The sequence below is a fragment of the Anolis sagrei genome, chromosome 6 (genome assembly GCF_037176765.1).
Source record: "Anolis sagrei isolate rAnoSag1 chromosome 6, rAnoSag1.mat, whole genome shotgun sequence".
Classification (NCBI taxonomy): domain Eukaryota; kingdom Metazoa; phylum Chordata; class Lepidosauria; order Squamata; family Dactyloidae; genus Anolis; species Anolis sagrei.
Window position 1 is genome coordinate 39,074,634 of NC_090026.1, and position 72,089 is coordinate 39,146,722.

A 72,089-nucleotide genomic window follows, 5' to 3' on the forward strand; every position below is an offset into this window, starting at 1 on the left:
TTCAAAAACCTCATTGTTTTTCTCATTGTGTTGTTTGTTGCTTTTTCGTTATCTTTCCAGTGAGGCAAAACTAAGGAGAAAAGGGGAAAAAGAAAAAAAAAAGGAAAAAACACCAAAGTAGATTTAAAAATGCCTTTTAAAAGTAGCTTTAAACAATAAATGGAAAATTTTACTCATTATACCTTTAAAGTTACACTTGTTATGTTATCTCTGGGTTGAAATTTCATTATACTTGTTCTACTCTAAAATGAGAGTCAGCATGGTGTAGTGGACTATGACTGGAGGCCAGGGTTCAGTTCCTTACTTGTCAATGGAAATCCCGTGATAGGTTTGCCTAAAGGTATGTCAGAATAACTTAAAAACATGCAGCAGCAACAACAATAACAACAACAACAACATCCTCTTAAAAAGATGATTACAAAGTATTGCACTGTATGCAACAAACACTTGCAAATGTATGTCTACTTAAATAAAATAAAATTCCAAAAAAAAATATGACTACAAATAACTTGTTATTTCTAGACTCTGCCACCCACATTGAATTGGAATTAAATTGCCACTCCACAGCTTCTCTGTTTATGGAATGGGCGAGGAGGCATCATATTGTTGTTTGCCTAAGGAAACAGAAGATCCCAGGGCCAGTCCTGAGGTCTACATGCAGAGGAGCTCTGGGATGAAGGCAAGGCAACCTGTCCCAGCAACTTCCACTTACCTAAAGATCAAGGCCCCATCTACACTGCACTAAAATACAGTGTAGGGGGTCCATTATCACGAAGTGTCCAAACAACACCTCATGATAATGCAAATTAACCCAGAATACACTTTAAAATCCAGGTCTATTCCAGGTTAAAATAAGACTTCCAGGGATCCGACCTTTCACTAAAGCCTGGAACTTTGGAGCTGTTTGAGGTGTGGAGAGTGCTCCTGAAATCACCAACGATGCTTTCCACACATCCTGTGCTTCCTCATCCCATTTCCTGGCTGTGAATGGTTAAATCAAATATCCTTCCCAACCTTGGGGGCTTTTAAAGGCTTTGTTTTGCATCTAAATGATGCTTGGAATTCCCTCCTCCATTTTCAAAGTCTTTCACATGCAAAATGGAACTCCCAAAAGTCTCCAAGTTTGGTAAGAATCCTTTATTTAACCCTTTACAGCCAGGAGGGGACAGGTGGCCAATGAACGTAATGCCCGACCCCCAGTGCCCACACTGGTCATACACAGGAGGAATTTGGCAACCAAGGCCAAATGCAGGAAACCAGAGTTTCAAACTTCGGTTCCATGCACAGTTTCTACTGTGTAGAAGGGCCTCAAGGCAACCTTGAGATAGTTGTCCATCCTTCAAGGTGATTGGTTCAGTTGTTGTATTATTATTGCTATCATCATCATTATTATTATTTATACCCCATTCTATGAATCCTGAAGGAGACGCAAAGCATTTCAATGTTTTTCAAGCCAATGGCAGATGGGACACTGAAACCAAGGGATGAGATTGTTGTTTTCCAGCATACATTGTCATACGGTTAAGCTCTTTACAAATTTTGACTTTGAGTCATAGTGTCTTAAGTCATATGAATAGACTCTGAACAACAACCTGAGATCTCTGATCAGACACACATCTCACACAACAAATGTAATACACCAGTAACTATTAGGTGTACAGACTTTATGCATTGTAGTTGAGCTTCTCCTTTGAGTTGGCAGTTTTTCTAGGTGGTTTGTTTTCGTTTCATGCACAGTTTCTGGGTTTGGCTCTTTTCACCAAAGGGCCTTCAGTTATTATCAAGGTTTTAAGATGACTGGCACATAAAATATCTTGAGATGAAGGAAAGAAGAAAGGAAGGATTTAGATTTTGTATTCCAAAGACAAGGAGATTCCCCCACCCTCCAAAAATAAACCCATCATGGGTGTGTTGTCATGATTTCTGAGACATCAGACTGATGTTTCTTTCTATTCTGTGGCACCATATTTGGAATGATATTGCTATACAAAGAATAATTGTGAAATCAAGGATGTAGTATATTCTGGACAGTTGTATGGTCCATTGCTGATATGGATTCTAAGCATCTAGGAATAAGCGAGGTATGTATGGATAATATGATACATTCAAAGTGCAGTCTATCATCCACATTTGCCAATTTCACTTTTGCAGATTTGATTATTCACAGATTTGATTAATATGGTCTACCTAGGAATCTCTAGGTCCTTCAGAGCAACTCTACAGTCAACTTCCAACAGATGTTGACCATACAGTCATAGTGGAGTACCAAGAGATTCCTAGAGAAGTGTTCCCTCTCTACAAAATAGACTTGGTTTTTTTTTCACTTTTGTGGGGATCTTGTGCCCAAATCTGAATGAATGTGAAGAATTTTTTTTGTCGTGTCAGGAGCGACCTGCAAGTCGCTTCTAGTGTGAGAGAATTGGCCGTCTGCAAGGACGTTGCCCAGGGGATGCCCGGATGATTTGATGTTTTATTATCCTTGTGGAGGCTTCTCTCATGTCTCCGCATCAGGAGCTGGAGCTGATAGAGGGAGCTCATCTGCCTCTTCCCGGATTCGAATCTGCGACCTGTCGGTCTTCAGTCCTGCCGGCACAGGGCTTTCACCCACTGAGCCACTGGGGGCTATAGTCATGTGAATAAATGACTATATAACATTATGTAACTATACTATTATGACTTTATCTTCTGATTGCATAAAGACATTTTATTTGTTGTTGCTGCTGTTGTTACTGTATTAGTTTAATAGAATTTTAGGTATGTTTATGACTCTCTGACTCTGAACCTGTGATCATCCTGATGTTCAATGAAGGGCTGCACAAGGGGTGGGGGAGGCAGCTGGAAACAGACTTTTATCTGACCGATTCTAACCCATGGATAAGCAAGTATTATTGCAGATAAGACCTTATATGTTGACCTGTGATGTAAAAAACAAGTTTCCACTAAGTAGCACATAAGACCTTTATTTTCTTTGACATTTAGCCTTACACCTCACCCACCCATGAGAAAATTCTCATGACATCATTATTGTTCTAAAGTAATTATGGACTTATCTCAATTCATGCACCTTTTGGGTTGTTTGGACTTGCTGGAGAGGATTCAAAACCTCATTTGTGTTTATCTGTGTTTATCTTCTATAAAGACAACACCTACTCCTGGGACAGGGCACCAGCACTCCTCCCTCTTCAGGAGTTACCAGACTGTTCTCTTGGGGTATGTTAGATTTCTGCTCCAACAGGATTCTTTTAAACTCCAATAAACTTTATGACAAAATGTTATGAATTACGTTTTTCCTCTTCCACTCCCCTTGCATTTATGTTAGTGAATTTATGAATACAACTCCCAGAAATCTGTAGTTGGCATAGTGAGTGGCTATGCCATGGTAGTCCAAAAAATCAGTTTCCAAGCTCTGGAAGAAGCAGAATTTTCTTACTCAGTAACTTCAATTTACAGCAACCCTATGAATGAACCTTCAAGATTTCTAGGCCCCTTCTACACTGCCATATAAGATCCAGATTATCTGTTTTGAAATTGATTATATGGCAGTATAGACTCATATAATCCAGTTCAAAGCAGATAATGTGATTATTTGATTTGATAATCATGATTATATGAAAGTGTAGACCCATACTACGTCAACAACGGTCCTGCTCAGGACTAGCTAACTCGGCTGTGGCTTCCTTGATTGAATCTACACATTTGTAATGCAGTTGCTCCCTTAAATTCCTATCTTCCATTTTACCAAGCATTATAGTCTTTTTCAAATAGTACAATAGCCTCAAGTTTAGTTATCTTCTGTTGTAGTGAGAGTCCAAGCTTGATATGTGATAAGACTTATTTATTTGGGGGTTTTTTTAGCAGTCCAATGTTCTTCATAAACACTTCATATGAACTGATTTTCTTCCAGACAACTTTCTTCAGTGGTCACCTTTCACAACCACACATAAAAATCAAATACAAAGAAACAGAAGAGAATGATTGTTTTTAGGTATAATTGAAACTGAGAAAGAAAGAAAAAGATTTAAATAGAAAAGACTTATCTACTACCACAGCAAAGATGGTTGTGATTAAGTGAATCAGGCAGGTGTTTGGGTACAAAAGGTTTGAAGATCATGTCAAGACCCCCAAGCTCTCCATTCCCACATTCTTTCATATTTCAAACAGAGTTATAATGTCTTCTGCAATGTAGAACTCATGAACTCAATTTATATGAGTACGTGCATTGGAAGAGGGCTGATAATAATATTCATTCTCTACAGAAAATCCATGGTTAGGATGTTGTTTTGTTCCAAGGCAGAAATCAGAAATCAGAAGAGTGAGCAGACTTGTTCCTCCTGGTGTCTATGAAATATAATCATAGAGGTGAAAGAGATTTAAGGTTATCTGACCTACATGGAATCTGGAGATATAGCACCCCTAGCAGCTGGCTTTCTGACTTCTTCGCCATACCCACTAGCAAGGAAGAGTTCATTTTATCCCATACATACAGGGGCAGCTCAACCCATTACGCAAAGTAAGCATTTGCAGTATGGTTGATTTTGCCCAGGGGTGCTCTTGAGGCGCTCTTGGGGGGAAATAGACTTTGACATATGCGATGTAGTTACTGGGATGTATAGTTCACCTACAATCAAAGAGCATTCTGAACTCCACCAATGATGGAATTGAACCAAATATGGCACACAGAACTCCCACGACGAACAGAAAATATATATCAGTGATTGGTGGGGGGGGGGGGGGGCAAAATACTGTTTGCTTACCATTGAAAATTACCTAGGGCCGCCTCTGCATACATAGGCAATTGGTTTTATTATTGAACATCTTACTGTTAATGAGATTGTCCTGATGTTGAGCCGAAGCCTAATAATACGTGTAGAATGGCCATTTCAGATGAACTGAATTTAGAGCAGAGATGGCTAAAGACATTTCGCTGTGTGAATGAGAAATTGTCCCCACCTTCATTTATAGAAACTAATAGGCAATGGAATAGCTCTTCATCATTCACAATGAAATATATAAAGGTAGTTGTAGGTTTTTTCAGGCTATATGGCCATGTTCTAGAGGCATTCTCTCCTGACGTTTCAACTGCATCTATGGCAAGCATGAAACGTCAGTAGAGAATGCCTCTAGAACATGGCCATATAGCTCGAAAAAACCTACAACAACCCAGTGATTCCGGCCATGAAAGCCTTTGACACTATATAAAGGTACTTCAGATTGCTTCATATCTTTGGTTCATGTAGTCTAGTACTATCAACTTTAACCAGCAGTGGCTTTCCATAAGTTCAGGGTAGAATTCTTTCATAAACCTCCCTAGAGTTCCTTGGTGTTCCTTGGTAATTTCCCATCAATATCCTAACACATACTACCAAACAGTTCACAGACAAAAACCGACTATGTGGCCAAGCCACATCAGGACATTGTCAGGATGAAAAATGTTACTAAGGAGAAAGAGCATAAGCCTGGAAAATTTGAGAAGGGGAGATTCCGTACTCACCTCTCGGTATTCCTCAACTATTCCAGTTTGGCAAGGATAGTCTCAATAAATTCTCTGCCATCTTGCTTTTTCCAGTTGCTTTTCAAATGTCCAAATTTTTGCTCATTTCCCCACTCTTTTGCTTGTCCGGAACTTCCTTCACTTGCTTTGAAGTTGAAATGTAGCTTCCACTGAAGTAAGGGGATAGAGTCTTGCCCTTCTCAGTAGGCTCAAGCAAAAACCAATTGCTGCAATCTCTCCTAGCTTGTGTCTTCTTCCTAGTTAGTTCCTTTTGCCAATTTGACCACAGTCTAATGTTGCTTGTCCATTTGTGTCTCAGCTTTTACCTGTGAAACGTTGGGGTGTGTTCCTGTCTTCTCTGCCCACTGCTGAGGCAAGGTCATCTTGTCTCACTTTCCCTAAATAACAAAACAAGCCCTTACTATAATAACCTGGCCGGTTAATCTGGGCTAGTGCAGAGCCAAAATGCTTTGGACTTGTCCTGGAGGCATCACACACTATCCCCAATCCATGGTGGCAGCAGGTCAGTGCCCAGCCAGGTCAAAACACAGCTGGACCATCATCTTATTGACCACATCATCACCACTGCTCAAAGAGCTCTGACAGACTATTTTTGGACTGCCATTCCCAATGGTCCTAGCTAGCCTAGACAATTTAGAGTTGATTAGAGATGCAATTCAACAACATTAGGAGGGCTGCTATTTACCCAGTACTGATCTAAAGATTGGGAAGTGAATGTTTTCCAACATACCCCCTCTTCTGAGCCTTCACAAGTGACCAATAAGTATATTTGAAGTGTCATTGAACAGTAATGCAGGATGGAAATATTTTTTAAAAGAAATCACATAAATAAATGTAAGGACCAAGCAATAGTGGTAGTGGTGTGGGAATATGGAAATTTGATAGTTTTGCTTTCCCCAGCACTCAAGAATCTTAAATATCAAGTTCTTTCTATCCAGAGGCGGCCCTAGAGGTAATTTCAATGGTAAGCAAACAGTATTTTGGCGCCCGTCCCCCCTCCCAACCAATCACTGATATATATTTTCTGTTCGTCATGGGAGTTCTGTGTGCCATATTTGGTTTAATTCCATCATTAGTGGAGTTCAGAATGCTCTTTGATGTAGGTGAACTATACATCCCAGTAACTACAAATCGCATATGTCAAGGTCTATTTTCCCCCAAGAGCACTTCAAGAGTGCCCCTGGGCAAAATCAACTATACTGCAAATGCTTACTTTGCATAATGGGTTGAGCTACCCCTGTTTCTATCCCAAATATGAAGATATTTTCAATGTTGTACCTGCCTACTATGTAGATTGTAGTTGCTCCTATGGCAACGGATTTCATGACATGCTTTCCAATACACAAATATTGAGTGTGTAATCACATTTAAAGCATTGACGATTAATGCATTCGCAGCTTTACTACATGTCAGCATGCACACAACCAGAGCCAGCTCTCTGCCACATGCTATAAAATATAAGGGCGGAACCACACATCACCACAAACACAGAGAGTCCTGCCAAAAAGCAGAAGCCCTGGAACCGGTTCCCACTCTTCCCCTTTCTATAATGTGATCCTAGTTGTGGCTGATCTGATGTCAAGATATGCCATAATTTATTGTCCTACCACACAACAATATGGAATGTCATAATATCTGGTGGACTTTGATAAATTTTATTACATGTTATGAAGGAGAAGACTGAAAGCTGTTGTTTTATGACAGCAGACCTATATTTTATATAAATGTGCCAATCCACTCTGTCTCCTTCTATCTCTGCATGTTTCCTGTGCAGTCTGCCAAATGAAATTTGTTAAGCAGCCTTGAAACACTAAGAAAAATCTGTTTACTTCCTGAAGTTGTCTTTTTAGAGCCATGATTTAACTTCCATTTCTAGTCGGTAGGTAGCTAAATATAAAATTCACTAATGTGATAAAGCAATATAGTGTGTGTGTCTGTGGGGGGGGGGGGTTGCTAGCAGAACTTCCTACATTTTTAGATTCTGTGGTTATAGGGTCATGATGAGTATCTGTGCTTTATAAGTGACCACAGGGCTGCAGGCATCAAGCTCTCTTTTCTTGTCCCAAAACTCTAGCCATGGTGCTGCCCATTACATAGGGAAAATGCCTACATAAACCTGTCTGCCAGGTTCATTTGTTTCTGCCTTGATCATGTATTCCCTTTTATTTTTCATCAACACAAAGTATTAGGAAACCAAGTCCAGCCAAATCTTTCTTAACTACCATAACTCAGACATAAAAAGTAGAAAAAAACAAAGGCAGACAAGTACATGAGACAATTTATTACTGGGTCAAAATAAGTGAGTCCTGATTTGCACCAGGGCATCTATGGATCAACAGCATGAATTGAGACTGATGGAGGGACAGTTCCATAGGGAGTCATTGGGAATATGCTATAGCAGTGCCAGGAGCTCCCCATGGCACAATGAGTTAAATCCTTGTGCCGGCAGGACTGAAGACCAACAGGTCAGAGGTTCAAATCCAAAGAAAGCATGGATGAGCTCCCTCTGTCAGTTCCAGCTTCCCATGCGGGGACATGACAGAAGCCTCCCACAAGGATTGCAAAACATCAAACAGCGAGGTGTCCCCTGGGCAACATCCTTGCAGACGGCCAATTCTCTCACACCAGAAGTGAATTGCAGTCTCTCAAGTCGCTCCTTACACACACACAAAAAAAATGGCAGCACCAAAGTGGTTATACAGTTACCAGTTTTACTTAACCCATCACCATAATTAATGAAGTTTACAGCCTAAAGCCTCAGAGTTTTCCCAATAGGAAGCAAGGGATGATCCTAAAAGGATTCCATTGAAGTGAGCTGCCTTGCCATTAGAGAACAGTTCCTCTCCAGAGGAACACATAATGTCAGGCAACGAAAACGGTTCCCATCAATCAAACCAAAACTTCTGGACTTTGCTTGCTATCTTACCATCATGATTTCCCCATCTTAGCAAGCACAAGCAAACCTTCTCCTACAAATTATCAGACTCCATTTATTGACAAACACCTATGCAAATGGAAGAAACATCTGGCTATATCATGTTCCTAAAATCCCAGTTTATTCTTACCCCTGACATGCCCCCCACTAAGCAGTAAAAGAAACTCCTTCTTCTGTGGCAAGATTCTAAGTTCTTCATCCTTTTCATGTCCCCCTTCAAAGCATGAAATGGAAACCCATCCCTTCGCCAACAAGATAAGGAGCCCCCGGTGGCGCAGTTGGTGAAACCCCTGTGCCGGCAGGACTGAAGACCGATAGGTCGCAGGTTCGAATCCGGGGAGAGGCGGATGAGCTCCCTCTATTAGCTCCAGCTCCTCATGTGGGGACATGAGAGAAGCCTCCCACAAGGATGATAAAAACATCAAAATCATCCAGGTGTCCCCTGGGCAACGTCCATGCAGATGGCCAATTCTCTCACACCAGAAGCTACTTGCAGTTTCTCAAGTCGCTCCTGACATGACAAAACAACAACAACAACAACAACAAGATTTCAGTTCCTCCCTCTCATCTCTTACTAAATAAGGAGAGGAAACCCATTCCTTCCAGCAAACTACAATTGCAGTTTCTTCTTCAATTCTTCCAGACAGGGCAGTTTAAAGAAATCCAATCTTTTCTTAACACTCAGAACTTCACATCAAAACAAGCTCACGTCACCATTCTTGTCCTTCTATCTCACTTAAATTCCCAGGTGACACTTTCATTTTTTCTTCTTCTGAAGCCACACTTTACCTTTGAAATGTTGTAAATCAAAGACATACAAATTGAAAGTCACCTCTGTATTTGCAGAGTGGATATCTAAATTCTTGATCACTTAAATCACCACTTGTTAAATCCTTGGTCCTAAACGTCATTTAGCAGCCAGTCACCTTTGTTTAAATTCACGAGAAACAGCAGGCATCACTCCAGGGTCACCAAACGAAGGTTTCCAGGCCAAATGCAGCTTTCCAAGGTCATTTACCTGGCCGCCATCCTATTTTAGATTTAGGATTGCCCTAAGTCTGAAACTACTTGAAGGCACAGAACATAAACATTCTTAATTAACTTGAGTATCTCTTCAGCAAAAAGCAGGCCCACACTTCTCATTGACTTACTGGTAAGTTTATGCTGGTTGAATTTTTCTGCATTTTAAATACTGTGATGCTCTTTCATTGTTTTTTGCACTACAAATCAGATATGTGCAGTGTGCATAGTTTTTGCAAACTATAATCTGGCCCCTCAAGAGTCTGAGAGACTGTGAAACAGCCCTCTGCTTAAAAGATTTGAGGACCCCTGCATTACTCTTTTCTCTTCTGATAAAGGCACAGCAGCCATTATGGTTTGCCTACATCAGTGGTTCTCAACCTGTTGGTCCTCAGATGTTTTGACCTTCAACTCCCAAACATCCTATCAGCTGATAAACTGGCTGGGATTTCAGGGAATTGTAGGCCAAAACATCTGGGGACCCACAGGTTGGGAACCACTGGCCTACATGAACCAAAAAATATATACTTATCTCATAGATGCTCTGACCCTGACACACAATATCCATGAGGATTTCTTTACAAAATTTTTCTTTGAGCTTTAATCTAGTTTTTTTTATTGATTTTCCTCAAAGGTTTTACTAAAAATCAGAAGTTTAGGCATGTGGCCAACCTTCCTGGCAGCATCACTTCACTGTGTTGTTTGGGGAGGGGGGGACTGGCTTGTGGAAGATGATCTTTCCGGGAAGGAAGTGGCGATTTCCCAGGGTTAATTTTATGTATTTATTTTTTAAAAAGGAAGGGTCATGTTCCGTCTTCCAGGAGCTTGGTTTACATTGCCTTTTAGCTGCATGGGATAGCATTCCTTTGCATTTCCCCAGGGTTGCTATAGACCCAGCAGCACCCTGGAAGTTAAACAGTATCAGAGTCTGGAAAGCCAGACTGCAGGCCCTCTGCAGTTATTGGTTTAGAAAGTATCTCTTTGGGTTTGGAGTCCACCCTTTTTCCTGGGGTTGAGATCTCCATTTTGGAATCTCCCCTGCCTCCTTCAGTAGAGAAAAAAGCCTCAGATGTGCTGATGGTCAGGCAGGGAGCTCTGAAAAATCCATTGTGAGCACAATTGAGAATTTGAGATAGATAGAATAGGAATTGAGTAATGGAACAATTGAGTTATTGAGTTATAGATAGATATTAAGTTATAGATAGATATATAGAGAGAGATATTAAGGTATTGAGATAGTAATTGAGTAATTGGGTGATTGAGAAATAGAGAGAAATAGTTATTGAGTACTATTGAGCATTACTTCATCTCCAAAACTGACCTTGAGCTTAGATAGGGAAAGGCCTGTTCTTTCTAACCACAGCAGCTCAGGGTTAGGGTGAAATATCTCAGGATTTTGTTTTACCATTTGGAGAAAGGTTACCTCAGTAATTGAAGAAAAGGGGAAAGAAAGAACATCACTATGGTTTCTCAAATTGACTGTTTGTGTTGTAACTTTATCAAGCTGTGCCAAGTCTGCCAAGGACTTTGGAAATAAACATTTTGTTGATGTTCATACCTTGACTGGCATCATTTGCTGAAAGTATTGAGTTATTGCTTCAAAGAAAGACCCCCAGCAGTTCATCCAGATAAAGAGAGAAGCACATCTTAGTTTTAATGTTATAGGGTCTGGGTGTGACGGCACAGGTCATGTTTATGGATACTCACATATAAGTTTATCAGTATTAGTGCATCTCAGCTTAAGAGAAAATTTGTTTATTCACATGCATGACAAGAACAAAAACATGAAATGTCCATTGCCATGTGGCCAAAAATGAATGCAAAGAATGGAAACATGGATGCCCCTTTAGCAGTGAGGTGAGTTTGCCAGGGGAAAATATGTAACCAGTTATGCCAATTTTATGATGTTGGGTGTGGTATTAATGGAGTAACTGCAGGGCCAAGGCAGACCAGGAAAATGCAATGCCAAGCACTTTTTTATTAGTGTTGACAAGCCTTACCACACACTAACATGCGTTGGATGTTAAAGCAAAAGAAATATAGCAAACAATATGGGCAAGGAGGCCACATATTTTTAGATGTCTACTTTTAAAGCTTTTTAAGGAAAAGCTCAAGAGGTTCTAAGAATTAGCAGTGAAAAATCAGACAATTGCAAAGGGAGGGAAAGAGAGCTACCGTTTTTAGTAAATGGCCTCATCCAGAAAGGTGTGGACTAGAGAGTATCTGGAAGTATTGAGGCTTTCCAGTTTTATTTTCATGTTTGCCAGGTTATCCCCAGATTTTCGCCATTTTACAACTCTTTCTTGGAATATCTCAGTTTTTCCCCACAATGTGCCCCTCTTTCCCCTGATCTCAAGTCACAATCTAGACCAGGCATGGGCAAACTTCGGCCCTCCAGGTATTTTGGACTTCAACTTCTATAATTCCTAAGAGCTGGTAAAGCCAAAGTTTGCCCATGCCTGATCTAGATTGTGACTTGATCTAGACTCAGGCAATTTGCAAGAAATTGATTCCTTATACATTGCCTGAGTCTAGACTGGGATGCATTTCCTCCCTTTGAATGTGTGGCCCTCCAGAAGCTGTGGAACTCTGATCTCTATCATCGCTGCTCAGCATAGCCAATGGTGAGATACCACAAGAGGACTATTCGAACAATTTCTAGAGAGACACCTATTTTCCAGCCTCCAAAAATGGCTTATAGACAACCTTTGGAGATGAGGCCTCTAGAAGCTTTGCAAGAGACCATGCCTTTATAGGGAAGGGTTCTTTGAATCCATAGATTCTGGCTCCTGGATTTAAAATGTCATCTTTCCCAAACTCCAAAAACCCTTTCACCCTATACTCTCCCTACCCCTAATATCAAAGAGCTCGAGACCTTTGATAGTCTGAGTTTTCAGAACAAGAGATATTGTTCATTCATTCACTATTGGAACTCAGAAGCCGCCCATCATCACAAAAGATCCTGGGGTGTTTTGACTTAAATGTTGCCATAAGAATATAAAGCACAGTGTCACAGGAACAAAAAGGTGCCTCTCCCTGTATGCGCCTGCCTAAGGGTTGAGGTTTGAGGTTTGCGGTTGGGGGTGGAGTGCTCTTTTCCATCCCAAAAATGGGATCAACACACTGTGTGAGGACGGGGGATTGATGCCTCAGCGCCAATTGTGAGATGCCCTCCCTTTAGAGGTCTGATTGGCACCAACAGTAATTTCATTTAGGCCCCAGGCTGCTCATCAAGACACTATATAAATCTATCTGGACTTTAAGATCCTCAAGAGAGACCCTTCTCTCATTCCTACCCTTATTGCAAGCACAAGCACAATTGGGGATGTGGCTGCCCCTGTGTTCCTTGCTAGGGAAGCCAGAATGGCTTCCTCCTTGCTGTCCTTCTGGTAGCAGGCGATTTTTTTTTATCCAGGCAGGCTTTTAAAACAGAGAGTTTTTATTTCACAAAATGGGCTGGGGTGCTGTATGGTGTTAGTAAATTGTGTATTTATTAGTATGTGAGAGGAAGTCACAGGAAGGAGGGAGCAAGCTTGTTTTCTGCTGCCATGTAAAATAGGACGCGGAACAATGGCTTCAAACTACAAGAAAGGAGATTCCATCTGAACATTAGGAAGAGCTTCCTGACTGTGAGAGCCATTCAGCAGTGGAACTCTCTGGTTTGGTAGCACCAGGAAAGCCACTTTGGGAAGGGAATTTCATCAGCCCGACACTCTGGTGATCTGCTTAACAACCTGTTACTTTGGGGCCGGGGGGGGGGGGGGGGGGGCTAAATGCAACACAGTAACTTTGGTGATTGGATAGCTTCTTCAAAGTAAACTGCTCTGGACCTACCTCAGTGCAGCCTAGGAGCACTCCTGAAGCTGTTTTGGCATCCAGACAGCTGACCATGCCAAGGGCACGTTGTGACCATCAGTGCTGTGTCACCAGCAAGAAGTAGCTCCTTTGCAGAAAATTTCTGGTGACATTGCATCTCCTGATCACAGAGCTAGGCACTATTGTGACCTTATCAAGAGTGATATTGTTAGCATGCCTTTGCAAAGGAGGTGCTTCTTGCTATTGACACAGTGGTAGGTCTGGTGGACATGTGGACACTGAATCAAGCTAGATCCAGTCTGATGCAGCTTGCCACATTTCCAAAACACTGGGCTCCCTAGAGCTTCCTGGAAGCTCCAGAGTAAATCCTGTTTCCCCATGTGCTTAATTACTGGCTGGAAGCAGTGTTTCTGTTGCAAATCCAGGGGTATGTAATGTAGACTACTCACAGAGTTTGAAAAGTGAGTCCACTTTATTTGGCCAAGGTAGACACAACTATGGTTGGTAGCATTGCATATCAGTGAGTCTGCATCTATTTTTAATCTGAACTTTAAAGGAACTATCCAAAGTACTGATCTTGTTTTCAAGATAGAATTCAGCAAGTTGGATCACGCCTTTGAAGTTCAGACTGTGCTTCTCCAGTGACATGGAAATTACCAGCCACCACTGATATGAAGGGTCAGATGACTTCCACATCCCTCTCCTCTAACACTCTTCCCTTTCACAAAATCATCTTGTTCTCTACCCATATCACCTGTTATAGAAGGAAGACTTGGAAAAGAGTACAATATTAGTAAATGGTCTGAAAACATGTGCAAATTGATATGGAGAGAATCAACCCTCTGAATATTTGGGACCCAAGCAGATTGGTATATTAGGCAGACTTTTTTACCCTTGAAGAAGAAAAAATATCTAATCATGGCATGACACTGTCAAAAACCTGTCAAAAACAGTACTAAGACTTTTCACCTTTTCTATGAGGTCCTGCTTAAAATTGTTATTCCCCTGTTTCTAAGAAGTCAAACTGAAGGTGAGACAAAGGATACCAGGACAGCCTCCCAACTCATGATCAAGGGTTTTCTTCATAAACAAGGTACTTTGCACGTGATCAGAGGAACCATATCCCAGAATGCTTCTGTTAACAAAAGCTAGCAATCTAGGTACTTGGTCATCAAATGCCTTACTTTTGCTAGCCACCTCATTCTTCTAGGACAGGTGTCAAAGGAAAGTTACCTAGGTCTGCTCCAGCCAAGAAGGATTTTGCACTTTTCCCCTTCCATAGAAAACCTTGCTGCTAGAGACAATAATACAAGGGAGACCATTCTTATACCACAATGGGATTGCCTACCAAGAAAGAGCATGGAGAAAGTATGAGATGTGTCAATACAGACAGGAGAGGTGTCATAGGTGCCACAGCAGATTTGGCAACCTTTAATGCTAATAGTTCTAGGCAGAGGACAAATCAGAATTTGTTTGGATAAGGCTTTAAGGAACTTTTCCATCCACTCTGCTGCTTTAGTTTTAGAAACCACCTTAAGGATTGTTCTTAGCATGGATAAATAACACCTCCAACAAGAAAGTAGTTGTGGAGGAGATGAAATTATGGGCATCTTGTGCTTGAAAGCACAGTAAGTAAGCATCCTTGGGAAGTCTCCAGAAAGGAAGGCTTAGAGAATTTGCCACCCTAAACAAATGCCCTCCACCTTTTTCTTTCCAGAATCCAGTCATCTGGCATTTATCACTTTATATGTAATAATAGGCAGTGTGTTTTTGTTGAATTTTGAGCACCACTTTATTTGCATAGGAAATTGTTGGAATGGTCTTGAGCTTACTGCAATTCCTGGTGCCTCCTTTGTTTGGGGGACTGGAATGTAGTGTTACCAATCTGTTTTGTTTTCCATATTTATTGACATAATTCATTTAGAATTAGTAGATTCTCTATATTTAGCTTGAAACAGCTATATTAGCATGCCATCTTTTTCTGGTGATGCCTACCAATTGCACTGAATACAACGTCCAATTTGCTTTCTAAAATTATAGGTGCAACTTCAAATGTTCTTCCTTGAATTAACCTGTCATCCTTTCATCCATATGAAAGTGTATTGTTTCCATTTTCTTTGTTTAAATTCTCCTTTGATTTATTGGAACTTGTGGAAAAGGTCTCTTGCTCTTCTCCTTTTGCTGTCGCCTTTTTTCCTCTGCCTTGATTATGACAGTAATTATTCTAGTCCCTGCACACAAGTCACTAAGAGTTGCATTAAGGGTTCCATTACTGTCACCTTTCAGTTTTGTTTCTTGTCTATACTTAACTACTTGAAGAGTTTCATCAATTTTCTATTGAGATCTTGCTTTCTTTTTGACTCTGGATAGTGTCTTTTTGCATTACTCCCTCACAGTGCTCCAAGCTTCAGCATGGCATTCTTTTAGGCTTTATAGTGCAAATCTATTTTTACATTATCTTTACATTGTACAGAGATGTTCCTGGGTTGCTCTTTTGGTACAATTGATTATTTATTCTTCTTCTTTAGCTCAACTGTACTTTTTAATATTACGTAGCAGTTCATTGTCTGCGCCATAAGCTGCTTCTGGTCTTGTTTTTGCAGAGAGGATGGAGAAGCTCCATCCTCTGCTTTCAATTTTGTAGTTATTTGTTTCTATTTGGCCACCAGGTGATGTGTCCAGGTGCACAGTTGCCTCTTTTGTTGCTCAAATAATGTGATTGCAATGCAGAAACTGTTGGCATCTCAAATTTCAATTGCTTCTGCTTTATTTCTTGATCCCAGCCAATTATTTTTACAATTTTATTATGTTCTGTTTCCTACTTTTGCATTCCAATTGCCTATAATTAACCACAAATTCTGTTTTAATGTATGAACAAGTTTTTGCTGAACTCAACACAAAATCTATTATATTCTTTTTCATCTTACTCTACAGTTAGAACATATACTTGGATTAAGGTTATAGTGTAGAGTTTTCTCTGAAGTCTCGTTGACATGATTTGGTGAGACTTTGCATAATATACTTTTACTGCTTTTGCTTTAAGCCATTTCTTCTTACACGTTCATTTCCTGAGTAAAACACTGTGTAATTATCTGACTGAAGACATTCTATTCCTGTCCACTATAGCTTGCTCACCACAAGAATTGCAATGTTAACACATTCCATTTCTTGTTTTATAATGTTTAGCTTCTCCTGATTCATGCTGCTTATATCCCATGATCCTATAATATACATTGTGCACCTTCAGACTTTCCTTTCACATCTGAGCACATCAGAAGCTGAATATCCTTTTGGGTTGTGTCTGGTTGCTTCACTAGCTACAGTACTACTCGTACTTGTCATCTGCTGTATCCCAATAACTCATTGAGTGTATTCGACCCGGGAGTTTCATCTCCTGGCATCCTCTTGTTTCTTTTCATATTGTCTTATCATGGAGATTTTGTGGAATGAGATTTCCCATGCCTTCTTCTGCACAATACTAACAAATATTAGCTATAATCTCACTGCCATTGACTCTGAGAGATCCCTGCCAGTATCACCACCTACAACTGCTGCTGCCCATTAGCTATCTGGTTTCTCAGTAAAAGCATATTTGACACAAGACCTCACCAACAGAATATTTGACATCAACCTATCCTCTTGTCTCACAGACACACAAACAATCCCAACACTGTAGAAAGGTGGTGTCATCGATGAGACCTCTCTCATCCTATTTTTCAGCTGTTTTTAAAATGTCCTTAGAGCAGTGGTTCTCAACCTGTGGGTCCCCAGATGTTTTAGCTTCAACTCCTAGAAATCCTAACAGCAGGTAAACTTGCTGGGATTTCTGGGAGTTGTAGGCCAAAACATTTGGGGACCTACAGGTTGAGAGCCACTGCCCTGAAGTGAGACTAGGACATTTTGAAAACAGCTGATAAACAACTAGAATTGCAGAGGATTAATTGGGATTGTGCCTATCAAATCTGGATAGTTGACGGATATGAAATATCTTCAGGAAACTATCAAAAGAGGTTGGAAAACTCATTTTAATTTCAGTTGATCTTCTAGCATATTATGTAGGTGCCACCTTAACACACTGATTTTTCAAATACTGGAATATATCACTCAACAGTTCATCTATTTTTTAGTCCAATTCTTAATCACTAATCACAACTTTAAGAAACCACCAGCCCTTAGTTTCTTAGGGCTTTTATTGGTGTGTAATGAAATGGTCTCATCAGAAATGGAGACATGCCTCTAAACAACCCTTTTAGGCATTATTTCGAGCCCTCTTCATAGTCTCTGTTTTCTTCATTTTTAACACTATGGTGATGACAACTTGTCCTAGCTTTCAATGTAAATTAGATGCCTTTACTATTACAGCTCATCTCTGTTTAATAGGGGAGCCTTGGGGAAGACAAACAAATCAGTGATTAGACGTAAACGGATCTAGCTTGTGCCAAGTTCTTTGATTGCCTCAATCACACACGATCAACAATTACAATTTTTGGCATCATTTGTCATTGAAAACATTTGTATCTAAACTATGAAATTCATGGGCTCATCATAAGTTGACATGCATAAGAGTTCCATTATTAAAGAGGTGATGAGTTGAAAAGAAGCATAACTACAAGTTTTTTTTAAGAACATGCTGATGCCTTACTCTGTCTTCAAGTTGCATGTCAACTTATGATGAGCCCATGAATTTCATAGTTTTTTCTTAGGCATGGAATGGTCCGTAGTGCTTTTATAGTTCCTTTCTCTGAAATGTAGTCACCAGCACCTGGCATTCATTGGTGGTGGTCTCCCCAGTTCTGACCAAGGTTGTTCCTGCTTTGCTTCCATGATCGGATGGGATCTGGTGCCTTTAGTCAGCCATTATTACTGGTTGCCACCAAGGAATTCATCCAGACATTCTGACATCCAACAAGGGCATCTGAGGGATGCCATAGTCTGTTTCGTCTGTGTAACTACAATGGAAGTAAGAAGCTATGAGAATCTTTCCTGCTCCTTAGAATGGTCTCCATATTAAACAATTTAAGTGATATAATTTCACTGTAGGCCCCATGGCAACATCCCATAGAATCCTAAGATTTGAAGTTTAGGAAATGTTTAGGAAATGTTATCCAGAATTCTCAGCCAGAGAGCTGTAGTGCTCCACCAAATTATGAACCCCAGGATTCCCTAGGATGTTGCCATGACTGTTAAAGTGGAATTATAATTGCTCAGTTTTTCTGAGTGCTCAGCAATCGTAGAGACCTTGGAAGTGATGCTCACTGCAAGGCTAAGTGGATTTGCCCCAGTGAGACAGTGACCAGAATTGTGGGTGCCTGCATAGCTATGTACAACTAATCATAGACAACAACAGCAACACATATGTAGTAGCTGCAGCAGCAACAGCAATGACTTTATTAATTGAAAAGCAAAAGCAACAATAATGATATAGTTGGAAGTGCAGCCACAATTAGTAAATGTGTGTGTGTGTGTATATATGCAACTACAGTCATCAATAGCTGTACTCAATATGCTCTTGAGCCTGGAAAAACAGTAACAGTTTCAACCATCACTACAATGTAAGTCAGTAGGTTACAGGCTACACAAAAAGGATGGCATAATAAACGTTTTAGTCTTTTTAGCCCCTTATTTGTTGAATGCCTTGCCAGTTGAAACCCGAACTATCCGAGACCTAATTGCTTTTTGGAAAGCCTGTAAAACCTTTCTCTTCCGACAAGCTTTCGATGGGTGAATAACTCGGGACTATGTCTGTTCTTGTTTTATTGTATTTTAAAGTTAATTGTATTGTTTTAATCTACTGCTGTAAACCGCTCCGAGCCAAATTGGGAGTAGCAGTATACAAGTCAAACAAACAAACAAACAAACAAACAAACAAATAAAGCAGAAGACTATCTGAAAAGGATTTTTTCCCTTTATGTTTAGAAATACCATATATTTGAGTATAAGCTGGGTTTTTCAGCACATTCTTTAGCTGAAAAAGCCCCCCCCCCCTGGCTTATATTTGGAACGGCTTATACTCAATTATATATGGTTTTGTCATGTTAGGAGCGACTTGAGAAACACACACACATTAATATTATTGGTATCTATTTTTAACCTATGCATTTTATATATGTATATTTTATATGTATATTTTAGTAACCTATGGATGTGAGACCATAAGGAAGGCTGAACGAAGGAAGATAGACACTTTTGAATTGGTGCTGGAAGACAATTCTGAGAGTGCCGTGGACCAGAAGAAGATCCAACCTGTCCATACTCCAAGAAATAAAGCCTGACTGTTAACTGGAGGGATATTAGAGGCAAAGGTGAAGTACTTTGGCCACATAATGAGAAGACAGGAAAGTTTGGAGAAGACAATTATGCTGGGGAAAAGGAAAGAAAAAGGAAGAGGGGCCGACAAAGGGCAAGATGGATGGATGGTATCCTTGAAGTGACTTGCTTGACTTTGAAGGAACTGTGGGTGGTCACGGCTGATAGGGAGCTCTGGTGTGGGCTGGTCCATGAGGTCACGAAGAGTTGGAAGTGACTGAACGAATAACAACAACACATTTTTATTTTTATTTTTGAAATTTGCCAGCATCAAATCAAATCATTTATTTCGGTCATAGACCAGCACAGAAAATAAAAATCACATTTTCATACAAACTTGGTACATTTAGTACGTTTAAAATATAAATATAAATACTGAAGCACAATAGGGGGTGAGGGAGCAGAAGGGGAAACAGGGTAAAAACATACAATGCACAGGTCTATCTATAGAATCAAGGAAGATGATTACTGGATACTCAGTTAATTTTTGGAACAAGTCATCCCCTGACGAATTTTGTATGCTGCTGTAAAAAACTTTGCAACATTGTAGGTTGTAGCCGAATTAGTATCTAAGTAGCAGGGAGGTATAAAATTGTTCTGAACAGCCTGGGTACTTGTACTTGTACATGAGTCAATATGTTTTCCCAGTTTTTTAGTGGTAAAATTATGTGCCTCGGCTTATACTCAGGTTGGCTGATACTCAAGTGTATACGGTATTTGGCAAACTAATACTCAACAAACAGCTGCAAAAATTATTCATGAGAACTTTTGATTTACACTTTTAAAAAATCCTTTAATTGTTCATAAAGGCACATTTTGATTGTGAAATTCTATGAATTTTTTTATTTGTGCAATATTTTGTTTTAGTGCTAAACAAAGTGAGATGACAGAAAGCTGCATTCATCATCAACAAATTGTTTGGGGGAAAGGGTGCTTCTAAACAATACTACACTGAAAATAAAACAACTTGGATGGAGAAGGGATTCATTCATCCTGCATAGCATACCTGGTTAAAGTTGCTGGCTGGATATGTGGCAGTATTTTTTTAATTGATGTGATACTAGGAAATAAACATTATTATCCTGTCATCTTGAGAATCAGGTACATTCCATACTTAGCCTCTTTCCCTCTTCATCTGCACATCACTATTCCCGGGATCTGCATTCAATTTATGATAGAATAGTGTTAACCAACTTGTGTTGGATTAATATACCCTACTATCCATAGGCAACATGAATGCTGGGCACTGTCATTAATCACAAGTGGAGGGCTGTAGGTGAGGAAACCTGTACTAGAACACAGCATATGACAGAGATAAAATTATGGGCTATATATGGATATTAGGGCTGGGCGGTTTCGTTTCGTTAATTCGTAATTCGTTAATAATTCGTTAATTTTTTCAATTACAAAACGATAACGAACCATTCTGGAGCAATTATTAAAAAAAACGAATTTTCAAAAACGTTTTGTAAATGCTTCGTATTTCGATATTGTATTCGTTTCGTTATTGTTTTGAGGTCGTTTCGTTATTATTTCCGCATGTCTGGGGCAAGTTTTATGGTTGTTTTTTGTTTAATTAGTGAAAAAATATATAATATCACACCAACAGTCAACAACAGAGGGAGAGGGAAGCTTCAGAAGTTTTTGGAGGTTTTTTAGCGTATTTCGCGGTCGCGTCCGCCATTAACAAATCGATTCGTTATTGTTTCAGAAATCGATTAGTTAATGTTTTGTAATTTTTTTCACATTTACGAAATTTCGTAAATATCGAACTTTTTAAAAGGAAAATTTTGTAATTATTTTAAATAACGAAACGCAAAAAACCCCAAAAAACGAATCGATTTTAGAAACAAATTTTTCCGTTGTTACCCAGGCCTAATGTATATGATTATTGTTGATACATTCTTCAAGAACAACTTGAACTGTGATTGTTTGGCTTGGACAAGAGAAGATTGAGAGGCCATATGATAGTCATTTAAAATATTTGAAGGGATGTCACACACAAGATAGTGCAAGCTTATTTTCAGTTGCCCTGGAGACTAGAAAATGAACCATTTGATTCAAACTGCAAGAAATAAAATGCCATCTGAACATTGGGAAGAACTTTCTGTCAATAAGAGCTCTTCCACAATGTAACACATTGCTTCACAGGGTAATGGATTCTTGTTCTTTGGAGGCTGGATGACTATCTCTTTGGAGTACTTTGATGTTATATTTTCCACAGCAGAGGCACGGCTAGATGGTCCTTGTAGTACCTTCCATCCAATAATTCTATGGTGCTTATGAGTTTCAGAGTTTTGGAGTTGGATGCCATCTCTACACAGATGACACACAACTCTTCTACTCTTTTCCACCTAACTCCAAGGAAGCCTCTCGGATGTGGGACGAGTGCCTGGCCGCTGTGGCTGTCTGGATGAAGACAAACAAGCTGAAGATCAATCCCAACAAGACAGAGGTCCTCCTAGTCGATCGTAAACCAGATCGAGGTATAGGGTGGCAACCTGTGTTGGACGGGGTTGCACTCCCCCTCAAGTCACAGGTCCGCAGTCTGGGTGTACTGCTGGACTCATCACTTACGGTTGAAGCTCAGGCGTCAGCGGTGGCCGGGAGGGTCTTTGCACAATTAAGACTTGTGCGCCAACTGCGACCATACCTTGTGAAGGCAGATCTGGCTAGGGTGGTCCATGCCTTAGTCACCTGCAGATTGGATTACTGTAATGCACTCTAGGTGGGACTACCCTTGAAAACAGCCCAGAAATTTAAATCGGTCAAACGGGCGGCAGCCAGGTTGTTAACTGGTGCTCCTTATAGGGAGAGATCAACCCTCCTGTTTAAGGAGCTCCATTGGCTGCCGTTCATTTTCCAGTCCCAATTCAAGGTGCAGGTGCTTACCTATAAAGCCCTAAACGGTTTGGGACCCACCTACCTGTGGTACCGCATTTCTGTAAACGAATCCACATGATCTCTTTGATCATCTGGAGAGGCCCTACTCATGATCCCACCTTCATCGCAAGCGCGATTGGTGGGGACGAGGCACAGGGCCTTCTCGGTGGTGGCCCCTCGACTCTGGAACCCACTCCCCAGGACATTAGGCATGCCCCAACTCTGGCAGTCTTTAGGAGGAGCCTGAAAACTGGTTGTTCCAGTGTGCCTTCCCAGAATAAGGAAACCCTAAGCAATATGTCCCTAAATGCACTTTACAAGTGATCTAGGATTGTCTGCTCGCTCCATCCCTCTCCAAATACCTATCCTAGTTATATGTCACCTGGTCATGCCCAGCGTTATTTTTAAAATTTTAACTACTACATTTGGTCCTGCCACAGGTTTTTAATGCATCATGGTGTTATTGTCAATGTTTACTGCTTTGTTTATGATTTTATTTATTGTCTGTATTGTTGTTGTTATTTTTACTGATGTGTTTGGGCTCGGTCTCTTGTAAGCCGCACCGAGTCCTTCGGGAGATGGTAGTGGGGTATAAATAAAGGTTTATTATTATTATTATTATTATTATTATTATTATAAATAATATAACTGTTTTTGATACCACTTACCACATTGAATTAGTAGTAAAAAATTTTAATTAATATACATGTAGTGCTGGTCTTATTATCTAGCATTTTAGACAATTGCCAAGGGTCTTAGCAGAGCCCTCTATTTAGCCTGTGATGTCTTTTATTTTATTTTATGTTCAATAAATGCCAGCTGGATCTAACTTCCAATTTAATTTCACAACATAGCATCCCTCTAGGGCATTGTGGGAAATTTAAAGAACAGCCTTTAGAAGCTGGAGCCAGTGTATGGAAAAAAATCCCTTTTCAAAGTCAAGTTTCCATAATACTCCAACCCCAGGCAGCATGACGTTATCAGCATATAACACAGAACCCAATAACTTGGGAAAGGGTCTATCCCTCACACTTGGAGTCAAGCCTGCATGGACAGGAAAACAATTATAGAACCAGCCATGGGCTCCAAGAAAACTTGGAATCAGATGTGTAACAACAACAACAACAACAACAACAACGTTCTTACCTGCATCTTCTCATGGCTCAAGGCAGGTTGTAACACCACTAAAAGCACATGACGCTATATAACATGATTTTTGTTCCTGGGTTATAAATGTCATTTCCTAATTGGTTCTGTCATAAAAACGTGGAAAATGTTTATTAAACTGCAAACACTTTGTGTGCAACACAGTTTGCTATAGTTTTTCAATTACTATTTCATAGACACTCGACCAATTTAACATAGTTTGCGGCAGCTATAAAAGCTAACTTTCTTTCAAAGTAAGTACTGCACAATAAAATAGGAAATAACAATTTTCTAACCAGGAAATCATTTTTTTCAAGTGTTGTTCCATAGTATAATAATCCCAAAACATTCTATAAAATGCACATATTAAAATGTATTTCTACAAAATACATATTAGAATACATAGAACAAAGATTAAACATAGATTCAAGTTTTTAATTTTTTTAATAAGACTGGCTGGAAGAGATAGGTCTTCAAATGTGTCTTAAATTCTGACAGCTCATTAAGCTGTTGAATCTCTTCTGGCAAGTCAATTTACAGTCTTGGAGTGGCTGATGAAATTGTCCTCTGGGTGATGGTCACGAGTCAGATTCTTGCAGGCCAGAGTAGATGCCCCCAGAGGGCCCCTGGGGAGGATTGTACAAGATAAGGTAATCCTGTAGGTCATCTAGACCCTAACCATGTAAGGCTTTACAAACACTTTGTACTTTGCCCAGAAAGTAATTGGCAGCCAGTGGAGTGACTTTAATATGAGTGTAATATGTTCACTCCTGGATGAACCTGTAACTAATCTGCTTGCCATCTTTTGAACCAATTGGAATTTCCAAAATTGGTACAAAGGTAGCCCAATGTAAAATGCATTGCAGAAGTCCAGCCTTTTGGTTACCAGTGTGTGTTCTACCATCATTAGGTCCTCCAAATCTAGAAGGAGTCAGCCCCACAGAGACAGGAGATCAATTACACTGTTCAACGGAGAAAAAGTTGCGGGCCTGAAAATAGTTGTTTTTTTTATGATTTTGGGGTGCTGAAAACTAAAATGACATTTAAAAATGTATATTGGCTCTAGTTTTTATGATATAAGCAATCATGTGATCACGTATGGTTTAAAAATGTATGTTGCGACTTACACTATGGAAGATTCTAGAATATTCTAGAAAGTTTGATGATGCAGTATTAGTGCCGTGTGCAAAAGCCAGAAAGCCCTATATAAGGACAGATTTTTGAACGGTGAGGGTCAGTCAGTTGAAGACTGAGACAGTATCGTTAAACATCGTTTTACATTGTTCTTTTTACTGTAGTCATGCCTCGCACGTGTGTAAATAAAGCACTATGGAAAAAAGATATCAAGGCAAATGGACTCCGTCAATGCTGTCAGACTACTGCTGGAGCATTGTAAGAGACAATCCTTTCCTTGAATACAAAAATAAAAGTCAAGAGAAGCAAACAGGATATAAACTAAAGTTAAAGCGACATTTAAACTTTCAGACTTTTCAACTGCATTAGGCCTACTAATATAGTTTCTTGCTGCACAAACATAAACAATAGACTAATTAAATAAATATTTCTCATGTATAAACTATTGGCAATATAATTTGACTAAAATTTAGTAAATATTCACGGTTTATATACATGCAGTAAGGTTAGGCGCATTATCATAATATTAACGAATTACCTATTGTGGAGAAAATTGAAATAGCTGTTGCATAAAAATCAGAGCCAATTAACACATTCAATTATTATATTTGAATTCAGCATGTTAAATTTATTAAGAAACGGCACATTTAGTTTCCGCAACTGAGAAAAACTGAAAAATTGTAGAACAGTGTTATGGAGCCAGCCATGGCCACTAATGGCCCTTCAAGACAGGCCCTATATCCCAAGATCTTATCCCAGGTTTTCTGCTTATCCCAGATTATTGGGCAGTGCAAACTCATGTAATCCATCATAAAACAGAAAACCTGGGAGCTGATCCTGGGATATAGGGTCTGTCTGGAAGGGTCCTCAGATAACTTGGAATTAGTCTTGCAAGGAACAAGAGTGCAATTATAGAGCCAGCTATCAGTACCAAGAGAATTTGAAGTAACACTACAGACTTGGAGTTAGCCTCACAGGGACAGGGGGACAATTATAAAACCATCTGTCGGCACAATGAGAGCTCTTAAATTGGACTACAGAACTTTTTTCTCTCACATTTGTTAACACTGTGTAATCTTACATCCATAAAGGCTTTATGTAACAGCTTGATAAGTGCGAGTCATGTTCTGAGGAGTCCCCGGTTGTTAAAACAATACCCAAGCAATATAAAAATGTGAAAATTTAGAAGTGAAGTGCAAAGCATCCTCCCCTTACTGGCCTCTTGTACTTTGTGTAATTCCCATAGTTTTTTTTTCTAGCTACAGCAAACAACTAAACTTGACATACAGAGACATGTGATTCAAAGAAACCTGAAGCATACTCTAAGCTGTTTCAGCCCGGCTCCATGCCCCTCCCTTCGGTAGGCTAGGCACACCTCACAAATATAATGCAAAAAGGAAAAGAGAAAGGGGGGAGGAGAGAGGGAGGAAGAAAAAAAAACCTTTGGTATGCTGTTGTTGCTGTTTGCTCTAAAGAATGACAACCATGTTCGCAGGCTATTAAGGACTTCAAAATTGACCAAGAGGAAACACATATTTGATGATGACACAATCTTTGTTGGTGTCGTTGTTCAACGTCAGGAAACTCCCACAGGGAATGGCTTAAGAACACTTAAGGTAGGCAGAGCCGTTTCTCAGACAGCTCTAGTAAATCAAAGGGGAGGAAGAGAGAGAGCTAGTGTGTACATTCAGTTCCTAAATAGATGACAGGATGAGCTCCAACCAAGGTTTCTACCACTTTCCTGCTGGATCTTTCAGAGGTGCTGCTGCTACTGTGGCAGGATGCAATTTTGCACCTGCTGAAGGCTACTACCGAGCATCCAGTTTACATGGAGGAAGCAGCAGCACCCGCATTCCCATGTCCTTTGGAAGACCCATTTGGCTCACCTCTGATGCTGGTGTAGGGTGGGGAAGCTTCGGTGGGAGCCATGGAAACCTCTTCACGGGCAGGAATGAGAAGCAGACCATGCAGGATTTGAATGACCGTTTGGCCACCTACCTGGACAAGGTGCGTTCCTTGGAAGAGGCCAACACCCAGCTGGAGGGCTGCATCCGGGAGTGGCATGAAAGGAGGTCTCAAGGCATGAAGCATGACTTCACGGATTACGAGCAAAACATCGTAGACATGCACGAGCGGGTAAGAGATGAAAAAAGACACATTCTGTTTGCCCAACTGAGCTGTCAACAATATAAGTACTCTTGAAAGATTTCTTCAGATGAGTACTTGTGATGATGTCCTGCAGAACATTGTGTGTGTTTGTGTGTCCTCAAGGAAAGGTTACATTAGTTTTAAGAAGTTATTTTAGTTTTGGAGGTTAGATTCAGCAGGTGGAAAGGGTGAAATCTGGACACTGTTGAAATTAAGTGATGAGACCAAATGATCCCATTGATTCTTTTCCTTAATTGATTTTACATGTAATTATTTACCACTCCATCTTTCCTTTTTTTTAATGACTCAAGGTGGTTACATCTTTTTCACCTTTCTCTTCACAACTTTGTAACTCAGGCTGATGGAGAATGTGATCAAATGTCACCCAATGAACTCCATGGCTGAAAGGGACTTAGATCTTTCACATCCTGTTCAACGTTCTTATCATTGCCCAACACTGACTTTTGATTCATATGTTTATCCATATGTAGACTTCATTCATAAGTAAACATTATGCTTAAAGGTGTAAATCAAAGTGCTATTTGCAACTAGAGTATACCTATTAAATCTATTGAATTTAGATAAGCATTGGCATTCCAAACTATTTGTTGATTCAGTAAGTCTGTTTAGTTGGGACTAATAATTGAATTTAGCCCATATTCAGCTACTCCATTTAATTGATTTTACAATATTCCAAATATGGATACTGTGCAAATTCTGAAGCCTGGAGGCACAAAGTACTGATCAATGAGGATTTATTTGTCAGTAAACAGAGCCCACACATGACAAATAATGTTAATCTGAAATACTGCCGTATTAACATGGCTGACAGATACAACATGTTCTCTCTGTACTAGGAACAGGTGTGTGTGTTGGATTTTTCTAATATTTTTGTCAGATAACATTTTTCTTTTTTATGTATAAAGATGTACCAAAAATAGTACATTCTTCAAAAAAATTCACAAAGAATTTGCATTTTAAGAAGTGTGGGAGAAAAGCAAAATTTGACAAATTGACTTGTTCCTATTCAAAGGACTTTGTTTGAGGGTTTTTTAAAAAGCAAAATTTGACAAATTGTCCCTATTCAAAGTACTTTGTTTGTGGTTTTTTAAAAATATATACATTATAACTGTATTCTCAATTTGCATCTGACATGATAAATAAACATTTCAAATAGGCTTGAAAAGCAAGCCATCCAATGGATACAAGATGTTACACAAAAAACTGCATTAAACAGCAAGCAGCTGAGGTAGGGGACCATTTCTAATTTCTATCTGTGAGCAAATGGCTTGGCCAAGCACTGTTGAGGAAGATGGATTCAGTAATTATCATTATTCATGAGTAAGTATTTCGCTGCTTTACAGACTTCCACTCAGAGACAACCCTACCATTAAAAGGAGAGTTAGGAGGATGCCTCAGGGGGCAAATGCTGGTGGTGAAACTTAAAAACATATGGCCACCTCTTCACCCCTAAACTAGCCGAATATATCCAGTTGAGAGGCTGGTCCATTGCTAGTGTTAAAATTAAGAACCGGTTGCCTACCAGGGTTTGGATTTTTGAATAATCAATGGGACAATGTGCAAAATATCTTTCAATGGCCTGCATCAGGTTATTTATTTATTTATTTATTTATTTATTTCTAACTCACTCCTCTCTCTGTCCGAAGGGACTCAGGACAGCTCCCAAATCCTTACTTTAACCAAGTTCTCTGAAACAGTCGTTCAAGTCACTATCTGGACTATATCATGCTGTAGGGGTGCTCTCCCATCTGAATGGTCATTCAAAATAATTCTGTGCACAATATGTGAATGAAAGTTTCCATCCTATTTCACTCTTCCTGTCATTCTGGTTTGCTATGTGTACGACAGGAATCTTGGAAAGAGTGACTGCCACCAAGGCTATAAGAGTGGGATTCAGTTGGAACACCAGACCAAAGAGACAGGAAACGACTAGCGAATTTCTGAACCAAACACTGTCTACTTTGTTCATGTTTTATTATAATCATATTTCTCTACAAAGAAGGACGAAGTACAGCATTAAAATTTCATGCTATACCATTATCTTTAAAAGCTTAATTGATCAATCAATTTCGAGAACACACACACACACCCCTCACCAGCATGGCTAAAGCTAGTTTCGTTCCACCTTTCAACATTTGTCTCAGAGGTCCTGACCGGCACTTATAGTCTTTAGTGGTACAATCCAGGTGTTGGTTTACCATACAATTGGCTGTTTAGGGTCACTTACCATATTTAACCCTGGTACTTTTTGGTCTGTCACCATCTCTCTTAATTGTACGGCTGTTTCTGAGCTTTCTCATCCTGGGTTTTAAAATTTATATTAAGAGAAAAAGTTAATATACAACAGGGGAATTTCGGAACATAGTATCAATTGAAGTAAAAATGGATTGTGTGAACTATCTAAAGATTTTCAGGGTCCAGATGATTTCATACTATATATCTGTCACACCCACATGGTCTATCCAGCATTAAAAATATATCCACAACCTTAGCTTTACATATATCAGATTAGGAAACATAACACCTAAAATGATCCTAATTTGGATTTACTTACAGGTAGAATATACATTTTGGTGAGAAGGGATTTTGTGAATTGTAGAGTGTCTGCAGCGTTGTTTTCAGTTCCTGTTACACTGAAATAAAGTAGTTCATAGCAAAGTGATACCAAGAGAGAATTCTACAGAATGCCATGTTTGAATATGCCTTCTATATGTCAGTCTGGGATTACTTTCTGTAATGCAGGAGAACTAGATAGATTAGACAGATTCAGCCATTGCTTCCTGATGTAAAGCAGTCAATAGACACACACCACAACCCATCCAAATCAAGGTACGTGCTTAAGGAGCTGTGGTACTTTTGCATAGGAGGCAAACACAAAAACAAACCCTCAAAAACCCTCCTGGTTCCTGACAAGAAAAAAAATCCAATAATAAAGGGAAAAAAATAAGAATTTACAATATTTTATTTATTTATCGTGTCAGGAGTGAACCAAAACAGTTGTATTGCATTAAAAACAAACAAACAAACAAGACACAAAGTTTGCAGACTTGGTATACTATTAAATGTCCTTTGACCAGTAGCTGGGCACTTGGAGTGCCTCTGGTGTTGCTGCAAGAAGGTCCTCCATTGAGCATGTCGCAGGGCTCAGGTTGCATTGCAGTAGGTGGTCTGTGGTTTGCTCTTCTCCACACTCGCATGTCGTGGATTCCACTTTGTAGCCCCATTTCTTAAGGTTGGCTCTGCACCTCATGGTGCCAGAGTGCAGTCTGTTCAGAGCCTTCAAAGTCACCCAGTTTTCTGTGTGCCCAAAGTTGCCCAGTTTTCTGTGTGTCTCTCATTTGGTATCAGCCATTGATTGAGGTTCTGGGTTTGAGCCTGCCACTTTTGGACTCTTGCTTGCTGAGGTGTTCCAGCGAGTGTCTCTGTAGATCTTAGAAAATTCTTAGATCTAAGAATGTGAAATTATTTCATATTGCCCAAGATGCATTGTTTCCCTCTATCTAATGGTGAAGCTGCCCTTGCCAACAGAAAATATGGTTTGTTTATGTATATGAAAAAAATATTAGAAAATGGGTCATTCCTCTCTAGTTATACACACACACACACACATTTTTAAAAATCTACAAATGCATAATTTCCCTCTCACTGACAATTCTACATTGCCTTTGAAGAAAGCTCCCTTTCAAATGCACGTTTCCACGCACAAGTATGACGTTAATTTGAACTCATAAGAAAACATTGGCAACAGGCCAATAATCTCTGTGACTAATCCAATTAATGACTTCTAACTCCATGCTGCCATAAAAGGCCAGATGCCAGGCTATTCTCAAACTTGTACTGGTAGTTTAATTTAGGAAGGGCACTTGTGGTTCCAAATGAAGTTCCTTCTGTACCACCTATAATCTTGAGACATTTTCACAATGAGCTCAGAAAGGTGGCATTCAGCAGCACTAATCTCAGAGGTTGTGTAATTCCTCTTAAATTGTAATAGCCCCCATTCTTGGGGGCCTCCATAGGATTAACTCCTGTTTGTTTTAGAAACAGAATCATAACTTTTTATACCATAATACCCAGAATGCCCCAAGCAGCTTGGCTATTGCTGACTAGCAGGTTCTGAGAGCTGCATCCAAAAAGATTTGAATTCTCCAGCACTGGGAAAGAAGACTGAACTTGGCCATGATAAAGTTGCTTCAGATTACATTTCTACTCAGATCCTGAGTGGCTTTCCAAAATCCAGGTTTGAATAATTTTGAGAATAACGATAGGCTTTCTTCCTTGCGTTCCTTATTTCAGGTCTCATCCTTCTTTTGATCTACTCTTAAACTCTCCCCATAGATTTTGAGCTTGGTTTTTCTTAGCTTGCATTGATGGGAAAAGAATCTTTGCCACATGAAGGAGTTGCTTGGTCCCAAAATAAAAGTTTGAATTTAGGGTACAGTTCCATTATCTGGACAGAGGCTACAAGGGGGGCTAGACAGAGAAGTATAGTCCATTTTATGAGGGGGGGGGGAGGTTGAAGGAGTTAAACAATTTCCCCCTGTTTTCCTATTATTTTTCCCACCCATGTTGCTGTTGTTGAAACAACCATCATTTATGACATGGGAGGGTGGTGGTGGTTGTAGTGGGGAATAAACTAGCAAAAATGGGGAAAATGGTTTTCCTCCATCAACCCCCCCCCCCCCCCCCCCCATAAAATGGACTATCCTTCTCCGTCTAGGCCTCCTTTTAAAGTCGGCTTGGATAATGGAACAGTACCAACTATAGTAATGGTAGAAAGCCACTCTATTATAATAGTCTGAGAGTTTAACTGGGACTCTGGGAGACTAAGGTTTGAATCCCTGATCAGCTATACAAATGCATTTAGTAATTTTGCACAAGTCACATTATTTCAAACTAAGAGGAAGCAAATGACAAATGTCTTCTGAATAAATCTTGCCATGAAAACTCTTGCCAAGAAAAACCTATATGGTTTCTCAAAGTTGGAAAATCTGCATGGTGGAGTATGCTTTAAGTCTTGGGCTTTGATACTGGGGGGTCAGAATTTGAATCCCACTCAGTCATGAAAACCCACCGGATGACTTTGGACAAGTTACACTCCCTCAGCATCAGCAAAAGGCAAGGGCAACCTCCTTTGAGCAAACCTTGTTAAGAAAACCTCATGATAGGTTTGCCTTAGGGTTGCCATAAGTAAGTAATAACTTGAAAGCATACACCAATAAATAAGTTGGAAGCGACTTCAAAGTACATAGCAACAACAACTTCTCTAAATAAATCTTGCCATGATAGGGTTGCCATAAATTGCAAGCAACTTCAAGGCGCATAACAACAACTTAACATGTGACCCACACAGTTAAAAATTTGGGCTCTTCTAATGTTCTGATATGTTGCTACTGCAGTAATCCCCAAAGCTCAAGAAAATTATGGGTACATTACATGTCAAACATGACCATATTTCATACCAGATCTTCCTGCATTTGTAATCTCATCTTGTGTCAACTTTCCTCGAGGATTTTGTCTGGCTTGTATTTTACAGATGGCCAGCTAGAATGCTGTGTGGATCACAACACAGTCATATTTTGAATCTTTAAGTTTCTCCAGCTTGTTGCAAAAATATTTTTATAAAATAATATAATTTTAGTGGACTAGGAACACTAGCTCTTATGTACTCTGCAAGAATTATTAGTTTACTAATCTACCTTAGTCCATCAACTAGCAGGATAAACCAATAGCCTATTTGTTGTTAACTCTCTTCAAGTCAACTTCAGTTTATGGAAATCCTATGGCTGAGAGATGTCCAAGTCACTCTATCCTCAAATAGCCCTGCACAAATCACAGAGATGGAGTGATGTGATTTCCTGATTGAGTCTATCCATCTGGAATTTGGTCTTCCTCTTTTCCTACTGCCTTCCAATTTACCAAGCATTATTGTCTTTTCTAGGGACTCATGTCTTCTAATGATGTGGCCAAAGTACAATAGCTTCAGTTTCGTCATATTGGCATCTAGGGATATTTTTATGGTTCATTTATTTGTCTTTTTAACAGGCCATGATGTCTGCAGAACTCTCCTCCAGCACAATGTTTCAAATAAGTTGATTTTCTTCCCATAACCTTTAAAATTATTATCCAGCTATTACATAGAAATGGGGAATATAATAAGATGGACCTCCCCAACTTTAATACTTAGTTATGTATGTTTAAGGCCCCTGGTGGGTTAAACTGCTGAGCTGCTGAACTCGCTGACTGAAACGTTGGTGGTTCAAATCCAGGAAGTGGGGTGAGCTCCCACTGTTAGGCCCAGCTTCTGCCAACCTAGCAGTTCAAAAACATGCAAATGTGAGTAGATCAATAGATACCGCTTCTGCAGGAAGGTAATGGCACTCCATGCAGTCATGCTGGCCACATGACCTTGGAGGTGTCTATGGACAATGCCAACTCTTCAGCTTAGAAATGGAGATGAGCACCAACCCCCTAGACTTAATGTCAGGGGAAACCTGTACCTTTATGTATGTTTATACTTCAGGATCTTGTCTAGTTCCTTCATAACTACCTTACGAAGTGGCTCATGCACCAATATAAATCCCAAGACACTGCCACACCAGTGTAAGAGCCATTCCTGCAGACTCATCAAATTTGTGTAGCCAAGATTGGTAACAAAACTGGGCTTCTCCTGCTTTCACAAGATTGCCTAATAAACACTGCCATTTAAGTGCCAATTAAAAATTTGATGTGTCTAGCTTCCCTCCCATTTTCCTAACTGCACATCATCAGTTTTCAAACTGCACCATTGTTTTTTCAGTGGCACATTTTGTGGCCAATTGTAAATAATGTCCCAATGGACATGTATAAATGTTATTTTTAAGAATAACATGCATTCAAAAATACTGGAAAATGAGCACAAGAGATAATATGCATGCAATGTAAAGGTAAATATGTATTTATACCATGTATACAAGATTAAATCAAGCTAGACCTCTCAGTTGCAGCTAAGAATCACTCTGTCGGGGAAGCCACAGTTACCTTGATATTGCAATACCTGAGCAGTGCTCTTAATAGCAAGATGTATTGAAGGTCTCTCATATATAGGGTCACCATACCTTTAAACTGACTTGATAGCAAATAACAACAAATATTTGCCAAAATTTCAGTGCAGATGTTTTGAGAAAGAAATGCAGAAAGAATACAGTAAAGATTTATGAAACAAACATAAAACTGAAGGACTGAAAATAAACTGATCCAACCATTCCATAATAAACCCAATAAACCAAAACATCCTAGCTATGTAGAAACGTGTGTCCTCCTAATATATTAGATTACAACAACCTCTCCAGCCTGTATTGAGAAGAAGTCCCCCTTCCTATCCAGATGCACCACATGTTACAGTCCAACACATTGCGAAGTTACCAGGCTGGATAAGTCTACTGAAAAGCATCCCCAATCTATTTCCCAGACTCAGTTCTTAACAGTGATTTTTACCCACTGAACTGACAAGTGGAAGAAACATCCACACATCTTATTTTGCTGTTTGCAGGGATGATGTAACTTGACAATTTATCATCCTTGATTTATTAGTTGCTTACTCAAAGACAAATGAAAGCTTAGGATTAACAGAAGACGCAATGTGAAACAGTCCCACATTTTTAAAGAAAAACTATGATATCAAGCAGCTTCCCTGTTTCAGTTCCTTCAATCGTTATTTCTGCTTTGAGGCCATTTTTTAAAAGTATGTATGTGCCTCCTGGTTTCTCACAGGAAGGTCTTCTAACTCCGCAGGAACATCATAGATGATTATACATTAAGGCAGGATGTGATGCAGAATATTATCTCGCATTATCCTCCCACCTCATCATATCATCACACAGTTTCTTTTGGCGTTATTATTTTGCACTACTAGAGGAATCTGAAAGAATGTTCTCCAGTTTGGTTGAAGATTGTGTGTGTGTTTGTGATGGGATATTGACCATCAAAATGTGATTTTTCTCTCTTGTTAAAATAATGGGAACTATTTGCTTGGCAACATGACATTCTTAGCTCTGAATCTAATCCAAACCCAACAATTCGGGGGTGCTTTGAATGCAATTTTTCAGCTTCTTGGCAGGGGGTTGGACTGGATGGCCCATGAGGTCTCTTCCAACTCTATGATTCTATGATTCGAATTCAACGAAATTTACCTACATGTTTACTCAGAATTCAACAATTGATTATATGGCTTCGGTGGAAATAACCAATAGACTTTAAGCCTGTGCTGTATAGGTTGAAGGAGGTAGAAGAATCTGACTGGTGGACTAGACAAGTGTTTCTTCAATGTTCGTGGTATGCCAGTGTGATTCTCAAGTCTATCCACATAGTACAGCAACACCACCCTTCTACTTTAACTCCCATGGCTACATCCTGAGGAATCCTAGATTTTTTTTCATTTGGTGAAGCGATAGAGCTCTCTGGCTGCAAATTCTTAATGCTTCATAAATTCTAACATTGTATAATATGTTTTCATGAAAGTTGTTGTGGAATTGAATCATAGCACTGTGTTTGTGTGATGTGAAAAGACCCTCAGAGAGGGCTGAACAAGAATCTATATATATAAATTTGTTAGGGGCATCCAACGAGGAAACAAAACTCAAAAACCCCCCAACGAAACTGTGCCATGCCCATAACACAACCCACAAGGTACAAACATATCTACTCAAAATGAAAAACAACACAACAACACACTCACAAAACGGCAAAACAACAAAACTCAAAAAAAACCAACGAAACTTAACCAAAATTGCCATGCCCATAACACAACCCACAAGGTACAAACATATCTACTCAAAATGAAAAACAACACAACAACACACTCACAAAACGGCAAAACAACAAAACTCAAAAACCCCCAACGAAACTTAACCAAAATTGCCATGCCCATAACACAACCCACAAGGTACAAACATATCTACTCAAAATGAAAAACAACACAACAACACACTCACAAAACGGCAAAACAACAAAACTCAAAAACCCCCAACGAAACTTAACCAAAATTGCCATGCCCATAACACAACCCACAAGGTACAAACATATCTACTCAAAATGAAAAACAACACAACAACACACTCACAAAACGGCAAATCAACAAAACTCACAAACCCCCCAACGAAACTTAACCAAAATTCCCATGCCCATAACACAACCCATAAGGTACAAACATATCTACTCAAAATGAAAAACAACACAACAACACACTCACAAAACGGCAAAACAACTGAGCATGCGCATTGGTGCCCAGCCGCAAGTTCCCTGGCGCGCGCACACAGTTCCCTCTGCGGAAGCCATGCCCACTCCAAGCCCTGCCGCGCCGCTTCCCGCACACACACACCCCTGCCGCACGCACACACACAACCCCACGCTCCATCACTCCCCCCGCCGCACACACACACGCAACCCCATGCTCCATCACTCCCCCACCGCCACACACACACGCGCAACCCCACTCCCCCCCGCTGCCGCACACACACGCAACCCCACGCTCCATCACTCCCCCCGCTGCCGCACACACACACACAACCTCACGCTCCATCACTCGCCTGCCCCAATCTTACCTCCTTTTACTTCACGCCACCTCCAAACCCCACCGCACCCCTTCCCGCCCTGTCAAAATCCAGGAAAGACAGGAAGGAAGGAAAGAAGGAAGAAAGAGAAAGGGAGATAAAGAAAAGGGGGAAGGAAGGAAAGTTAGAGAAAGAAGGAAATAAAAAGCGAAAGAAGGAAGCAAACAGGGAGGGAAGAAAGGCAAAGGAAGAAAGGGGGAGGGAATGAAGGAAAGAGAGAAGGATGAAACCAAGTAGTGAAAGAAGGAAAGAAAGAAAGAGGTAGAGAAGGAAGAAAGGAGAGAAAGGGGGAAGGAATAGGTAGGTACCTCTCTTTCATAATAGTCCAGATATCTACCTCAACTTTGATAAGTTTTACTATAGGCCACAGCAACGCGTGGCAGGGCACAGCTAGTTTTTTATAAGAATTTGCTAAAATATGAAGAATTCTTTATATTGAGAATGAAATAAATCGCTTTTTTTTCAATGTGATGATCCAGTATTGTGCACCTGGAGTCTAATGTTCTACCCTCGGAGATTAAGATCATCCAGGGAGGCCCTGCTCTCGGTCCTGCCTTCTTTGCAGGCATGACTGGTGGGAACAAGAGACAGGGCCTTCTCAGTGGTGGCCCCTCAGCTCTGTAACCCCCCCCCCCCAGTGACATTAGATCAGCCCTCCCTCATAGCCTTCAGAAGAAAGGTAAAAATTTGGCTGTGTGATGAGGCTTTCAGGGAATAGTGCAGTGCAATTAACAGATCTGGAATAAATGGAATGACTATGGAACAGCTTGGACTACGACTATGGATGGCACGATTTTAATATGTAATGTCACATTTTTAAATGTTTAATATGTTTTTAATTTTAATCTAATTTAATTTTAATTTTGTGGAATTATATGTGTTTTAAGACATTGAATAATTGCCTTCGGTCCCCTTCAGGGTAGAGAAAGCTGGTATATAAATATAATAAATAAATAAATACACATGCCGGTCCATGTTTCTTCCACTCCAAGGCATGGTCTGATGTGTATTTACTGGGTGTGAAGGGATAGGAGGATACCTCTCTGGGGCACACCATCATAGGTGACAGCGAGAAGGGGCAACAGGTTATGCCCAAAGACCTTAGCAATCTATTGGCATTCTCCTGTGCATTCACTAAGTCACTGGAGATCAGGAAGAGCAATGCCAGCTCTGTTCCCCTTACTATCAAGATGGAGTTGAGTTCTGCCTAGGTGCTTCTATGTGTCCAACAATGTTCCCTCTCATAACTCAAAAAATACATTCTAAACATGGAGCCTCCTTATTTTTAGTTTCTACTGAAGTCTCTTCTAGAAGCTGGAGGGGGACTTTTGCAATGCTTCAGGTACATGAAGCTTAGTTTCTGGAAGATTTTCTTCTTCTCCAATCCAATATGCACAGGTCATCATCTGAAGATGACAGAGACAAGGAAGTATCTCTTCACATAGCATTTAATTAAAACTATGGAATCCACTCCCACATGGAATGAATGACAGCCGACAATTTTAATAGCTCTAAAGGAAAACTAGACAAATTAGGGGGCATAAATGACAATGGTACTTAATGGCAATAGATTGCCTCCAGTATCAGTGACAATGTATGTTTTAGGGATATAATTCTTTGCTACTTTTGTCACCTAAGTAAGGAATGAGTTTTAGCAATCATCTTCTTGCTGTGAAGAGTTTTTTTAAGTATAGTTTTCACAGTTCATTTGCACTTCAAGACTTTTTTCTTTTTACAAAGTTCACACATGAATATAGTGTGCAGAAAACAGTATTTTCTGCTCAAGAAAAAAGTCATTTTATGCACAAAAATAATATTTCTGCACATAAATGTTATTTTATATGCAGAAAATGTTGCAAATAGGATCTTTGAGCAAAATTAAATGTAGGTTTGGAGGGAGGAAGCGGCTTTTTTTTTTTTTTGACAGATTACATTTTCCGTATAGGAATGATATTTCTGTGCAAAAGGTTATTTTCTGCACAGACAATGCCATTTTTAATACAAATGTCATGTGCAAGTGTTGCCCCAAATGCAAAGATTTTCATCAGGATTTTCCCACAATTCTGAAATATTTTGGAATATTCTTTGCATTCCGTGTGTGAGTGTGAGTATCATGCCTGTGTAATGGATCATCAAGTCATTTCAACTTTTAGCTAACCTTAAAGTTTCAACATATGAAAAATTCAGAAGTAGTTCACTAGTGCCTTTTTCTTTACACTAACAAAAGTCTTTCTAAAGTATCATCATCACTAAAATGCCACTGCCATTAGCTGCAAATGATCTTTCACTAGTGCAACCTCTCCCACTATTGCTGCTGATAGGATTGTAACACATCACTTTTTGTGTTGAGCCCTTTAGTTTTAAAAGGCTGAGCAAGATTATTTTGCTAAAATAAGGAGGACATAGGAGCTTGAGAATTTCTTCTCCTTGCTAATTCAAATATTGTCTGTTTCTTCACCTGTCACACCCAGAATGTCAACCTGCTTCTTCCTTCCATAAACATCCGTCTTTGCCATATTTCCCACTAATCCCTCAGTAATAACAGCCAAACATAGGAATATTTTAATGCACATTAAAAGCATCATATTTCCTTACTGACCATCTAAAGTTGATATTGAGGTTTAAAATTTTTCAACACTCAGTTTTCATACTTTATGTGTGAATGCATGTGTACTGGGTTCCAATTCCCACTAGTGATGGTGAATTTAGAATATGTAGGTAGCAAGCAAATATGATGGATTAATGGTATTAGTGCCTTACACATCTGCCTAATGGACTCCCACACCAATATTTTGCTGTTTTTCTTTTTTGCTTTTGCTGTTTCTCTTTTTCCAAATGGGAAACATGTCACTCGGTATGAAAAATTAAGTACTGAATTGACAGGAGTTGGTGATGGAAATATCTAGGGATATAACTACAGACACACAAAAAGAAAAGTAATTCTAGAAATCATGTTCTTCATGGAAAACACATATACCTGTTTAATCTGAAACTACAAGGGTAGTTTACTGGTGTGTAGAGCAGCAGTTCAGTGAAGATCAAATAAAGCCATTATTTTGGGATGGGCAGCACTATTGTCCATTCATTTCTTGAATGGACAATACTGCTGCTCTTATAGCCACACCTGCACGGAGTAATAAACATACAAGTTTCTGTTTTGATCCAAATCTGCAAACCAGTTCTAGTCATTTTCATCTACACTAGAAACTATTATTGGAGTTAATAAGTCTTAATTGCAAGCAAACCATCCCAAAATACTTTGCATTACAGCAAACAACCTCGTCAGATGAGCAGCCGGAATCGCCACGCATAGTGGCAAATCTGGCGGTGCCCATTGGAGTGCATGAGGAACCCGTCATCTCATGCCCTGCATCTTCCAACTCACCAGTAACCCCATTCCCCTGGCCACCCACCATTGACTTCTATTGAACACAGAAATCCACCTGTGGCGTTGACATGTAATGCACCAGTTCTCCTATACTTTTGTGAAGGAGCCTTTTTGGAAGTTGTTGTATGTTGTGGGATCGGAAACAGGGGGCTCCGTCATAACGGTATAGATCAATGTTTCTCAACCTGGGGGAGGGTCTCAAGGGGGATGTCAGAAGGGTCATCAAAGACCATCAGAAAACCAAGTATTTTCTGTTAGTCATTGGGGTTCTGTGTGGGAAGCTTGGCCCAATTCTATCATTCCCAGCAACTACAAATCCCAAATGACAAAATCAATCCCCTCAACCTTACCAGTATTCAAATTTGAGCACATCGGGTATTTGTGCCTAGTTTGGTTCCGTGAATGAAAATACATCCTGCATATCAGATATTTACATTGTGATTCATAATCGTAGAAAAATTATAGTTAGAAAGTAGTAATGAAAATAATGTTATGGTTGGGGGTCACCACAACATGAGGAACCATATTAAGGGATCATGGCATTAAGAAGGTTGAGAACCACTGGTATGGATGAACCGACGCATACCACCGAAAAGTACCTCATGTGACGAGATTGAAAGATAGCTCATAACTAGAGAAAATCCTTCTCTTTGCTCTATTTGCCCAGTTGAGAGGGAAATGGGGAAAGGTGTGTCTTTGTGACTCAAAGCATCCTAGTGCTTTACCCTTGTGAATCCTGGCTCGACTACATTTATTTCCGTTGACTTGGTAAGTTTCACCACTCACACTATATTGTGAATGGGAGACCTACCATGTCAACAGAACAACACTGATAAAATCTTTCTCTTACTCAAGGGGGTACAACATGACATTCCAATGAGATGTATTCCTGGGAAAGGTGATGACGTCCATTATATAGAAACAATACACATATGAGAAAGGCGTAATGAAAATATTCAGCAGAAAGATGATTAATTCACTTGGATGTCTTCCATAATTATCTACACCCACTTAGGCCTTAGGTCATGGAAAGATTGGGGTTTTTTTAAAAAAATCTCTCTAGCAATAAACTACAAAGCATCTTCCCCAACCTTTAAAGAAAGAAAACATTTTTATTGATACAATATTAACCCTTCCACACTGTATTGTCTAATTTTGCAAAAGGACCTGAAACTTAATACTCACTTGCTGATCTTGACGTCGCTGCACTTCCTGCTCAGTGTCTCAAATCCTAATTCCTATTCAGTTGGGACTTGTTTCCTACAGAGCAAGAACAAAACCAGACTGAAAGTCAGACTGCATATCTAGGAATACAATCTTATGTGTGCTTCTTCTACATAAGGAAAAGACCTTTCTTTTCCTTGTGTTGGAGACTGAATTGATTTAGGTTAGGTTTTTCAGCAGGCACATGGCAGGAGTGTGTGGAACTTAGGTCAAAGGTGAAAAAAGCCACATCCCCTTTTATAGGAGACTGTTTCTCTCCCTTTCCACCATCCCCATTTTTGTCCCTCTCTGTTTCTGCCACCCCTTCTATCTCTCTACCTAGTAGCTGCCAAAGAGCAGTAGCCGCTGGTGATTTTCATGTCATTTGGTGGGTGAATTTGCTGTGGGTTTAATCTAAATTTTAAAAGAGGCATCTAATGTAGATTCAGGACTTTGTATTTTCTTTGAACATCAGGTTAAAGACTAGAACAACTTCACTTCTCCAACAAATTAGAAGCCACCAACCACCACTAGCTGCTAACAGTGAAATTTGAGCTTGGAATGAAGTTTGCCTGCAAATGGCTTATCCCTATGTAAAATATTGCAACCTAATCTTACTGCATCTTATTTATTTGTGTATTTTATACAGTCACAGGATTCAAAGCAGCTTACAACTAGTTAAAACAAAGTACAGCCAAAGTATAAATATTTATCTGTTGAAGGTAGAGGTAAAGGTTTTCCCTGACTTTAAGTCTTGTCGTGTCCAACTCTGGAGGGTGGTGCTCATCTCCGTTTCTAAGCTGAGGGACCAGCATTGTCCGTAACCTTCCAGATTATGAGGCCAGCATGACTGCATGCAGAGCCATTACCTTCCCGCAGAAGCATCACCTGTTGATCTACTTGCATGTTTTCGAACTGCTAGGTTGGCAGAAGCTGGGGCTAACAACAGGAGCTCACCCCATCATGCAGATTCAAACTGTTAACCTTCCAGTCAGCAAGTTCTGCAGCTTAGCAGTTTAACCCACTGCACCACCACGACCCATATCTATCTGTTTATCATCTTTCTATTATTTTTTAAATCAAAAATCCCTCTAGTTGTATAATAGATATTTTTAAAACAGATTTCAGGGTAATGGACAATTATATTTAAAACAATAGAACGTGACGACAATCCTAACAACAGCAAAACATTTAACTGAAGCAAAGAACAACAGCCAACATAATTGACTAGATTTAATCAGCCAAGTAAAATGCCTTGGCAAAAAACCGGAGTGAGTTAGCAGCAAAAGAACATTGACGTTGGCACCAGTTGTATCACCATGGAGCAAGTATTCCACAGTTGAGGTGCCACAATTTAGAAGGCTTTGTTCTACATTGTTGAGATGTAATGTACCTGAGTAACTTGTAGAACAATCTCTCCTACTAATTTTAGGTAAGGTTATGTGTGGGCTGACTGGGCTAATTACCGTATATACCCGAATATAAGCCGGGTTTTCAGCCCTTTTTTAAGGCTGAAAAAGTCTCCCTCGGCTTATATTCGAGTGACGGTCCTGGTGGGAAGACATGGAGCTGAAAGAAGCCCTTCACCTACCTGCGAGGACCCTCACCTTTCCGCCTCTACCGCCCTCTCGGCACAGCAACCCAGCTAGGAGAGAGAGAGGAGAGGAAGGCAAGTGCAGAGATATAGAGCACTCCGAGAGGAAGAGAGGAAGGGGCGTGTGGTTGCTGTGCGGAGAGGGCGTATGCCTGTGCTGAGCTCTCTGAGTATTATTTTATTCTATTGTTATTATTACATTTTTTATTTTGTCCTATTATTATTGTTATTACATTTATTATTTTACTCTTATTTATTATTATTGGAAAGATACATACTGGTAAGCACATTTACACTGAAGAAGGTTAGAATAATGATTTCATCAGAGTTGGACAGTCTTAAGTTACAGTTTTATGTAAATATTCAAAAACATTTAACCTACTGATGCCACAATTAGTGTAATTTTATTGGCATCTATTTTTATTTTTGAAATATACCAGTAGCTGCTGTATTTCCCACCCCTGGCTTATACTCAAGTCAATATGTTTTCCCAGTTTTTTGTGGTAAAATTAGGTGCCTCAGTTTATATTCGGGTCGGTTTATACTCGAGTATATACGGTATCTAGAATAGGTCAACAGAGCTTGAAGAAAGACACACCTAGAGGATTCAGTAAACTCCCCCAATGCAAGTTTGGATTCAAAAGGAAATGAGTATTTAGTGCCATGTTTAAGCTAGAAATGTTCTCTTAGTCAAAGAGAATCTTTCTGCAGTCACATTCTTGAAACTCTTCTTCATTCAACAGCAAAGGAAACTAAATAGCAGAGTGCAAAGCTTTCTGAAGAGTTCCTCTTTCCTTTTCCACAATGGGATGGCCTCTATATTCTGTGATGACAAAATGTGATGTCTGCCATAATTTATATATTGAGCAGGAGCCAGTTCATTGCACACCATTCCTTGAAATCTGTGTGACTGTACTTGTAGTTTTCTGAGTTGCATGTAAAAGAGTTGCCCTCAGATTTGCCCCTCTTTAAGATGTTACAAGGCCTTTTTTTCCCAAGTTGTCAGGTGACCTAACTTCAAATGCTATTCCCAACTCCATGGAATCAATTGCTGAATACTAAGTCAATACACAAAGCCCACTGATTCAATGAATCCAGTCTAATTGGGGACTGCCATTGGATCCGAGTCATTGTTCAAGGAATGGAAGTCCCACCAAGAGCAGCAACAGCACCTGGCATAACACCCTAATTAAGAGATTTTCATTCTGCTCTCACAGTGAGATTAATTCTATGATTATTATTTACAGATTGAAACTGGACGGGTTACCAATGCAGGCATTGTTTTACAGATTGACAATGCTAAGATGGCAACTGAGGACTTCAGGCTCAAGTAAGTCCTTTCTTGAATTCCACACTTGTTCTTGGAAGCTAAAAATATATAAGACATTGAAGTTGGTCTTAATCTTTAATAATCAAAGCAATGAAACTACTACCAAATAGCATGTGATATAGAGCATGGTTAAAATAATCATATACAATGTGAGTCACACTATTTATTACTGTAAATAGAGGGGAGCCTGTGGCTGTCCATGTGTTGTTCAACTCCAGCTTTCATCACCCACTGGCACCCTACCCAATGATGGGGCAATGGGTACTATAATCCAATAACATTTTGGAAATCTGCCAGTTGCCTAATAATGTTCTTCCCAGTTTTTCTCATGGATGGAAGGAAAGTAGTTGGCAACTTGGCTAACCAACAGGCCATTCTGAATTAGAAGTATATATTGTGGCTGTCAGTAGGACGTGCTAAGATGAAATGTTTGCCCCACACTGCTTTCTTGCCTCTTCTGGATGGAAGAGAAAGTTTGCAGAATTATGTGACCAAAACTATCTGTTTGCTTTTGTCTATTCCTGAAACTAGCTATGAAAATCTTCTTGATTAGGACTGAAATACCAACACATCATCTGGTGCATAGATAGGTGGTGTTCAGGCAGCATATCGGATAAGCACCTTATACAATTTGAGTGTCAGGAATCAGAATCGCAGTCTGAAGCTTTGAAGTTCAGACTAAAATGTGGAACACATTGCTCCACCAGCCTTATTGAATGGAAAGGAAATGTCTTAAAGCAACCAAAGATGGAGGGCTAAACTTCACTCATTCCCCAACAAACTCACAATGATTTTTTTAAAAAAGCCCACATTTGTTTTAGAAATAAATAGACAAATGTGTATTGATTAAGTGTGCTGTCGCACGCTGGGCCTGTGCATAAGACTGTAGACAGGACATACATTCCATGTGCCCAACGGGATGCTGGGCCCTTGGATTTCCTTAAAGCAGAGTCTTTAGATTGCTTAAAGGTTCAACAATGTTCTTTATTAATAAAAACAAACAGGTACTTTAAGGCTTTCTTAACAGTCTATTGGCTCTCTCTCAATCTTGTCCACAGGGAACAGGCACTATCTTCATAAACTGTATTTTACCTCATAGGGAAATCCTTAACTTCTAATCTGGGCAGTCTTTCTTTGCCTCTGTTGGTGTGGAGCCCCTGCACCCGGTACCAACTTCCGCGAGTGACCCTTACAAAGCAGAGCTTTGTAGACCTCCAGGGGAAAAGAATTCAGGCTTCCGTGATGGCTGACTGAAGTCCTTCAGCAAAAGAGCTGTAAGGCTGTGTGATCCTCGGCCAAGCTGTGGGCTGTATAACCCCGGCCAAGCTGTAGGCTGTATATCTCCCCGGCCAAGCCGTGGAGCTGTATCTCCCCAACCAAGCTGTAGAAGATGAAGCTTTCTACAGGAGCTCTTGGTATTATGTCCTGCATGAAAGGCTTCTCTGTGTGGACTGAACCCAAAATGGCTCCTATTCCCTCCAAAAACCCAAAAGGGGGCGGGACCAGGGAACCTAACTATAAATGACAGGTGGCTTGCCCTATGATTGCAGCCAAAAGAAGCCACCTATCTGCAGAGTCCCTGAAACTTAGGACTACAACAAACATTCAGTGCAAAGCAAACAAAATAGGAACTCCTGGTACAGCTGTATCTGCACATTAAGCATGGATTTGTCCAGCTTGGTCTTCAGCATGCATAGTATTATTTGAGTCCTTTGGTGAGAATGTAGATTTGAACTCTGAGCAAAGTTCTGTCCACACTCCAGGCATGTATAGGGTTTCTCCCCAGTGTGAGTCCTTTGATGTGAACATAGACTTGCACTATGAGTTAAGCTTTTTCCACACTCCAGGCAAATATGCTGATGTTTTTATGTTGTATCCCGATGCTTTTATGTTAAGCCACTTTAAGTCTCCTGAGAGATAAAGCAGGGTAGTAATAACAACAACAACAACAACAACAGCTTACCCAATGTTGCCAAATGGGTTTGGAAAGCAATTTTCTTCGCAGGAAGGGGGCAAATTTGTTGCATGAAAAATACTAGTTGAGTAATGTTTAGTCAGACAATGTTACATGTTTGTGTTTTTTTCTTCTTCTGAAGATTATGAATGCCCTGAGATAGCAGAAGGGCCAGGTGGTCCAAGTGCATATTTTCAATCTGTATTATTATTTAGACAAAAGTGAAAGATAATAAGTATATTGGTAATCTCCCATAGAGAGTTGCTGCTGTCCAGTACCCATAACTATGTCACTTTTTCTTTTTGACTAAGATATGAGGCAGAAAAAGCCCTCAGGCAAAGTGTGCAAGATGATGTTGAGAATATTCGCAAAGAACTTGACAACATGACAATCATAATAACTGACTTGGAAATGGATATTGAAGCTTTGAGGGAAGATCACATACTCAAGAAGAAGGAACATGAGAAGGTATGAATTAAACTTCTTAATGATTACTGTGATGAACATAGGACAAGACTAGTGCAAGTTGTCTAATGCTAGAAATCTTGGATCAGTAAATGCTAGTTTACTGATGATGTTTTTCATGCTGTGACTTAAAAGCAATATTGCAATTTTAGGGGCTTAATCTGAAACCCATTGCTATACCTGTTGTTGATTATGATTAATGCCTAGACCATGGGTCATTTGCATAAAGTAAAGGTAAAGGTTTCCCCTTGACATTAAGTTTAGTCAAGTCTGAGACTGGGGTGGTGGTGCTCATCTCAATTTCTAAGCCAAAGAGCCAGCCTTGTCTGTAGACGCCTCCTAGGTCATGTGGCCTGCATGACTGCATGGAGCACGGTTACCTTCCCACCAAAATGGTACCTATTGAGCTACTCATATTTTTGAACTGCATGTTTTTGAAGTGTTAGGTTGGCAGAAGCTGGGGCTAACAGTGGGATCTCACCCTACTCCCTGGATTCAAACAGCTGACCTTTTGGTCAGCAAGTTCAGCAGCTCAGTGGTTTAGCCTGCTGCACCACCGGGAGCTCCTTTGCCATTTGCATACAAACAAACAAATAAATAAATCCAATATAAATGTGGAACATTATTAAACAATATAAAAGTACAACAAAAAGGAAAGAAAATGTTTCCTGAAATTTCTATGTGGTAGTAACAGCACTGTGTAAACTCTTCGACCACAATTGAGCACACAAGCATTTAATTCCTATCAATTAAAAACTGACACCCTGGATTTTCTGTCTGTTTACTTAGCACAGCATGCCCTTGATGTTATGCCCTGCTATTTTCTGGGACTGTACAAACCATTTTGTACCCATCTTGATGCTGCTCAATCACATGAACTTCCTTAAAGGCACAGGAAGAATGGTGCTGGATCTATCTAGCCCAGTATTTTCTTCCCATATGAATGAATTAGATACACAAGGAAGACATGCATGCATTTATGTTCCCCAACAAATGATAATCAGAGGCATACTGTGGAAGATATTTAAAGTAATAGTTGCCCTTGATAGCTTTATTCCCCATGAGTTTTTCTAAACTCTGTTTAAAGTGATCAAGCAAGTATCCATTAGTATAACTAGCTGTTTAATTATGAAAATGTACTTTCTTTGGCCAATCCTGAATTTCACCATGTCGGTTAATTAGGCATTCTGGTTTCTAATATGATGAGAGGGAAGAGACATATATTTATCCATTTTCTTTCTTCTCCCCATGCATAAATGGGATGGGGTCAGAGCTTGTCAGACAACGGGTACATCTACAATCGATGCCACTTAAAACTGTAATGGATTCATGGGAGTTGTTGTTTTACAAGGTCTTTAACATTCCCTGCTAAAGAGTACCAGTGCCACACCAAACTATAAATCCTAGGTTTCCACATCATTGATCCATGGAAGTCAAAGTGGTGTCAAACTGCATTAATTCTACAGTGTAGATCCAGTCAAAATTTCATCATGAGCCATCCATATACTCTGTGTGTGTGTATGTATGTGTGTGTGTGTGTGTGTGTGTGTGTGTGTGTATATATATATATATATATATATATATATTCTCTTTCAACTTCTAGACATTCTCTTTGAACATCCCACAAATAGAGATCCCACAGATACACAGTGATATGGTTATTGGCTACCCCATACTCATTCACTAAAGAGAGTAATGGATTCATGGGAGTTGTTGTTTTACAAGGTCTTTAACATTCCCTGCTAAAGAGTACCAGTGCCTCACCAAACTATAAATCCTAGGATTCCACAGCATTGATCCATGGAAGTCAAAGTGGTGTCAAACTGCATTAATTCTACAGTGTAGATCCAGTCAAAATTTCATCATGAGCCATCCATATACTCTCTCTGTGTGTGTATGTGTGTGTGTGTATTCTCTTTCAACTTCTAGACATTCCCTTTGAACATCCCACAAATAGAGATCCGACAGATACACAGTGATAAGGCTATTGGCTACCCCATGTTCACTCACTGAAGAGAGTAAGGCTATATAGAGAATGCTGTGTGTTTCCAAACAATTTCTCTAACCAACTATTACAGCAGGGAAGGACACATCTAAATACCCGCTCTCCTCCTGGCCACCTTTGAGGATTAAAGAGTAAAAAATATATTTTGCACTAAATATATCGCACTGTTACCTGTTATTGATTTACCTCTACAAAGTCATGATGTTGGATTTCATTAACCCAAAAGTAATGCACTATGTGTAATACTAATTTGAATATGTTATTGTCAAGCTCTGGCTATTCCCAGCATGTTGTACCTGTCTGCGATGTAGCTATTAAAGATGGGAAGCCCTGAGGATATGTAAGAGTTAAGCATTTCAATCCCTGCCCCAGCACAAGAATCAAAAGCTTTGTTTTCTCCTATATTATTTTTTAAAATCTCAGATTATTTTCATGCCAAATAAATATCTAAATTTGAGGCTATTTATTTTACGAAAACCTTAGTGAAATTCTCATTTGTCATTGATGAAACATGGACTTCTTAACATTTTGCTAACATCTTGCATTGATTCTGCAGTTCAAGATTCAAAGGAGCATCAGCTATACAAACGCAGAACGTGAAAGCAATAGGAAAGCGCATTTCACTAACTTGTGATATTTTATGATTAGCAAATACTTTGGGAAAGATGCAATTTCCTTCTGAAAACCAAAAGCAATCAGTGCACCTCCACTTTGTGGCTTCCTAGTTCTGACGGATTTTACCCTTATTTTCTCAGCTTCCCAAAGGCACTCACAGCATGTGAACCACAGGGTAATATTGTAAAGAAGGGAACTTTACCAAACCAGTTCAGCTTGCCTAATAATTAGGTTGTTTACATAGTAATCAGGCGTTTTCATTCAGCTGCTCCCATGGTAATAATTACAGAGGACCTTTATGGCTTTTTTGCACGGAAACGTGGCAATAGACAGTTTTTAAAAACTATTGACAGAGACGAAAGGTACCATTTCTGATTCATAATAGGTTCTCCCCCTTGCAAAAAAAGTTTCAAGTTCTATTGCAAAAAGACCAGGGTTTTTAAAGCTAGAGTATTTCAATTCTTTTGTAGTATGACTTTGATCAAACTGTTTTTTTCCCAAAAACCAGTATAAATTCAACAGAAATTAATACGCTTGCAACATCAATTTGCTCTTACCATAAACATGTCCTCTCCATTACCTATATTATCTGAGAAATATTCAGCAACAGGCTGTATTAGCATCTGCATGATTCCCAGATCATCCCAATCATTTCTTGTTATTGTTTCTTCATCCCCTCCCTTCTAGACTTTGAACATCTTCTTTAAAATCTCTTATTGGAAACCAGGTTATATAAGAACCATGATTTCACTTGTTTGGGATGCATCTACACCTGCTTATATTTAGCTCTGGAGCTGCCCTGGATGCAGTTCAGGAGCCTCATTAGATGGGCAAAATTGCCTGTCATGTGACACTTTTACTTCACTTGCGACATGAAGCCCAACGACTCCCATCCCATGGTGTCGATCTGCTTCTGGCAGGGTTCCATGGTGCACGTGAAGTGAAAACCTGGTAAACCACCATGATGGCAACATGCTGGATTTGCCATGATGCATGTCAAATCCCATCCTTAATGTGATGAGGTTCCAGGAGTACCTCAAAACCCTTTCAGAGTCCATATCAACTGACAGCGCATTGCAGCCATTGTCATTTTTTTGCCAGGCAAAAGTAGCTCCCTGGCAGAGCCTTACTGGTGACGTCACTTCTGGAAAGGTCACTACAGAACACCCCGCCATGGGTGATGACCACAAGCAATGTTGCTAGCAAAGCTTTGCTAGAGAGCTGCTTGATGTGCTGCTGTCTGGAGAAACAGCACTAGGTCTTTTTGAGATGTGGATATTGGATAGATACAGTGTTAGTTTGCTTCGTGTACAAAACTTAGGTTACCGTGATGCAAAAAAAGAAAGAATTTATAATAAACCAGCAGTCAAAAATAATTCACTGTCATCAGCAGTATGAGAAAAACAAACAAATTACATTTTTAAAAAGGTTGAAATTCTTGTGCAAGGAAAAAATCAATATGTGAGGTGCTTAAGGAATCACAGAAATAATTTTAAAAAACATCCTCGCATCTCAGCCAGTTTCTGGCTCATTAAATCTTCCCTCAGAGCTAAGCCAAATCCAAATCCAGGCAGAAGAAAACAAATATGGTTTTGTCACCTATAAATGGTGATGCAGAATCCTGTTCAACCAGCATAGTCCTCCCCTCCCAGGACTAGAAAATGTTGTTGGCAATCTCTCTCTGGACTAAGATTCTGGGTGTACTTAATTGCTTTTTAATGGTTGGGAATGTGAGCCAGAGAGAAAGGAAGACATTACATTGAGCCACCCAGCTCCACCTCTTCTGCCTTCCTTCCAATGCTTGTCTAATTGCATATTACATTGTGAACCCTTTGGGAAGACACTGCACCATTCTTTGACTGAATGTGGATGCAATTAGGACGAGGACAAGGTGGCTGTGGTAACATGGACATTTAATCATGTGGGAGAGTGCAATCCAATATTCCAATGGTGAAAAGAAAGTGTTCCTTCCTTGCTACATCCTCCTTCATTTAAATGTATATTCTTGAACAAACTACATCCTGAAAGGAATCACATAGTGGTGCATTCTAGAAACCAAAGCCAAAAACCAAACCACATCAATACCAGTGGTGACTAACTAGGAAACAGATTTTGGAGGCATGGTAGTTACTCCCAGGAACATGACTGATGTGAATTGATAAATGTCATATGTGAATTGATAAATGTCATAGTTAGGAAGGGATTGAGGAGAAACTGGAAACCTCATGGCACCTTTATGCAAATCTGTGATGCAACCAAACATAGAAACTTGTATGTCTTTAACTCCATTACAAATAAGAGAATCAGAGAAAGTGTACAGAAGGGTATCTTATATGTTCAGGGGGGGGGGTTCAGCATACTCTGCTATGAAGAGAAATGTTTATTCTTGATATTTTTTAGCTTTTTTGGGGGGACACACCAAAAGTAAGATATGAAATAGGTTTTCAAATTATTCATTGTATTGAGAAACTGAGTTGAGACAGTGTATGCCTCTCTCATCATATTGAATATGTAGGTTGTCCAGTGATCATTGCTTAGCAGAGATGGTAGGAAAAATACAAAATATCACATAACACATGATTTCTTTACAAAATTTGTCCCCATTATATGGTGATGGCCCATAGTTTAGATGTTATTAAAGGGAAGAAGAGAAATGTTTGGATGGGAAATTTAGTCACAGAGACAATATTTAATGTCCAGGTTTGGAAACAGTGTACCCATGAACAGTACCTTCTATATAAGTTGGCCCCATGTATAAGTCAAGGGCAGGTTTGTGGGGTGGGGGACATTATGGACTTTGATATGACTTATGGATTGGATAAGTCATTGGTCATTCTGCAGAGAGGGGAAAGCACTAGCATCACCTCAGGGAGTCAAATGTCCCTAGGTGCCATCAGAATTTTCCAGTTGTGCAACCTTTTGTCATGCATCATGATGGCATGTATGACATTTTCCTTCTTTATTCCATCATGTCTAGAATATGGAAGACTCTGGTGCTTTTAAAGATGTCAATGTGAACGTGAAGGTGAATACAGCTCCACAAGAAGACCTGGCCAAGATCCTGGCAGGGATAAGATCAGATTATGAAGCAATTATCCAAAAGAATCACCAAAGCCTTGATGCCTGGTTCCAACAGCAGGTATACTTAAAATAAAGAAGAGCATAAATTTAGATGCATCCAGTGACATCCACCAAAAAATGAGACACATCTTAAGATGCTGAAAATATAGTATTTTATTACCAAAAACATGCAATGCACTTCAGTCTGTGCGTCTACATTAAAATATCACACATGAATGTGGGATAACCAATTGTGTAAGAATATTATTATGTTTGCACATTTTCTAAAGCTTGCAAATGCCCACTTAAAATCAAAAGGGTAGGAGTTTCTGACAGAAGAGTTCCAAAATTATTTACTGGCAGAATAAGAACACGGGAATAAAGGTTGAAGTTTTTTTTTTAAAAAAAAAAGAGCAGATGGTAGGAAGAATATTCTAGGGCACATTGAGCTAAAGCAGTGGTTCCCAGCCTTTCTTTGTCCAGGGACCACTTGACCAGGGACCACTTTGACCAATGACCGTTTTGACCAGGGGCCACTCTCCAACATTAGCACCAAAGGGGTTACATATCAGTTTTTGGTCAACATTAGATGCTGGTTATTTGGGGTGCTGATTCGGAAAATGGCAATGGATAGACCACACCAGCTCTAGTTTCTGATACAGAACATAGACACCCAGTAGTCGCCATCTGCTCTCCCACAGAAAATATTTAATAATCTAGAGCTGATGTGGTCTATCCAAGGGGTCGGGACTGGTCAGCGACAGGGAAGGAGGGTCAGGAGGTGTGAAAGGAGCAGAAATAAAACAAATAAAACAAAGTGGAATTAGGTTCGGAGACCAAATTTTCATCCTTGTGGCCCAGTGGTGGTCTGTGGCTCACAGGTTAAGAACCACTGAGCTAAAGGGAAAAGGCCTGTCAGAAAACTGACAGATTTTATAGGATTAAGAAATAGTCAGCCTCTTCCTTTGGAACCAAAGGGAACAAAATTGTAATTATAAAATCCAGTTCGCCTCATTTTCAGCAGAACCTTTCCACTAGACTACAGCCCTTAAAAGAAGTTCTTAGGAGTATCCCTAAGTAAAACAAATACATGGGATTTTTAATATATTTCATTTAATAAAAGATCATATTTTCAGTATTCATAGAACAAGGAAGATGTGATTAGGTTGATCGAATTTTTTAGGCTTCAGTAGCCTTTTCCATGTTTACTTACTCCCAGACATGTCAGAATACAGCTCCCATCACTCCAGTGTCAGCTAGGGATGATCAAGTTAACACATCCCAGAAGTTTTATTTCACACAATGTCCATGATAGCACTACATCCAGGGTATTTTAACCTGAATGCCTGCCCAGGCATATGGTGAATTTAAAGTTTGCATTATGTTTCTAACAGGATGCTGGCCACTGAGTAAATCTGAAAAGTTTCAAACAAAGAGATATCCCAGCCACTGTACTGTACCCTCCTTTTGCAATCGCTCCCAGTAGAAGTAAGTCTAGAAAGGACGACTTCTCAATTAGACCGCACAGGGCCCCACAAAAAGGGTGTGCTTGAAACACACTCAGTTTAACCTGTTGACAGCAGCAAGTATGAACAAAGACAATCACTTCTGCTTTTGTGTCATAGATTGCAAATGACTCTTTGGAAGAAAAGCCCAACCAGGAAGAACAACAAAGCAACCAAAAGGAAATAAGTGAGTTGAATCGCACACTGCAAGGCCTGGAAATTGATCTGCAGACACACCTCAACAAGGTAACTACTGAGAGCATAGGAGGACATGCAGTAAATCATATTTCTGACACCCCCTCCCATGTTCAGTCATATTCTGCCCTGGTATTAGTTCTGTTTATATAAGCAAGGCTGACGCTGCTACAAATGACAGTACAAATGTGAGAAATGACAGCAGAAATGTGGCTTCCTCAATGTACATGAGAATTACGCATATCAAGAGTAGAAACCTTTTGTCTGTTGAAAGGCTCGTACTCTCTGAGTACAATCGAGTCTCCACATTAACTAGGGTTAGGAACAAAGGACAGCCACAAAAGTGGAAAAATTGTGAATAAAATTTACTATTTTTTAAACCAGAGGGAATACCTCTGTAGGAATCTCTAGAGAAGTAGACTGTTAGGAATTGTGAGAGTTGGAGTCCAAAACTCATGAAGTTTGCCCATGCCTGGTCTAGATCATCCATTGGAAGATGACAATAGACTCATGCTTGAGGACCTAGAGATTCCTAACAAGAACATATTAATTTAATGTGTAAATAATCAAATCTGCAAAAGTGAAAACTGGAAATGTGGAGAGTCAACTGTAATCTGTCAAGGGCTATTTTTGTTATTTACTGCTGTGGCAAATGAACATTTGTGGTTGTGACATTTATATCTGAATGCACTGCTTTTTTTGTCTTTGTTCTAATAGACAGATGAAAGCTTAGGAAAAGTTACTTCTTTGGATTACAGCTCAAATTCTCTCCTAGGTCCCAACATGGCCCGGTACACTGGCGAATCGCAGGGACTGCAGTCCAAAAAAAAAAAACTGCAACCCTTATCCAAAGTCTGGACAGACAAAACAACTAGGGGGAAAACCCAGCAACAATGTTTTTTTTCCCCTCATAGCATCATTTTACATACCTTACTTCACTGTAGGCCACAGACTATTGGAACACCATGTTCAATATATTTTAAAACTGTCTCAGTGGGTATTCAGAGAGATATTTCAGTGAGAATGCTCCAACAACTGTAGGCATCATATTTTCCTTAAGATCATTTTATGAAAGATTGTGGTGAGTTTCCATAATGGAGTAGTGGAGGTTAGAGCCTGCTTGGAAGCTATTCTCTATATCTAACAAGATACCTTGATAATCCAATCTGAAATCTATAAAGGCTGCTTGTGGTGCTTCTGTGGTAGATGATGAAGAATTCTTCAGGTCATCGCTGCTGCTGCCTTGATTTATCACTTGTTTAACCATGATGCCTTAACACAATAATTCCTCCTGAGAGATATAAGGGAGCAGCATCAATGTACCAGCCATGCAGGCTAAGGTTTTGTGATTACTCCATCCTACCACGTTCTCAGGACAGCCACTCTCCAGGAAGGAAGGAAGGAAGGGAGGGAGGGAGGGAGGGAAGGAAGGAAGGAAGGAAGGAAGGAAGGAAGGAAGGAAGGAAGGAAGGATGGACTAGTTTTATCATATCCCCACCTGAACTTGGAACTTTCTGGATTACAATTTTCAGAATTTCTCAGTCAACATGGGTATAGGGTCAGGGAGTTTTGGTTGTCTCAAAGGTAAGTTTTCCACTGATGTACTCTACTGACCTTATCACATGTGCTTCTGGAATCATCATGCATCCTGGCATATCTGGCTAGAGTGTGGATAACCTCACATCACCTGGCTTCCCCCTTACCTGATCCTATGGGGGGAAGTGCCCACTACCCAGCTTTCCCCCATTGATCCCTATGTAACATAGGAAGCCTCACATGTTCTGGTTCCTCTCCAGCTACTTAGCTAAATTATAAGCTTAAGTTAGACTTACGATGAAAGACCTTCCAAATCCTTGGATAAATAAGCATGTTTTGTTCTTCCAGAAATTTTCCCTTGAAAACAACCTGGATGAAACCAGAGCTTACTATGCATTCCAACTTCAAAGCATCCAAAATGTAATCTCTCAATGCGAAGAAGAGCTTAGTGAGTTTCGACATGACATCAAGTGTCAAAATAATCAATACAAAGTTCTCCTTGGAATAAAAACTCGCCTGGAGACAGAGATTTCAACTTATCGCCAGCTTCTGGATGGAAAAGGGTAATGGAAAGTTTACCTCAAAGGGAAGGGGGGAAATGAAACCTTTATCTAGGATCTGTTTCTTTGGGGAAAATGCTGTCATGCAAAGAAAGTATGCATCACAGCTGAAGCTTGTGATTTACCAAGCCTGAAAGCAGGCCTCAGGATGAAGCATACAGGATCATACCTGAATGTATCAACTATATAACACATTGTGCTACTTTAAGATGGCATGTGACCTATATAATAGGTGCTGCTCCTGAAGAAATCAAACATATAATATGACAGAAGACATAATACATTCCTCTGGTCCTCCTTTGTCTCCCTGTCTTCTCAGGATCATGAGGATCCTGGCCCCATGCTGAGAGAAGGGCTGAGGCACACACAGCTCTCTAGAGCTCTCAGCAACTGCACGTGTCACTATCCTCTCAGCATGTTGTGGTGACCCAAAAAACACATGCAGAGGGGAGGCTGGAGGAGCGTTTGGTGCAGGGGGGTTCACACGTGGGAGAGCCCCTTGCAGACACATTTGATCCCCCCCCCCCCAGTGCCAACCACCCTCAGCCTCCCCCTCTGAGCCAAATACCATTATTGAACACACACCCCACCCCTCCCAACCATGTGCCCTTCCTCCTGGTCAGCTCGCAATGCAGCCCCAATGTGAAAAAGTTTGCCCATGACTGAATCAGACCCATTTACTATATCCTAAAAATGAATGTGTGTAGTGCACATCTAAAAATACCTGCTTGTTCAGGGCATGTGTCTCTATTGTCTAGGCTACTTGCCATAAGCAGAAAATGATAGCATGTGTGCTATAAAAGCAAGTTTAGCCTGACCTATAAATCAGAGCCAGCCGAGAGCAGAAATGATGACACACACCCTACCAAACCAACTGCAGCTGCAGGTTGGCATCTGCATGGTGCAGCCAAGCCAAAACTGTGTCAGTTCACTAGACTGTAACCTCACCTTCCATGTTGCCAGCCAAACAGCTCCATGTGAGGTCCAGGCCCATTCAGACTTCAGCAGAGGCACCTGCATGGCCAGGATGAAAGAGGGGACCAATCTTCTCACCCAACTTTCTGGTGGTTGCATGGAGCTTTGTGGCTGTCTAGGAGTGGCACCAGCACTGACATGCACCAAAACCATCACTCTATGCTAATGACCTCAGGGAAGAAGGTGATGATAGATGTATCCTATGTGGACAGTGGCTCAATCCAAAATGGACCCAATCCAGCTGTTCACACTGCCCCAGCATGTAAACAAACTCTGAGGCATTCCCCGGCTTAACCAGTAGTGAGGCAAAAGCAGCATATCAAGGATTAGCCATTATATTCACTGGAAGTATAGAAATGTTGTGAAGAGAGCCAGGAGTCAACTCAGAGTGAATATGAGTTTTCATGCCCATGTAGACTTGCCCTTAGTTATCTGGAGCGTTCTTGGTTGGAGAAGGCTCTGTGTTGAGGTAATTGGGCACATTTTTGAATAACAAAAATATTCAATGCAAATAACTATGGGTGAGGTACTTAGAGGAGGAAAGAGAGGCTATTATGATCTTTCCAGGAATTATAACATAATCATTAACAGCTAAGGTTTTGTCAGGGATAGGGAAAAAATGTGGCTGAGCACTACTGAGGCTGGACAATTGATTGATTTGGCTTAGGACAGGAGAGGAAAATATATTTGGGATTATAGAAGCTAGTGAAAGAAAAACTTTTAGACCCTTCCATTCTTACACTCCATATAAACCCAAATGATGTATGTATGATTTCTTAGCATCAGGATAAATACAAAAAGAAACTTAAAAAAGGAATACACATTTTCAGTTGCTACTACATGCGGAAGATAGAATTATTATTAAACACATTTTTACTGAGTGAAGTAATTTGTGTTTCCTTTTTATTTTACTATATAACAGGATGGCAGGCTCCAGTTCAACCATGAAAGGTAACAGTCCTTATTATTATAGCTGTTAAAATATGGAGGGATTTTACATGGAATTACACATATTCATCAGCACCAATCCAATGGTTAGTCCCAACTGGAGCAGACCCACTGAATCATCATGAACATTCAGGAGCCCCCGGTGGCGCAGTGGGTTAAAGCCCTGTGCTGGCAGGATTGAAGACCGACAGGTCGCAGGTTCGAATCCGGGGAGAGGCGGATGAGCTCCCTCTATCAGCTCCAGCTCCTCATGCGGGGACATGAGAGAAGCCTCCAAGGATGATAAAAACATCAAATCATCCAGGCGTCCCCTGGGCAACATCCTTGCAGACGGCCAATTCTCTCACAACAGGAGCAACTCCTGACACGACAAAAAAAAAAATCATGAACCTTGTAAATCAATACTTATGTGAGTCCTATTCATTCAATGGGTTGCTTATGTTGAGAGTAACAATTAGATTCAGGACATCGAAAATAAGACTGTAAATGAGCAATAGCCCTGATAGTTCTCTCGTGCCTCCAGCATTAGAGATCATTTGCCTTAATATCCTGAAAAGCATCAATATCAGAAAGTTATTACCCTTGTTTTTTGTTTGTGGGCTTTCCAGAGGCATCAAGGTGGCCACTTGTAGGAACAAGGAAGCTGGCCAATAGATAGGCCATTGTCCTCCTTGTAACCACACTTTTGTTTTTTTGTTTATTGCATGGGTGAGAACCTCCAGTAATTGAACTGAAGTTTCCAGCAACTCGAACCAGCATATCCAATGGAGAAGGATACTGAGGGGAGATATTGACTTTTACGAGTTATTAAAGAGAATATTATTCCCACCATTGGATATAGTCATACTTGTTTAATATGGGTGTCTCTAGAGAAGGCTCACAGGCAGTATATGGGTCTTTTTCCCTTATATGTTACATTTATGAAAGAGTTCTTACATTAGGGGTATATTGTACTTCATAAGTCTTTTGTGGTTGGGTAAGCAGAGATTCGGGGTGCATTTGTGCAGTTTGACACCACTTTAATTGCAATGACTCAGTGCTATGAAATCATAGGAGCTGTTGTTTTATTATTTATTTAATAATAATAATAATAACAACAACAACAACAACAACAACACTTTATTTGTACCCCGCTACCATTTCCCCAAGCGACTCGGTGCGGCTTACATGAGGCCGAGCCTGAATACAACAATACAAGCAAAACAACAACACTACAAGCAATTAAAATAAAACATAGACAATAAAATATACAACATTATCAATAAGACAACACACAATTAAAAACAGTGGGAAGGCCAAATGTAAAGTTAAAATGGAAATAATACTGGGACATGGACGAAAGGTGATAATGGCGTTTGTGGAAGGGCATACGAGCAGATCTAAAAGTGTAAAGTGCCTTCTCTACCAAAAGTACTGGTGCCTTATCTAATTTCAGTTCTTATAATTCCCTAGCATTGAGTCATGGCAGCTAAAATGGTATCAAACTGCATTAACTGTACACTCTAGATCAGGGGTCCTCAAACTAAGGCCCAGGGGCCGGATGTGGCCCTCCAAGCTCATTTACCTGGCCCTCGCTCAGGGTCAACCTAAGTATGAAATGACTTGAAAGCACACAACAACAACAACAACAACAACAACAACAACAACATCCAAAAGCAGGCCCACACTTCCCATTGAAATACTAACAAGTTTATATTTGTTAAAATTATTCTTCATTTTAATTATTGTATTATTTTAAGTGTTTTTTTTTTACACTACAAATAAGACATGTGCAGTGTGCATAGGAATTCATTCATGCTTTTTTCAAATTATAATCTGGCCCTCCAACAGTTTGAGGGACTGTGACCTGGCCCTCGGTTTAAAAAGTTTGTGGACCCCTGCTCTAGATGCACTGTCAGTTATGTGGGCTGAAAAAAACCCTCAAATCATTGGCCTATGCTTGGTGTATGAGAAAAGGAACAGAGGACACAGTAATATATCTACATATTTTCTAAGCAACAGGAAAATCAATTAGACATTCTTCTGACTAGGTATGTATAAGATATAAAATGTCCACAACGTCATATCCCGTATTTTGACAGTTAGATGTACATGTGTCCTAATTTCAGATATCTCTACTGATCAAGATATTTAGAAATATGTGTACACATTTCAAGTTTCCAGGAGATGTGGAAGTACCCTCAGTCCCAAACATCTATATCTATATAAGAAATCATATAATTTTTAAAAAAATGATGACAATTATGAAAATGCCTCTCTAAATTTCTTCCAGAATCTGGATCAAACAACCTGAATCTCAAGAAGATTGTACAGGAAAGTGTTAATGGACAGATAGTCTCCACACATACCACCGACATTAAAAGGCAGGTTTGAGCTCACAGTGTGAAGAAAATACAGAAAATCCTTTGGAAGTCCAATTATTTAAGAAAAAGAGTCCCATCCCTTGCTAACATCTCCTTGTGACCTTGAATCCATTTTCCACAGTCTTGTTTGCTGCTATATAAACTGCTTCTAATTTAATTTAATATGAATGCCAACAATTTACTGTCTTATCTTAGCTCCTACTACTTTAAAAACCAAATATAAATAAAGACATTATTATGCTATTCTAGTTTCTGGTTCACTGGAGTTGAAGCATGGTAGCCAGTCAACAGAGAATCTGGCCCATCTCAAGAATTCTATGTGCTGCACATCAATAAGGGTTTTTTAAAAAGCAGATCATCTGAATAAAGTTTTTTTTAAAGTATGAGGCAAGTTATCTACGTAATATTAAGAACTTTTTAGAAAATGTCCTGTAAAAGATAAGGATTAGTGTTTCAAAATGATCTCAACAATCAAGTAAAGTCTGCCTATGCCACTTTCTCCTACAGTTATTGTTTACATTCCAGGTTTTAGTTAATCCATATATGACACAATGAAATTCTTCCCTCTTTTGCCATACTGAGTAGTTTCTGGGAGTTGTAGTCCCAAAGGAGAAACCTTTCCAAGCTTCGCTCCACATTCAATAAATGGTGACAAGGCAGTGGAAATACAGCCTGTTCTCCTCCACCAGTTGCTGTATTATGTTTGCCATAGACCAAAAATACCATAATCAGGCAACACGTATATTTCCTTGGTTGATTTATGGGAAAGTTGGCGTAGAGGGAGGCCAGCTTCACATCGATGGTCTGAAGAAGATATTCTCTGGGTTTCATTTAATTTTATGCTTCTCTGGAGTGAAGCATGTCTAACATACACTGGCCACATGGAAGGGAACACCAGAGTTACAACAATAAAAATAAGCTTAAGTTGCCCATAAAAGGTACCAAACAAAATCAATTTCCATGAGCCAAATCTTTCCCTGGGCATGTCATAACCAGTTGGTGATCACAATCCCTGGGTTGTGTAAGGAATGTTCCAAAAGACCTTGAATGGATTACCTAATTTTTCTAGTAGGAACAAGTAATACCAGATAGATGGCTTTAGGCTAAGTGACGTATTTTTTAAAAGTTTATCACCAAACGTCAAACCAGCCAGATCTGACACTTAATGTTCATCAGTGGGGTAGAACAGGTTGTTATGATATTCTATGTGCTAAAATGTGTGTTTGCATCCTGTTTGGCAATTATGAGATCATAAACTGGATTTACAATCTCGCAACTGTTGAGGATTCATATTTACAGTTATTAATGGCAGTATATAACCCCACACCCATCCCCACCCTGCAAAAAACACCACTATTACTCATTCTGAATGTATAGATCACCTGCCCAACCTTTTGGTTTCCTTAGGCCACAATGGAAGATTATTTGTCTTGGACCACACATAAAGTACACTAACAATAACAATAACTGATGAGCTAAAAAAAGATCTGTGCATCATTTTCATGATGTCCACCACAACAGATAAACAAAAAAAAGGCCTTGCATAATCATCCTAATTATGTGGCACCACATTCAAAGGGTCTTTTAAAATTGTCAAGCAGGTCTTCTGGCTGAACTGTTTGCCATTATAATGTAAATTAATGACAATACTCCAATATTTGTACATGTGACCTAGGACCTCTTCACAAGGGCCATTGGAATCGTCAAGTATCACTGGGAATTGCATTGATCCCGGCGGTGCCCACCCAGGTGTCTCGCACCATCCTGGTTTCCCCCCTACCTTATCAAATGGAAGGAAGCCTCGTGTGTCACTGACTCTTTTTCAGCGGTGGCAGGTTGTTGGGTTGTTGTAGGGGATTTTTTTGGCACTTTCACCATAGAGCTGCCCCAGAAGTATTTTTCCGGTGTGTGATGGGAGCCAGTGGGTTCTATGGTGAAACTACCAAAAAAAAAAACCCCCCATATAGATGATAGCTGAGATTCTACAGATTGAGACACTGGAAATGACATCTGCTCCCACAATGATGGGGTGCCCCCCCCCCAAATTGTGGGGTGAGGTAAGTTATGGTAAAAGCCAAACTGTCTCTCCAGGTGCCTGTTCTCAACATACTGTGTAATTGGGAGAGTTACATATGTAATTTTATAATGTACCAATGTGCAGTACCTCATAAACCTTCAGCTGAAGTACTGCCGAGCTGCAGATATAGGGTGGTTTTTTGTTTTGGATGATGGAATAGTCAGATGTACAGAGCTCCATGATTCTAATTATGTGCAGGATATCAGCTATCATCTATGCTTTCAAAATGAGTAGCGGTAGTATATTTATCTAAGCCTGGAAGAAAAAGGGTGGAATATGTTCTACCAAAGCAGAAATATAGAAACAGATGTGTTTTCCAATTATAGTTTAATAAGAGCCTGCTTTTCTTTTATGAATGGCTATAAATCTTCCTTCTCTGTGGAAGCAAAATATAATGACAGCTGCAAAAAAAATTCACAGGCTACTCAAAACTCTTTCATAATGCCAACGGGGAGAGAAGATCAAAGGGTGCCCCTAATGAATTTTTGCACATGATGTTTTGCCTACACAAAACTCAACATTGGTTTCATGTTCTTTGAATATTCAACTGTCGGATCATACTTTTCCAAAGTTTAAGTCTCATTAACTGATTTCTTATGGGAAAATGGTAGGAAAACTGTGCTCCCACTAGTTTCCAAGCTAAGGTATGTTCAGGGAAGTCTTGTTCTTGAGCAAAGAACCCAGCAGAGAACATACCTCTGTAATCCATTTATTCCCAAACTCACAAGTTGGGAGCAGCACGGATAAACACCAGCCAGCTCAAAAAGAATGGAGCAAAATCAAACTCCAGAATCCCCAAATATCAGCAAGAGGGAGGGATCACATTGGTATCTACAACATTGTTATAAGATAGTGAAAAAGCTGGGTTGCAGCTAAACATAAAAAAAACCAAATATTATGTCAACCAGACTGATTGATAACTGGCAAATAGAGGGAGAAAATGTGGAGACGGTGACAGACTTCGTATTTCTAGGTGCAAAGATTACTGCAGACACAGAATGCAGCCAGGAAATCAGAAGACGTTTACTTCTTGGGAGGAGACCAATGACCAATCTTGATAAAATAGTTAAGAGTAGAGACATTACATGGGCAACAAAGATCTGCATAATTTAAGCAGTGGTATTCCCCGTGGTAACCTATGGATGTGAGAGCTGGACCATAAGAAAGGCTGGGTGAAGGAAAATAGAATACCAACTGTTGTAGCCAAAAGTTGTAAACAACTGGTTTAAGTAATAGATGGGATATGATTTACTATGATTTCCTCCTTAGTACTAAGACAATTCTGGACAACTGTAACCATGATGGCTTCTCTGAGTCCCCTCGGGGAGATAGGGCGGAATATAAATAAAGTCATTTATGTATTTATTATTTTTCTCTAAAACTGCACTGTCAACCACCAGTATCACCATTTCAAACTACCATTAAACTCACTTTATTTGCTACTATATTGGTAAATATGGGTGGTTCAGAGAGGATGACTCAATCCTGACCAAGTCAGAAAGTGACCAAAAATTTAATTTCCCTTTGAGAAGTACTGCCAATTTAGGACACTTGAGGGGAGGGGAGGTGCCAAATACCTAAATAGGTTTGGGCTAGATCAAATGACCTGGTTTCCATCAACAAAACCCAATGTCTGTCACATTTTTCTGGGACTATGAACACCACTTCCCAGGGGTGAAGCAATGCCAATCTCAGGCTATATCTATGGTATAAAATTAATGCATTTTGATATCACTTTAACTGCCATGGTTCAATGCTATGGAATAACTGGAGTTGTAGTTTTACATGGTGTTTTTTGGCCTTCTCTGGCAAAGCTACAAATCTCTGGATTCCATGACATTGAGCCATGGCAGTTAAAGTGATGTCAACATTAATCCTACAGTATAGCAGATGCTACAACTGCTAATACTCTTTGACTATAATAGTTGGATTTAGACATGGATGCTTTCATTCACTTTTGAACTTCTTAGCCTGAACTGCCTGCCTCACAATCAGAAAATTCCGGGTTCAATCTCAGTATTTCCAAACTGAGCTGAGAAAGTCTCCTGGCCATCAAGGGAAACCAAAATTTTCTACAGGCAATACTGGTCTACATCAATTAGAGGTCCTCCTCATGTAGACATAAAACAACTTCTGATGTACACAGGGCACATCTGCACTGACCACTTAAGTCAGCTTCAAACTGGTATTGATGAAATTGGTTTCACTGTGCAGATGATTACATAGGAAATCATGGTACCAGTTTGAGACCCAGATAGTACCATAATTATAGAAACCACAGACTGCTAATGTACATTAAGGGACTTATGTTGTCTAGCCATTGCAGTTCAAAGCTAGCTACATTAAATGGTCAGTGTAGATGGGCCCACAGTTAGGGCTAAAGAATGATAGTTCAATTGCCAGAGTACAAACTTTTGATGCACTACAGCTGGTTTCAGATTTAATCTCAGTATCTCCAGCTGATCAAAGGAAGCAGTGTTGGAAAACAGTTCTCTTCCTGATACAATCCAGAACAGCAAGCTAGTTAAGTAGGCAACACTGGGCTAGGTGGACCGCTGATGTGTCATTAAGCATCATTGTATGTTAATGTTTGAGCCATTGGTTGCCTTCGAAAGCTATTAGGTTATCCATGGTACTATTACAAAGGTATGAAGTTTTTCAAAAGCCACCCACATTGTCCATGCCTTGCCTCCAACAAAAGCCACCCACTTTGTCCATGTCTTATCTCCAATACTTATTAAAGCGATTAAAAATAAAGAACTGCTTTATAAGCCTTTTTTGTTAAGGAACTTTATCACAGATTTCAGAAAAATACAGTAAAAGGCAAATTGAACAACTTCCTGTGTGTTCTCCACAAGAAGGATGACCAACAAGTTACAATTTCTTAACTAGCTTCCACACTCAACAGCAGAATCCACCCACTACTGATCTCATAAATAGGTGGACTCTAAGAAAACAGAAGTTTGAACTCATCATAGCAAATCCAAAGACATGGGTTTTTTCCCTAGTAGGAAATCACATCTAAGTTTCAGAAGGCATGTAGTTTCATTATTGCCTCAGTTTATTGTTCAAGGTTGCTGCTAAGTTTCTGACTGAGTCAACAAGTGGAGTGGAGAGGACACATTTGGGACTCACTTACAAGATGCTGTTTTGTGTGTATGCATCGCCTGTTGACTTATGGTGAACCCATGAACTTTATGGTTTCCCCCATGAATGATAGGCTTAAGTGATTCACAGAATCACATCTCCCCTGATTTGCAAACCCAGTGCTGCTGTTAATTGCCAAACAGCCATTAACTGGATTAGCTCGCAGTAAACATTTTCCAGGTTAAGGATTAATCTTTCATTTTATCTGCAAAGGTTTCAGAGGAATGCTTCTCAGTGTGATAGTCAGCAATATATCTCTCTTCCTTTTTCATATTTATTTACAAGGACGTTGCTTTAGCAGAGGCACAATGAGAGCAACATTTTTCATCAGTCTCCAAAGTTCCTGCAGCAACTTAACATTTCTGTTGATTATTTAAAATACAGTTTAGGGCCCTTCCAGACAGGCCCAAAATGTGGGACCTTTCTAATTTTTATCTGAGGCATCCAAACAATGCTTCAGGTAAAAGCGAATGAATGCAGAGAAAACTGAGTTTTCCCAGTTTACTCCGCATTAATTTGACACCTGGAAAGATCCAGACCTTAAGCTAAGGTCCATATCTTTCCAGGTTCCAGGTCTGTAGAGATTGACTCTCAAGAGTGCTTCCCCAGTCCTGGGGCTCAATCTCCATAGCCATCCCAGCTCTTTGGCTCCTGGAACCTGAAGGAGCAGGAGGGTGTCCATCCCATCCCCTCCAGCTTCCAATCCCCCCCCCCCCTCAAAAAACTTAACAGAGGTCAGTGCAGGTCCCTCTTCAGAGTACTCCTGACAACCGAAAATGGTGCGTCAGGAGATGGGGGTCAGAGAGTATTAGGGAAGTGTAGAAGAGCCCTTATTAATCAGAAGAACAGGGATAGGCAAAGGTGCCAAGAAATTTTCAACATAACAAATAGAAAAGTTCTAGATATGAACAATGTTCAGTGTCTCACTCTGCAAAGCTAGACATCTATGAACTGGAAAAATATCATTCGGTTTTTGTGATTGTTGTATGTCTTTGGGTCATTTTACATTTACGGGGTCTCTAAGGCAAGCCAATCACAGAGTTTCCTGACAAGGGTTATTCACAAGAGTTATGTCATTGCCTTCTTCTAAGGCTGAAAAAGTATGACTTGCCCAAAGCCACTCATTGGATTTCCATGGCCAAGTGAGAATGTGTATCCTGGTCTTCTGGATACCTAGTTGAACTCTCAAACTGTAACACCACACTGGCTTACATTTCATTTTGGAGTTATATTATTAGTTGCCTAAGAAAACCCTATGAAATTCATGGGATCACCATAAGTTGACAGGTGACTTGAAAGTATAAACACACAAATATTCACTAACAGTGACTCTCACTTACAGACTGTAGTGCAAACAATACAGCCTCCTTCAGTAGAGTGGGTAGATATCTAGGGCCTTTCCTGCTCCTTATATCACTAAAAATGCCACTTCTGCTACTGCTGTTCCATTCTATGGGATTTTGTGATTTGTAGTTTAGAGAAGGGCATTTAGAATTCTCAGTCAGGAAGCTCTAGAACTGTGTTTCTCAAACTTAGCACATCTAGGTGTTTTGAACTTTAGCTCACAGAATCCCAGCCAACTTACCAACTATTAAGAATTGAGGAAGCTGAAGTCCAAAACATCTGGAGGAGCAGTGTTTGAAAAACTGCTCTGGAGCATCCTTAAACCAGGACTCCATAGGGAAAAACAGTTGAAACGGAATCATATTGTGAAATAACCATTTATCTCTCATCACTAATTGAAGATAAGGCCAGGAGAAAGCTGGTAGACCAGTTGAGAATCTCCAGTGAGCCAGATTAGGCCTGTAGATTAGATATTCCATTGAATAAACACTGATAAGGAGCAGGTGGAGCCAAGAGCTAGTTCTAATCACAGGTGTTATGTGAACAATAGCAGAATCTGGCCAGAGAAAGATTCATACTCATGTATATACCCAGAAATTCTAGTCAAAATCCAACCCAAAAAACTAGGTCGACTTATGGATCAGTCAGTGTGAGTTCTGTAGTTCAACCCTTATAAAAGAAAATGAAACTCCCCCTTCCTTGAGTAGAATGATGAAAAGCAAGACCTTGGTCCATTCCAGGAGAACCTAAAAGAAGCACCAATGTCGACTTCTGCCATGATGATGCTTCTGGTCTTTTTGAATAACTGGGTGGGAAAATGACAGTGTTGCTCGGGGTGGGAGCTTAAGTTGGCATTGGTCTTATCCCCTGTCCATAGAATGAACCATGACTTATTCATGGGTCACACACAATCCATAATAATGGAGGAAGTGGTCTACTATTCCGTAGATCAGAGGTCCCCAAACTAAGGCCCAGGGCCAGATATAACCCTCCTAGGTCATTTATCCGGCCCTCACTCGGGGTCAACCTAAGTCTGAAATGACTTGAAAGCAAACAACAACAACAACAATCCTATCTCATCAGCCAAAAGCAAGTCCCACTTCCCGTTGAAATACTAATAAGTTTATATTTGTTAAAATTGTTCTTCTTTTTAATTATTGGATTGTTTTAAAGTGTTTTTTGCACTTCATTAATTTTTTTGGTCAAATTATAATCCTCCTGTTTAAAAAGTTTGAGGGCCCCTGCCTTAGACTCTGGGATGTTACAGGCACTCTTCCTTCCACATTAAAGCTTGTTCAATCATGTACTTAAAATAAGGGGGGAAAGGGGAGGAGAAGCAACCTCATCCAGATGGCAGAAGCACTGTGAGACTTAATTAGCTGCTTCTCAGTCATCTCAGCTGACTGCTTTGACACATTATCACATGGCAAGAGGCCTTTTGTGTTGCTATTTCCAGTGACAGGAACAAACAGGCCATCATCATCCCTTGGAAAATCTATAGCCTGAAGTGCACCATTGTAAATATTTATGGGGATTCAATCACATTTACAAGGACAGAAACTGTTATGCTGTGGTACATACAAGGAATTCGTACAAATCAGTAGTCTCAGTGGCAATTGATACATCAGACTGGAAAGTTGTGCAGTGGGAGAGACTAAATTATGTTTCATCAATCATGCTTATTGCTTATAATAAGACTGAATTATAACCAATGCCCCCTAAGGATAATAGGAGATGGAGTTCAACACAGTTCAGAGATAGCTAGTGGAAGAAAGTTACTGTTGTGTTACCTAGAAACTCAAACACCTTAGAAAGAGAAAACATAGGGGATGACACCTGTTCCGTCTTCCAGGAGCATGGTTTACGTTGTCTTTTAGCTGCATGGGATAGCATTCCTTTGCATTTCCCCAGGGCTGCTATAGACCCAGCAGCACCCTGGAAGTTAAACAGTATCAGAGTCTGGAAAGCCAGGCTGCAAGCTCTCTGCAGTTATTGGTTTAGAAAGTATCTCTTTGGGTTTGGAGTCCACCCTTTTTCCTGGGGTTGAGGTCTCCATTTTGGAATCTCCCCTGCCTCCTTCAGTAGAGAAAAAAGCATCAGATGTGCTGGTGATCAGACAGGCAAAGCTCTGAAAAGTCATTGTGAGTACAGTTGAGTACAATTGAGATACTGAGATAGATAGATAGATAGATAGATAGATAGATGATAGATAGATAGATGATAGATAGATGATAGATAGATAAAATAGCAATTGAGTAATTGAAATACTTAGATAGATAGATAGATAGATAGATAGATAGATAGATAAAAAAGGTAAAGGTAGTCCCCTGACATTAAGTCCAGTCATGTCTGACTCTGGGGTGTGGTGCTCATCTCCATTTCTAAGCCGAAGAGCCAGCGTTGTCCGTAGACACCTCCAAGGTCATGTGGCCGGCATGACTGCATGGAGAGCCGTTACCTTCCCGCCGGAGTGGTACCTATTGATCTACTCACATTTGCATGTTTTCGAACTGCTAGGTTGGCAGAACCTAGGGCTGACAGCGGAAGCTCACGCCGCTCCCCGGAATCGAACCTGCGACCTTTCGATCAACAAGCTCAGCATCTCAGTGCTTTAACCCACTGCGCCACTGGGGGCTCCGATAGATAGATAGATAGATAGATAGATAGATAGATGGATGGATAGATAGATGGATGGATGGATAGATAGATGATGGCTAGATAAGGAATTAAGAAAAGCAATTAAGAAATTGAGCTATAAATAGAAATTGAGTTATTGAGAAAAAGAGAAAAAGAGAAAAATAGTTATTGAATACTATTGAGCATTACTTCATCTTCAAAGCTAACCTGGAGCTTAAATAGGGGAAGACCTGTTCTTTCTAACCATATCAGCTCAGCATTAGGGTGAAAGATCCTAGGATTTTTTCTACCTTTTGGAGAAAAGTTACATCAGTAATTGAAGGAAAAGGAAAGAACATCTCTATGGTTTCCCAAATTGACTGCTTGTGTTGTAATTTTATCAAGCTGTGCCAAGTCTGCCAAGGACTTTGGAAATAAATATTTTGTTAATGTTCATATCTTGACTGGCATCAGTTGCTGAAAGTATTGAGTTATTGCTTCAAAGAGAGACCCCCAGCAGTTTGCCCAGATAAAGAGAGAAGCACATCTTAGTCTTAACGTTATAGCGTCTGGGTGTGACGGCACAACACCTAAATGGGAATTTCCAGTTTCCAAGATTAGCAACTGGTATGCAATCTTCTTTTAGTCTTCCTTCCCTCTTTTTCGAGGAGGAAAACTGTCAAAGCAAAGGAGTAGTAGCATGCAGCACCGCATCTCAAAATATAGTGGTATCTACAAAACTAAAAATATAGCTTTGTCTCATAGAAATGTATTAGTGTCTAAGCACAAGTAAGATCAGGCAGTCCACAACTTATGAACATCCGACCTGCAAACAAACAACTCATAGTTAGAATGGGAGTGAGACAACAGGATGTAGGAGAAATCTGCCCCTACAAAGGGAAAATCACCCCTGGAATAGTTATCCTGGGGAAAAGGTGTCTCAACTGAAGCTTTAACACCTATCCTTGTTTCCACAACAAGCCACATTTTTCAAAGTCCAATTACCACAGGGACAGAAAGTGAGGTGAATTCTTCTGAATGGGGCACAGACAACAAAACAAACACCACAGGGGTGTTCACCTTTCGCTATGCTATCCAAATGATATGCATTTGTGTGAGTGTGTGTGTGTATGGCTGGAGTTACACTTAAAAATATACATGTTCTGACTTACATACAAATTCAACTTAAGAACAAACCTACAGAATCTATCTTGTTCATAACTTGGGGGCTGCCTGTATTTGAGACCCATGTCAATTTGCTGAGAACTAATCCGTATCACCATTCTATTCATCAATCTGCATTTTTTTAAAAAATGCACAGAAATGTTTATAATTTTTAATGTAGCATTACCCAACCAAAAAAAAGTGACTTACTGAAAAATTCATTCTAGAGTACACTGTGGCTGGGATCATTCATTCCAAAATACAGGGTGTAAAACTATGCTACCTATCTCCTATCAACACCCCTCTGCCTGACATGTAATTTAGCCACTGCAACCCACCCCTCTCCAGCCATTTAATGACTGGTGGAGAGCACAGAAAGATCAGAGAAACTTCTGATTATGGACCTCATCAGACAGACAGGGGGAAAGCAAGGGGAAAGGGGAGAGAACTGTCCTCCTTCATTCCCCATCATCTTTCCATGTCTTTTCATTCCCTCCCATCCTTTTCCTTCTACCTCTTCATGTTCTCCAATTAGGAGTCAGGTAATGCCCGACTCCTCCAAAAGCACTCTGGACTCCGTTTCTTCATGCTTCTGAAATGGAGCCCCACAGAGTCCTGGCATCCGTTGTCCTACATCATGTGAGGGGCTCCGTGTTGGCAACATGGGGAAATGGGGAGAAAAGCAGAGAAGGCTGTGTTTCGTAAGGTCCCATGTGCCCAATGCCTGCTACACAGATCAAAGTATCTGACTATGTCCCCATAACCGGATTCAGATCAATGACATCACCCAGAGGTCTCAGCAGATTATAATCATTTTGTATCTGTGGGGTTATTGCCAGAGACTTATTTGATCCATCCAGCCATCATTGAATGGATATATCACAGGAAAGCAGTGGGTCTGAAGCCCCATCAATCAGTTTCAAACTACAGGATATGGTTAGTGTAGATCAGTGGTTCTCAATTGTGGGTCCCCAAATGTTTTGACCTCCAACTCCCAGAAATCCTAACAGCTGGGGACCCACAGGTTGAGAACCATTGGTTTAGATAGGGATCCTTAAACTTTTTAAACAGAGGACCAGGTCACAGTCCCTCAAACTGTTGGAGGGCTGGATTATAACTGGAAAAAAGCACGAATGAATTCCTATGCACACTGCACATATCTTATTTGTAGTGCAAAAAACACTTAAAAACAATACAATAATAAAATAAAGAACAATTTTAACAAATATAAACTTATTAGTATTTCAATGGGAAGACAAGCAGACAAACATCAGCGTGCTGGAAGAAGCAAAGACCACCAGCATTGAAGCGATGGTCCTCTGCCATCAACTCCGCTGGGCCGGCCACGTTGTCCGGATGCCTGACCACCGTCTCCCAAAGCAGTTGCTCTACTCTGAACTTAAGAATGGATAACGGAACGTTGGTGGATAGGAAAAGAGATTTAAAGATGGCCTCAAAGCCAACCTTAAAATCTCTGGCATAGACACCGAGAACTGGGAAGCCCTGGCCCTTGAGCACTCCAGCTGGAGGTGAGCTG

The 72,089-nt window shown here is 40.0% G+C and overlaps 1 protein-coding gene across 1 annotated transcript; it reads left to right on the plus strand.

The window, feature by feature from the left end:
* The first annotated feature begins 26,162 nt into the window (after positions 1 to 26,162).
* On the plus strand, positions 26,163 to 60,233 carry LOC132778246 (keratin, type I cytoskeletal 23-like). Its single transcript, XM_060781014.2, has 8 exons — positions 26,163 to 26,888; positions 43,941 to 44,023; positions 46,289 to 46,445; positions 52,040 to 52,201; positions 53,748 to 53,873; positions 55,707 to 55,921; positions 57,816 to 57,844; positions 60,114 to 60,233. Exons 1-8 carry the CDS (start codon positions 26,463 to 26,465, stop codon positions 60,212 to 60,214), a joined length of 1,299 nt encoding a protein of 432 aa, XP_060636997.2. The 5' UTR covers positions 26,163 to 26,462; the 3' UTR covers positions 60,215 to 60,233.
* Positions 60,234 to 72,089: the final 11,856 nt, after the last annotated feature.

Coding starts and splice junctions, on each gene's coding strand:
- LOC132778246 (XM_060781014.2), top strand. CDS start 26,463: ATGAGCTCCAACCAAGGTTTCTACCACTTTCCTGCTGGATCTTTCAGA. Junction 55,922..57,815: donor CAGCTTCTGGATGGAAAAGG/GTAATGGAAAGT, acceptor ACTATATAACAG/GATGGCAGGCTCCAGTTCAA. Junction 57,845..60,113: donor CTCCAGTTCAACCATGAAAG/GTAACAGTCCTT, acceptor AATTTCTTCCAG/AATCTGGATCAAACAACCTG.